This window comes from Plectropomus leopardus, chromosome 9, assembly GCF_008729295.1.
Source record: "Plectropomus leopardus isolate mb chromosome 9, YSFRI_Pleo_2.0, whole genome shotgun sequence".
Classification (NCBI taxonomy): domain Eukaryota; kingdom Metazoa; phylum Chordata; class Actinopteri; order Perciformes; family Serranidae; genus Plectropomus; species Plectropomus leopardus.
In genome coordinates this window covers 8,180,066-8,241,013 of record NC_056471.1, presented here as the reverse complement: position 1 = coordinate 8,241,013, position 60,948 = coordinate 8,180,066, and the positions used below count along the sequence as shown (strand labels likewise).

At 40.0% G+C, this 60,948-nt stretch overlaps 1 protein-coding gene across 1 annotated transcript; it reads left to right on the top strand.

Annotated features, from left to right (window-relative positions):
• The first annotated feature begins 4,021 nt into the window (after window positions 1-4,021).
• Window positions 4,022-52,285, top strand: psd2 (pleckstrin and Sec7 domain containing 2). The gene is made up of 15 exons (XM_042493013.1): window positions 4,022-4,612; window positions 16,437-17,010; window positions 19,443-20,189; window positions 37,706-37,903; window positions 38,193-38,273; window positions 39,446-39,558; window positions 40,428-40,486; window positions 42,105-42,194; window positions 44,399-44,442; window positions 44,563-44,753; window positions 44,887-44,957; window positions 45,525-45,682; window positions 47,644-47,788; window positions 48,132-48,275; window positions 49,355-52,285. The coding sequence occupies exons 2-15, from the start codon at window positions 16,517-16,519 to the stop codon at window positions 49,583-49,585; spliced, it is 2,766 nt and encodes a 921-aa protein (XP_042348947.1). The 5' UTR covers window positions 4,022-4,612; window positions 16,437-16,516; the 3' UTR covers window positions 49,586-52,285.
• The last annotated feature ends 8,663 nt before the right edge of the window (window positions 52,286-60,948 follow it).

The window sequence follows — 60,948 nt, the reverse complement described above, 5'->3', positions numbered from 1 at the left end:
GTGCAGAGGAATGCTGCAGGAGGTCTCAGTGTGTGTGGATGCTAACATTTATGTGTGCACTTCTTTCGCCTACGCACACACACACACACACACACACACACACACACACACACACACAAACAAACACACTGAGACGTAGGAGTCTTGCATCTAACGACACACACCATCAGTCTGTCTAGCACCTCCCACTTGCTTTGATTACACTCACAGTGCTATTACTTGAGCACACCAACATCAGCATATTGATTTATTTTCTTCGCTACCTGCTTTCAGTTAACACTCTTACACACATGCATGAACATGCTCGTCATGCCAGCACATATTGTGATTGCACATAAGAACACACACACAGGTAAATGCATGCATGATGGCACACATACATCTACATACTCTGACATCACAGCCATGCACATTAACACATCATCGCAGGAGACTACCCACCCCAACAAACCAAAACGCAAGCTGTTAGCTTTTCTCCTCACCACTTACCTCCCCCTCCCTCCCCTCCCATTGTCACATCAGGGATTTCCAGTGTCCCCAACACGTTGCAGGCGTCACGGCCCTGCAGATGTCACTTAGCCGCAGACCCACCTCTTCATTTCTGCATCCATCCATCCCTCCGCCTCTCGTGGGACACGGAGGAGGGACAGAACAGGGAGCAGTGAGTGCAAGTGTGTGTATGTGTGTGTGTGTGTGTTTGTGTGTGTGGCTACTGAGGGGGAAGGGAGCCGGGCAGGTTAATGAATTAGTAATTAGGATTGACGTTGCGTCTGCAGTGGGTTTCCCCCAAAACTGTTTTCACTGCTTTCTCTCTCCGGTCATCCGTGCATCCTCTGAACTCTCTTTGTCATCTTCAAACATCTGCTCCCCCGCTCCCCTCCTTTCTCCTTGCATAACCCCCCTCTACCTGTCTCACTTTGGGCCTCGCCTCTCTAACCTTCTCCTCCCCTTGTCTTCAAACGCACACCAGGCTCTTTTGTTCTGTCCACATCCTCACCCTTGCTTCCTGCATCTCTCTCTCCTTCTTCTTAAATCCTCTTTTCTCTCCTCCTCCTCTCTCCTTATCAGCCACTCCCTTCTTCTTCTGCCTCCTTCTAAAGTGCTATTGATCACTGACGATCACTGAATTGGAGGCTGAAGTTCTAAATCCATGCAGACGTTACATTAAAGCTTGGCACTGCTTTGCATTAAGGTTTGTATTCCTGAATATCCCTGAAGAAAAACACTGTTCAGTTTTGGCAGCAAACAATGCAGAGCCATATGTGTTATTGTATACTGCTGCTGTGCTTTTGTTTATGACCTTGAGGTACACCAGTAAGAGGGTACTCTCACAGCGCTGTATGTTTGAAAGACAATACAAATGGTTTCTCACTGGCTCTTGGCTTGATTTAACTCTACTGGTTTTACACGTGGGAGATGAGTGAAAGAGCAGGTTGAAAGGGAGTGAAAACTGGGTGGTGGTGCGCGCATGCTGGTACAGTGGAAGAAATGTCCTTTAGGTTTTGTCAAGGGCAGAGTGAAAACAGAGGCTAATTTATAGTATATGTTGGCAGATGATATGAACTGCTTGTCTGTCAAAGAATTTCAGCATTTTGTGTTAGATCGTCTGCCATCCATCAGAACGAACACGGCAGCATCACCACAGGCTCAGAGCATCATTTTCTGTTTGACAGCACAATCGCAGATATTTCAAACCATGTTTATCACTGTCGCTCTGTCTGTCTAATAAAAAAAAATCAGACCCCCAATTCATTCTCCAGATTGACAAAGTATGTATATAAATATAGACACACAAAAGCATGTACACTCTATTAATAGCAAATCAAAGTTTTTCAGAAAATGTCAGCTAACACTCAAAGCTATTCATCTTTGTTCTCCAGCAGCCTACATAACTGATTGTCTTCTTTACAGCAGTTTAATTAGTGGTATTTCTCTTTTAGATGGGCCGTAATTATAGTCCCGCCACAAAGGAAGGAATATTGACGGTTTCTTCCAGAATGACTGGCACCTTTAGAAAAGAGGAACTAGTGAAGATCAGCAGAAAATACTGTTAATACCACAAGTAATGAGGTGCTTTATGTGGTCACACTAACTCTGATGGCATTCTCAATTGCTTACAAAAATTTGACCAAGAGAAATTTTAATAGAGAATATTTTCTGTGAAAAATGTGATAAACAGGATGTACCCGACTTATCGCTCAGTATGTGTTGGAATAGGCTCTGCTCAGTTACTGAATGGATAGATGGAAAACTTTATTTTCTAAAAAAAAAGTGACATTCTTGAAATATTGTTAATGCTATCCTTGCTCTCATTGATCAGGGGTGGAGACAGACATTGTAAACATTTGGGGCCATGCTTTCCTGGAGAGATTTTTTTTTACCCTATTTCCAGAAGCTATATGAACAATTATTTGAACCATATGAGATAATAGAATGCCTAAAAATCTGTATATCATTTAGGAAAAACATGATAGCTGACAAGGAAAACAAATCATCCTGCAGAGCCTCGTTCTCCAACTTTCTTTGTTCTGCGACCAACACAGCAAATGATGAGGATGACTTATGTCACTCCTGCCACCTAAAAAGAGGCAAAAGCCTTTCCTTATACAGAGATTACGCTAGAGCCGCTATGAAGTCACTTCTTTTCATTTTTACACAGAACCAAATAGCAGCAGCATCATGCCACTCCAGTGTGGGATTTTAGACAGCATGCCAGCACCACAGAAGCAAAAGAGGTGTGGTGGAGTTGACACTTAACACAACATCAGCCTCCAGTGTGACAACACAGATGCGCTGACAGTGCTTTCTAACAAATGCCAAATGGCATTACAAGGCAGCTAATAGTCCCATCCTGCTGCCTGTCCCCTTGCTTTTATTCCCTCCTGTGCCAGCTTAAAGGCAAGACAATTCACCCCGTTCCATAATCGTGCCTTTTATACAGAACATTTACGATCATAACGACGCAATTTTCCCGCCTTGAACAGGCAGTGTAAAAAGGGCTGTAAATGGTCTGATGTTACTGTTAAATTGTTAAATTACATATAGGTAGTGTAGGAATTAGGCGTCAACGGTATTACTAATCTAGAAATCTATTTTTTGTTATACCTGTTAAAACCTGCTGCATTTTAAGCCAAGACATAATAATTTGGGCTGCTCTAATTACAAATCAGTGACCTCCAACGATGTCAAGTATATGTGCAATACTCTGAATTTAATATTAGGGCAACAGAAAATCATTAACTCAATTAATTAAATTTCTTTCTGGAATAGTATAGATTCAAGGCTTTTGAGAATACATTTGGGGCTGTAGCCCCAGGAGCCCCCACTTGCTCTGCCCCTGACAGTAATTACAGTAAATAAATAGTGACTCTCTAGTAGACCAACATCACAGGCTAACAGTAACCATCAGGTCAAAGATCAGGGAAATGTTGTTGTTAAATGAAATAACAACATGCCAGAACTGAACACAAATATCTGAGACTGATTTAAAGGGCACAGTATCATGCCAAGTAAATCTAAATTCTCTATCATTAGTGTGGGACGTTACTTACACAACATAATTTAAGCCCATATTTTAGCTGTAAATCTCTGTTGCATTGTCTTTTGAATTTACGTCACTTGTTTTGGCATAATTATATTTTAATTTGTTTTATTTACAAGAATATCTTACAATCTATTTTAAAAAAAGGCTATTGAGTGTTTCATGGGTCATGTTTTTCCTTGCAGACAACAGATTCCTATCTAAACCAAACTCCAGCATGACCAATGCTACATCCTGGATATGACAGCTGCAGGACTTTGGACCTTGGACAGGACTATTTGACTTGTCTGTAAATAATCAACATGCTCTGTTTTTCTGGTCAATTCCCAGACGTTCTTCCAAAAAAACATGTGTTCCCAATACTTGAGTTTGGTGAAATCGGCGAAATATTTGCCAAGTCGAATAACTCATTCTTCTGAGAACATCCTGTAACCCTCCCAAGGTCCTTTGGGTGTCCATGGACCTCAGTCTGGGAACTACTTGACGCCCTCACTCTGCATCCAGCTCCTGTGATAAAGTTCAAGCCTACCCTATATTAATTAAATTCATTCTAGGTCTGAGCAGTTATATACTTGGCCAGAGAGGAGAATGACTTGTGTCAACACAACTGTCAGTGCTAATCTTCACTGCAGGCTACAGTGTCTGATATCAACAGGCCCTCGAGACACGTCCCGTTCACAGCGCGCGGTAACCACGGGAGAGTGATGGTGCTCCCGTGCAGTCCTCAGAGCGGAATTACAATTTCTCAGCTGCCAGTCAAACACACACAGGCTCCGCGGAGAGGAGGAGACGGAGAGGACGCCTCCGTTCATCCATCCATTCATCAAGCCGCTCAGTAATCGCTCTGGACCTCCCGCGAGCCCCTACCAGCCTGAGCGGAGGCGCGAGACGACACCACGAGCTTCAACGGCGGCCGTGAACAACGGTCGCACGCGCATACCGGTGAGAGGGGGGCAGCTGGGAAGGACGTGGAGAGAAAAAAGAGCCCGTCTGTCAGTGTTATTCCCCGGTGTGGATGTGGAGAGACCGCAAAACTCTGCTTTCCAGCCCCTGACTGAGCGCATTTTACCGGTGAGTGGAGAAACGTTATACCGGACACGTTCAAAGTGTTATTATTTTTAAGCTAGTAGCGCTGCGTTAGCGCAAAAAAAAAAAATCAATTTGACCGGCATTTAACGTTGCTTAGATATCATGGAGCGTATTTTAGTTCATGAGTAAGACGGGCATTTCTCATGGAGGCTGTGTTGAGGTTTCCTGTTTTTCTTGCTAATCTGTGACCAAAAAGGCACACACAGCCTGCAGCCTGCTCGCACCGGCAGGCTTTAGGACAGCCGTGTTTGTGGAGCTAATATAGGCTGAAAGATATGCACCGTGCGGGCCGTGGGATTTTTATGGAGGTGTGTTTTTCTTTTCTCTCTCTCTTCCCCTCCGAGAAGAGAAAGAGAAAAGCGTTTCCTTTCCGCTTTTAGGAGGACAAGTCGATCTTGAAACGCGACCAAGGTCTATTTTGGAGGAAAAGAAAGACACCGGCCTCATTTGAGCTTGAACCGTGTCTCCCAGCCATCCTGTTGTCATGGTTACTGGGCTCGAGGAGGCTGGGAGAACATGGCTGTCTCGCGCTGGGCTCTCTCACTCTCTCCCTCTCTCTTTCACACGCGCACACACACATACACACAGGAGAGAGAGAGAGAGAGAGAGAGACAGGAGAGAGAGACAATAAGCCCTGTCTTATCTGGTGTTTGTTTATGTCTTTTTAAGAGTATTGGAAGACACTTTGGAAAAAGGACCAGGCACACAGTAATCTCATTACACATTTTAAAGTATATCCTGTTATCCTATTCACATGTTAAAGCCCGGATAGTAGCTATATACTGACAACAGATGACTTATAGAGAACTATAAAATAGGAATACACAATATTGGATTTTTTTTTATATCCAACATGCCGATATAACAACTCATTTGGCCAGGAACCGATACTGATATCCATACATGCACTTCTTTTGCTACCTAATTTTAGCGATCATCAAGTCTCTTCTGTAGTGGAATTAACATAATATTGTGCATACTCTTATCATGATGGCCCACCAGCAGATGGAGATGTTAAATACAGTGCTTTTAAGTGTATGTAATATTCATTTATTGCGCAAAATAAGGATAATACCTCCACTCAGGGTTAACCCTTTTGTAACTTAACAGTTATTGAAACCTTTAAACCCTGAGCAAATTGGTTTGATTTCTTTCAAATGTAAAAAGATTGAGATCCGCACACCAGGAAGCTCCCATTAAAGGATTTTTGTTCTGCAAAAACATGTGACGTTTCGAGCCAGTATGCCTCAGTCTGAGGAAGAGCAACCTGGCTCAAAACGTTGCCTGTTTCATCTTGTTTATCTTGGATCTAGCACCCACTACGGGATGTGTGTGACTTATCTTGAAGTTCTCTTGATTTCTTTAGTAACTTGGCAAGAAATCTCCTGCAAGTATTTATTAGATTAAGAATATTTTTTTATATAACTGATTGTGTATTTTATATATACAATTATCATAATTATATACCTGAAATTAGTTTTAATTTATTATAATTTTCAAGTAGTTTTTACTTTTCTGATTAAATTTGTTTTTGTTTTGTGGTTTTCTAAATTTCAAGTAATTTTCTTGTACTTTTTGCTAATTTCTTGCTAATTTCCTCTGCAATTGGTCATCGCCTTAACATGCTTTTGAAAGAAATCAAGCCAGTTTGCCCAGGTTTCAAAAGGATAATGTTCTTTACACATTCACTTTTTCAATAACAAAACATTGGTTGGTAATATTGTCAGAAATCAGTATGTTGACTGATTCCAATCTTTCGTTTTAAAACCAACATCTGCTGATACTGATTACATGCCGATATTATCATTGATCCCTAATATAACACCATAAGCCCAACCGCATATACAGGAATCTTATAAAAATATAGTTATTTTATGGCAGTTTAAGCTTCTGGTCTTATCTTTTTTCTTACAGGACGTGGGTGGCTTCTTTTAAACAGGTGTTTGATAGCAGGTTATTTTTTATCCCCGAAAGCACAGTCACTATTATCTTAATTATAGACATTTACATGTCTAGTCTAGATCCATTGTAATTCATTCCCCCCAATACAAATGTAGGTTCTACCAGACCAAAGTGCAGCTCCCTCCAATGTAATAGTCTTGAACTCAAGGTGTCAGACATCCCGACACCAGCAGCAGCACCAGACCGAACTGTTTACATCTTCATTTTCTCCTGATTCTCTTTCTTATTGTCCTTCTATTTGTTTTTATCCTTCTAATTATCCCTCTAATGGCTCAAATGACACAATGGTTTATCAGAAACAACAGTATCAAAACCTTTTAGTATGCAACCTTAAAGAAATCTTTTAAACCATGTTTAGACAAAATATTATTTGGTTTGCAAATATGTGAAACACATGAATATTTAATGTATATTAACACTGAAATTCCAACATGAGACCATGCAGTTTTGCAAATCACTCAGATGCCAGAAAGGGCATCTTGTGTGTATGTGTGTGTGTGTGTGTGTATGTATGTATGATAGAGTGAATTTGCATGATAAAACGGAAATGCCCGGGGAAAGACGAGATAAATCACCACATTACTGTGAGCATGTATTTAGATGTAAGCGTTTGTAGAGTGACAAAGCTTGAGTGGACAGTTGACCTTGACAGCACAGAAGTGACATATTGGGGTGATTTGAGAGCTGGCTGACTCTTACGCTCCAGTAGGCTGGTGTGGCTTGTTGGAGGCTCTGTGGTCATAATGGTGTGACTGGTAGCCAGGCTTGGAGAACACCCTGGACGACTTCCAACTCCGTATTTTCCTGTTTTCCTTTCCCGGGCTTAAGACCAGGAAATGATTTTTCTTCCTCTGTCTGCATCTGTGCTTGTAGCACAACAGCATTTTTGAAAGGTGACTCCATCTCTGCATTGAGTGTGTGTGTGTGTGTGTGTGTGTGTGTGTGTGTGTGTGTGTGTGTGTAGGTGTGTGTGTGTGTGTGTATGTATGTATGTATGTATGTGTTGGCTGCATTGCCAGTGCTGCACTCAGCCTGCATATTATGAACAGGGTCAGTAGGTCATTAATAGTATAAGACTGCAGTGTTTTTCTTCATGTGTCTGATAAAGAAATGAGAACAGGAGCAGGGAAGTCTTAGCATTCAGATCTGGTCAGCATCCATCAGTTTTGAGCTGATAGCTTCATAAATTAATTTTGGTTACTAATTAGCTTTTTTTATTAGAAGTATTTAGAGGGTTGTCCTTGTGGGCTTGATGGGGCAGCCCTTTGAAACCTGGATCCGCATCAGTTTTCTTGTGCTGTATTCAGACAGCGTTCACAAGCATTTGAATCTTTTAAACCTGAGCAAATTTGTTTGATTACTTTTGCAAACATAGGAAAAAAAAGGCAATGAGCAACCTGGCAAAAAAAGTCCTGCACGCTGCAAGAGATTAACAAACGGTGACAAGAAAATGACTTGATGACCTGAAAATTTCCTAAAAGAAAAAAAACCCAACAAAATTCAAGATGATGTTATTGTGTTTATGTCTACTTTCAGTTGATTTTCTGGTAAAGTTTTTCTTGCTATTTTTTGGGTCATTTTATGTAAAGTTGCTCATTGCCGTCTTGTCTTTCTCTGTCGTTTACCAAAATAGTATAGAAAATATACGGTATATAAAATATGTGACACTGATGTGGTTTTGTATCTCTGTGTGGGCAACTCATTCAATTTGTGACTCAGTTAACATTTCAGAAGAACAGATAATCTACTCGATGACGGTGACTGCAGTGAAGCACCAACAGTGTGTCCCTCACACCACTTGTGAATACTGTGGTGGTGCTTTTCAGTTAGAAACCCCTCATGGTGGCATACAGCACAAACAAAAGACCTGCACAAATGTTTTTCTTTTTTTTTTCTTTTAAATGAATGCGGGCAGCACTACAAATGTAATGAGGTCAGACAAGTTAAAAGTGGTCAATTGACTGACTGTTCCACCACTTAAACTCAGATAAAGGTGGTGCAGTGATGCCCAACACAAGTGTCTGCAGACAGAATAGTGCTTTCAGAATGATTTACCAACAGATAAAAACCATCGATAGATAGATAGATAGACAGATAGATAGACAGATAGATAGATAGATAGATAGATAGATAGATAGATAGATAGATAGAGATTAAGGATTAAGGAGATTTAAGGTTTTTATGCAGCGCACGAGTCTTTATAATATAATGTTAAGGCTCCAGTTTAATCACTTCATATTGCAATATTGCAAGTCATATGGTATTGTGTCAGAAAAGCTGCAAAATGATTTTATTCTCTATTGTGCAGGCCTGTCATTTGTCAAACTCTCAGGGAATCCTGGGTAATCCACTCCACTGCGCCATGTTACATTCAGTCACTGCCAATAACATCTGGTCATGGTGCAGCTCCACTTGAGGAGGAGAGGCGTTAAATGCCCTGCTTCAGGACAAAAAAGTATCCAGTTATCAGCGGGGTTTGGTGATTAATAAGGGTGCTTTGACTGGTCGGGCAGCAATCATTATTAGGAGATATTTGTTTGAAATGGTTTGATTGGTGGTCTCTATGGTCCTGCTAAAATGGCTTTTCCAGTCTAGCATTTCAGGCTGCTACAAGGTTACATGGACACTAATGCATTTTTGTTTTAAAATGCGTTATTATTACTATGTTTTTGCTAAGTTTGAAAACTCCAGGAATAAGTTTTAGTTTGGACGCACAGAAACAGAGACTATTTTAAATGATGTGGATGCTGCCATCCACATTCACCTCCAGAATTTCTTTAGTCTTACCATATTTGCTTTGCAACGACTCCCAGTCTTACGTTTTCTTCCACTTTGACTGCCTTCCACTCATACGTTACCTTTGGTAACAGTTTTACCCTGTCATCAGCCCAAACAAAGAAATCTCTGGTTTTATTTTCGCCATTGCTGTTCTTCCTTGTAGTATTTTCTGAGTGACCAAACGCAGATTAGATGCTTTGCTTACTGTTTACGCCGACACATGCATTCCCTCTGTATCTGAATGGTCATATCATGTGTGTTTACAGATGTGTTAGTACGGACGGAGAAAATATCTGAACTGGTGCTCAAACGATCGCACGTATGGAGAAACCTTTTCTATTTTAAAACACTGTTTTAAAATGACAGTGTGTTATTGTCTCTCTGAATAATTATTTCAATATACTTTCTCATCTCTTAATTTTTATATTTAACATACAATGCTATTAAAGACAGTTAAATCTGTAAATCAGTAATGTATGATAAGGAGAAGGCTTCAAATCGTCAGTGTGATTGGTGATAAGTCTTGGTCGATACTGTCTCCAGTAATCGGTGATTGGCACTAAACATTCTGAGTAATTACAGATTTTCAACGGAAAGCCTTTGTTTATAACTGTTGGCATAGAGTATGAAAGGTAAAGGGGCATTAACCATGCATGCTGCTCACAGTGTTGACAGAAAGAGAAGAACAGGAATGGAAGTATTCAAACATTATTCCAAAACGGTTCGTCTGACTGTTAGCGTTGTAGTCATACTATCTAAGTAGTGTGAGTTACAGTTGCTACTTCTGATGTGGGACATATTTGGAGCAGTAGTCTAAATTTCAAAGTGTCCCTGGGTGCAGTACTGAACCCTGCATTTCTCCTGATGGCTGTGCCATCATTATGTTACATTAATTTTTATCTGATAGGCAGGCGGCATCTTGTATGGTAGCCTCGGCCACCAGTTTGCGAATGTATGTGTGTTTAGAACTTTAAGATAAATACACACACACATATATATATATATATATATATATATGTGTGTGTGTGTGTGTAGTAGAAAGCATTTTTCAAGCTTTTTTGAAGTGTGTGTGTGTGTCATAAAGTGTGTGTTGTGAAAAAGAACAAAAAAAACTGTGAGGAAATGAACTGGAAAAGCAAAATTTTTCAAGCTTTTTATATAAGATATCTTATATATAGCAAGCATATTTTCTATTTATTATATATATATCCATTCTATTATTAATCCTTGCAATTTGGGAACATTTCTTATCAAGTTTCTTATTGCCTTTTTTTGATTAAATCACACGTATTTGCTCAGACTTTAACATTGTGAAAGGCATCTGAAAGTAGAACAAGAAAAGTCATGTCGCTCCAGGTTTTAAAGGGTTGATCAGTCAAGCTGAGGGCTTGGGTATATGGAGACTCTCAAATATCACATTGTTTTTGGCCATAAAGCTCAAAGTTGATATTGTAATGATATTGTAGGGTTGACTATTGGTGCTTTCTTTACACAGATTTTTGACAAATTATCATCAGTAATGTGAGTAGAATGAGATGGTTATTAAAGGCAAATAAAAGTTAGCTGCCACAACAGTCTGATAAGTTCAGGAAATTACTTTACTGTAATGCAGCCTTTAAAACTAGGAAAAAACAACACTTACTATATTACGATAGCCAAAATTGAATACAGTATCTTGACTCATATCATGATATTGATATAATATCGCTATATTCCCCAGCCCTAGTCAAACCACAATATTGAACTTTAGGACACAGTGCAGGAGCTGGATCGGCTTGTTATTCCAGTATAGACCTGCTCTCTCTGGAGAAGTGTTTTCCTTATTTCTTTAGCCTCCAGTCTTATTACCTCAAAAGTGTTTCTTTGGCATCTTTCTGCCTATACAGACCAGTCATGCTTATCGCTGGAAAGTCCCAGCGGACTGCGGCTCTGTGTCTCTGGGATCAATAAATTACGCCATGGTGCGTGTCTGTGCGTGCGTTGTGGTGTGCGTTTGTGTGTGCATCAGAGAGTGTGTGCGTATGTCTGAGTGAGGCAGAAAGACAGGCAGAGAGATTGAGAGAGATATAAAAGGCACAAGAGACAGAGAAGAGCTATTTAATGGCGACTTGGCCTTTTATCCAGCGTCATCCTCACTGGATTGGTTAGTTTATATGTCTGGATGGGCATGTTGTCAGATGTGTGATTGTGTGTCGTTCACATGATTGACAGATGGTCCGATCGCAATTAAAGGAAATTGATAAGGCTTAAGGGCCCCAGTGTTCTGCTGACAAAAGTGGAATGCAATAAGTCTTTCCTGATAGCCATTGTATACACAGAGACACAAAGAGACAGACACACACACACGCACACACACACACACACACACACACACACACACACACACACACACACACACTTTCTCTATCATTGACTGTGTTTTTCTCGATCCATCTATGTTGAGTGTGTGAGCACATCTTCCCTTCCTCCTCATAGTGCTGTTCACTTCCACAGTCTCTCGTTTTCTGCTTGCTAAGACCCATTTACCTCAATCACAGAGAAATGAGAGGCTGAAACAGAGAAAAGAGAGCTGAGTTAGACTGTGAGATAGCAGAAAACATAATGTAGAACAGATGAAGAAGAGAGAGTGGGAGAAAAACAGGACACTGGAGACACAAAGAGAGGGAGAGAGACAGAGAGAGAGAGAGAGAATTCCCACTTTGCGTGTCTAGTTTCATAACTGTTCACTGTTTCCATTTATGGGGATGTGTCACTGTTTTGTTTATGTGTGTGTGTGTGAATTGACTGTGTGTTAATACGCTCAAATGCATTTTGTGTAATTGCATAAACGGATGCAAACTGTTTGTTTGCATATGCTTAGTACATGCATGTTAATGTGAGCTCCAGTAGATGGAAATTTGTTTCAGATATTCAATACCTGAATTAAGGATTATTTGAGTTCATATGTACAGGGTTTCCATGATCATGGAATCAAATGACATGAATGTAACATAACAGTGAATTTGTTTAATGTAGCTGATGACATAATGTAGCTCTAATATGCCTTGACGTGTTACAACGTTTTGGTTATGTTATGTTTTTGTTTGTTTGTTCATCATGTACATTTCTTCATATTCTCTCCCGTCTCTGTCTCTCCCTTCATGTACGTCAAATAATTTTTTTAAGAGCTTTTGGATTATATGAGGGGAATACAGCTTTAAATGGGTGTATTTAACGGCTGTATGTAAATGACACCATTTGATGAGAGATGAGATGCTGAAATTATGTTTGAATCGAGTTTGAATTTCATATGTTTGAAAAATGCCGGGTAAGTGGGGCAAGAAAAAAAATATTATTTTGAGTCCTTGAAAAGTTTTGAATTTTTTTCCATGACAATGTGTGGAAACCCTGTACTTACAACTCTCTGATTAGTCATGACAATGTTTCATGAAAATAAATAAATATTCTATTACCAGTTTTCCAGATGTACTGTACCTTTCTAAGTCATAATGGAGTTAATAAATCATGTCCAATCCATGCTGTCAAGAGGCATATGATCGATGGTTCTGCAGATGGAGTACACTGAAACAAACTGCCTGGTGTTAATAGATAATTCATAAGATTCCCATGCTCCTTCTTATGAAAAAAAGAATGAGTAGGCCAATCACTGATCATGTATGCAGAAAGAATTTGTTGGGGTTCAGTCAGAGCGTCCTTTGAGAGCATCACTCTTTCAACGGCAGTAAGAGTGAGAGGGATTAGAAGACGCTGGCAGAAACACACTGTTCTTGGTTGTGAGAAAATAACACATACTTGCTGATGTTATACTATTTTTTTCTACAGCTTGTACTTCTCAGAGTGACAGAGTACATTTTTTTTCCAAACTCTAAGTTGTCTTATTCTTGGCTTTGTGCGCTCCAACAATAACATTTGCCACAGAGATTGAGATTGAGAACTCAACTCTGATGTTGCATTTGGGTGACAACATAAAAGTCCTAAATAAAAAGAAAGGTCTACTGTAATTAGGAGACGAGCTTGAAATGAGGGAGCAATTTGCCTGACTCTCTTGGTTCTGCATAATTTGCATCATCTTTTTGCAGCTGTGATGAAACATTTAGTGGGCCTGTGGTGTACTCATGCTCAAGGGCTAAGCCAAAGCACTTGCAACATCATAGATACAAATTTGGCTCACATCCTAGCCTGCCACAAATCTTTCCTCTCTGTCATGATCTTGTTTTTTTCACCACAATTTGATCAAAATAATGCAGAAATTCTAGAAATTGAGCAACAGAGTTTTGTTGGCAGCATTCAGTATGTTAATTTCAGCCTAACTAGGTCCTTACCTGCATCTGCATGCCATCAGGAAAGATGTGAATCCCTGCAAAAATGTTGCTGCAGCTGTGCTGTGAGTCCCCTGCTAGCGATGATTCAGCAGAGCAGAGATCTTATGTGGCAAAGGACTGTCTGTATCAGGCAGACAGGGCTGCTTTCTGGCTGCACTCTGCAGCAATATCGCAATCCAAACTCCTCTCCTCCAACACAGGTTGGGCTTCATAAAACTTGATTTTGCAAAATATGCTTAAGCTTGACTGATGCCATATCAAATGAAAATGATATAACAACATACATACCTCATTCATCTTAATGCATTTTTTTCATCATCAAAGTGAAATTGCATCGTCACATTGAGCTATAATTCCATAGTCACATTCATCATATTATGCCACTTGAGACATCGGATATATGTAACAACCATAGACTGTCAAAAGAAGGAGATGTAGCCTTCAGGTCTGAAAAGTGAAGTACTGCTGAAATGTTGCAAACCTGCATGTTTTGTCTTGGCGGGGGGGGGGGGGGGGGGCAAAAAGGACTCGGATTGTGTAGAAGTCTTTGACAAAATGTGCCTACTTCTCACTTGATTTATTACCTTAGTAAGCATTTTCCTAATGAGTTTACAGTCTCAATCACTAGTTTCAAGTCATTTTCAATTCAGCATGATATTCATGGTCCCATTTAGAGTAAAAAAAGAAGATAAAACAGGGCGTGGCTACATTGTGACTGACAAATCACTTTCACAGAATCTAGAAAGAGGTGTAGACAGAGGTGAAATATAACTAAGTACATTCACCCAAGCACTGCACTGAGGCACAAATTTGAGGTACTTTTACTTTATATAAGTATGTAATGTATATAATTTAATTTTATTCTACTTTCTACTAATACTCCACTACAATTCAGAGGGAAATATTGTACTTTTTAATCCACTACAATTATTTTAATATTTTGTTTACTTGTTCCAATACAATTTTGTTTGCACACAAACAATATGAAGATTTACAAGTGCAGCTGAAACAATTAGTCAATCGATTAGAAACTGAACTTTTCATGGTTCCTGCATCTCAAATATTAGGACTTGCTGCTTTTAAAAAAAAAAAAAATTTATTAAGACAATTTAAAATTTCAGTACTGAGTACTTATACTTTTAATACTTGAAAACTTTTCTGATTGCTGGTACACACTTTAACTTATGCAACATTTTAATGCAGCACTTTAACGAGTGACATAGTATTTGTACAATGAAGTATTAGTACTTTGACTTAAGTAAAGGATCTGATTATTTCATCACAGGATGTAGCAATGTGTATTCTCCCCAGCTCCACCCTGTTGTTCAACTTCTGACCCAAAACAAACACAAACAATAAAAACAAGATGCCAAACTCAGGGCTTCAAAACGTTCACCCACAAACCAATAGGTGATGTCATGGTGGCTATATCCTCTTCTTTTGTACAGTCTATGGTAACAACAGACCTAATAATTCTAAATTATTGTTCATTACTTAAAGGTTTGGGAAATCAATGTCTCTATGTTAATAAGAACATCTTGATGATAGCAATGTATAGCACAATATGGCATATGTATTTAGACTGAAAGAAAAAATATTCCAATCTAATGAGTTTTAAAGTTGATTTTTGACCTTGAAAACAGCTTTTGGCAAAACGATCTCAGCACAGGGTCTATTGATAGCTTTTCTGGAGCTTTCAGTCACATCAGACAATCCACCTCAGCAGATAAAGTTTGCTCATTTCTGAACAGCATAAGGACTTTTTTTATCCATATGGGCTTAAAATGTAAAATTGCAAGTTCATTCCTGACCTTGAAGATTCAAATGATGACAAACACCTTTAGATTAATCAATTGTCAAAATTGTCAAATGATTAAATTTATTTCAGCTAATTAAGCAGCCAATCGTTTCTGCACTAATCACATTCTTCACACTATCCATCAGATTGTATCTAAAAAATGAAGAGATTAATTTCTTTTTTTTTAAATACTCACAATATCTTGTTTTTCATAAAAAGAATAATAAATCAGCCTGCCTTGACTGAAACATAACTAGCTCTGCAGAAGCGTAATTAAGTGCTGCTCATTACAATTTGCCCTTGAGCCTCAGTAAGAATAGAGGAAGACCTGCAGTACAGGGGTCTTGCCTATGGCTGAGCAGCAACCGACAGTGCAAGTGTGAGTAGACTATTAGAACACATGTTAAAATCTCAGGTTACTGTCATGCATTCACACAAAGCACCGTCACAGCAGGGATGGAAACACATAGTTAGTTATTCAGCTGTGAAATCTCCACATAGACAGAGAGCGGATGAGCTGGCAGGATCATTCTGACAGGAATCAGTTGAGCTGTATTAAACAAATCTCTCTCCGTGCCTGCCTGCCTTCCTGCCTGTATCCCTCTGCTTTCTATTTTATCTACCTTTTCCTGCCCTCCTTTCAGAGCTGTTTTGGGATCATCTGGTGCAGAGGACAAAGTGTTCCAGACGTATGCATCTAGCACACACACATATGCACAAAAAAAACCACTGCAACACACATATACACAGCTGCTCCTTTGTTGAAGGTGACCTCTGTGACTTGTAATTAAGACTAGAAATAATCAAATGACTGTATCAGTATCAGACTTAGTTATTATAGTCATTTTATAACACTGCCTTCTCCTCCTCCTCATTTTCACGTGGTACTTTGTCTTCATTTCATGCTAATTTTTCCTCTCTCGCCTCCTTTTTTTTTTCTCCGCAGAGGGTCCTCCCTGGTTGCTGATCTAAAGCTCATCTCTGGCTGGAGTCGACAGCCACCCCCACTCCTCAGTGAAGAGCACCATGACCCAGGAGGGGCAGGCTCTGCCCTCTCCCACCCCACCAGAGAACCCAGTGGAGCCCAGTACAGCCACCACCTCCACCACTGACCCACCCACAGAGACACACAGCGCTGCAAAGCAGGACAAGACGGGGGCCAGGGCGAAGGACGAGAGAGAGGAGGGGAAACAACAAGAAGAGATCAGAGAGGGAGAGGAGGAGGCACAGGGGGAGACACACAGGGAAGGAGAGGGGAGGGAAGAGGTAAAGTATGAGGGAGGAGAGTTGAAAGAGGAGAGGGTGGATGGTGCTGGTGATGAGGATCAGCAGACAGATGGAGGGGTGGAGGCAGAGAGGGAAGGGACGATAGGGGAAGCATGTATGAATGTGGAGGTAACAGGGGAGGAGGAGGCAACACAGGAGGTGGAGGGGATGAAAGAAGAGGAGGAGGGAAAGGAAGATGAAGAAATGCAACCGTCTACAGAGGAGCGGGCAACTCACCCTCAACAGCCTGGGCGGTTAGTTCACTATATCACCTTCACTGCTGCACCTTTACTGTCTATACAAACGCACACACACACAACACACACACACACACACCTACACTTATGTGTGTGTATGTATGTGTGTGTGTGTGTGTGTGTGTGTGTGTGTGTGTGTGTGTGTCTTGCTTCACTAAATAAAATAAACAAAGAAAATGGCCTTTTCATATTACTAGGATGTCTATGCAGTAAACATCAAAGAACAAGGCTGTCTGTTGCATTGCCTCATGTTGCTTGTGTCTCAGCCAAAATGTTGGACTTGAGCACACCGCAAAGACTGCAACTTACGGACAACTAGCACACGCGCTCCGTGTCCGCGTGAGAGTTAATAACTATACCAGCAGGCAACAGTAGAGTGTATTTGTTGATAAAAAAGGAAAATCGGGAAACCTGGAAAGATGCTGGTTAGCAAGTTAGCACATGAACAACTTAACCCGATGTTGAAGGAATAAATGGTATTTATTGTGCGCTAGCGAACAAAAACAAACATTAAGAACCGTTTCTGCTAAAGAGCTCAGTGGCTAAAAAAATTATCTTACCCCATAATAGCAAGTTTGTTTTTATCTCATGCCCTACTTGAGTTGTTTGCTTTCCTCACTTCCATTTCTCTTCTTGTGCGCTGAGCTAAACTGACAATCCCACATCGCCGGCCCTCGTCTGCTTTTTTTCAGCCTATCCAGAATGGGCGTCTGTGAATTAAATCACTCTGAGTGTCAGTTCAGCTCAGCGCACAAGAAGAGAAACGCATGTGAGGAAAGTAAAGAAACGACTACAGGGCGTGGGCATGACGAGGGCATGATATCAAAACAAACTTGTTCTATATTAGATACAATTGTTTTTCTTTAGGTATTTAGCTTTTAGCAGAAACTTTTCCTGATGGTTTGTATTTTTGTTCACTGGCGCATGGTAGATATTCTTTGTTCTTTCAACATTGGATTGTGATGTTAATGTGCTAACTGGCTAATTAGCATCAAGGCGGTGTTCCAATTTCCCTTTCTCAATGAAGATTACAGACTACCGCCGTCTGCTGGTATGGAGAGTAATCTCATCTCATGCAGGCGCAGAACATACATGCTGCTTGTCAGCTGTAGTCTTTGTGGTGTTTTCATGTGCAACTTTTTGGCCAAGACACAGGCAACGTGAGGCGACGCACAGTCGGCTCTCGTCAGAACTATTTATCTCTGACGTTGGTTTTATGTGTCTAGGCCATCAGGGCCCTTAGGTGTCAGAGGATGATATAGAATTAAACTTTCACCTATTTATGTTTTATTGTGTACTCAGAATCAGAAATACTTTACTGATCCCCGAGGGGAAATTGCCTTTAGATGCTCCCATTCAAAAGTCTTAAAAGAGGTAGGAAAGTCTAGAATATATCAATAAAATTTAAACATAAGTACTAATATAAAATAAATATATCTAAACACTAAAATATAAATATAAATGTACATTTTGTAATTTTTTTCTCATGGGAATCTGTACAATCATGCACAAAGTATCACATGAGCATTTAATCAACAATTTATGAGTTTTCTTCTTGGTAAGCGGTTTGATGCACACACACACTCACAAAGCTTCCTTAATTCTTACTTTTTATATTGACCTAAGACTTTTGTGGTTAGGCAGAGCTTGTTTATTTTTCATGTATCATAATAGAGTGCCACTTTTCCATGCTGATTTTTTTTAATGGCAAATTGTTTTCTCAGTGTGGTTCTCTGGTACATAATTAACCTAATTTGCATTTTACAAAACGAACAGGCAAAAAGCCTCAAACTAAATGAGCTGAAAGGAAAACAAACACAGAAGGGAAATGGTCTAATTTTCCTAAGAGCCGGAGGACTCAGTAAGCCAATTTTAAACCAACAGAGATAGTGATGGGTAGTAGGTGAACAGCTCAAAATGTGGCAGAAAAACATGTCGCTTAATTAGTGCTTTGCTCTGTAGGAAAAAGAAAGTACGTAAAATAAAATGCATAATAATAAATAAGAAAATGGCACATTACAGTGAACATATATTAAAATTAATCTGTTAAACTCTTTATTAGTAATTTCTCTCCATCAGCAGCAAATACAGAGCACTACAATGGATTCATATTCTCACAAATAAAAGGGATGAAATAGTGGAGGTCTGACAGACCAGGGGAGATGAGCTTCCAGCTATTCACAAAGTAGCAAATTGGACAGTGCTTTTTCATCTTTCATCTTGCTTCAATTGTCAGTGCGGCTATTCAAGCTGAAATATTTGCCCATTGTGCGTACTTCTCCTGAATGAAAAATGATTCCGGCAATGAATATGAATGATCTGCTTTGCATGTGTGCCAATCTGGACAAAGAAAGTGCCGCGTGTTTGAGTCATATGCTAAAGATAATTTCACACTCTCCTTTTTCTTTTCTCTCTCCACGTTAAAACAGACTGGCAAATGGCATAGGTGGGAATGAAGACGATGATGAAGCTGGCGAGGAGGATGAGGGAGGAGACGACGGGGGGACTCACACACACTTGGACACTTTCAGCTCTAACTTTGAGACTACTGTAGAACAGGCTGACACAGAGGTGGAAGAAGAGGAGGAAGAGGTTCAGAAAGAGGGAGATGGGAGAGAGAACCAGGACACTTTCAGTTCTGCGTTTGAGCAGATCGTTGAGCAGGTGGATGTTCAGGAGGAGGAGGAGGAAGAGGAGGAGGAGAGGGAGAAGGGTAGAGTGGACAACAAAGATGGCTTCAGCTCCACATTCGAGCGCATCGTAGAGTCTGCCCTGCTGAGGGGCGGGACCTGCTACAGCAGCCTGGACTCTCTGGACGTGCTGTCACTCACAGATGAGACAGACAGCTGCGTCAGCTTTGAGGCACCACTGACGCCGCTAATCCAACAGAGGGCGCTGTTACAGGGTCCTGAACCTTTGGAGCTGGAGCTGGCAACGGTTCAGGAGCAAGAAGGCGCTGAAGCTGGACCAGACTGTCCAGGTGATCTCACAGCTGAGGACAGCGCTGTCCATGGAGCCGCAGCTGGAGTAGGAGGAAGCCCGCTGAGAACCACCATACCTGGGAGCAGGTCAGAGTTTGTGCTGAGTCAGCCTGGTCGCTGGGCCATCCCTAATGGATACCACACGGACTCCCAGGGTGCCATGGAAGGTTGTGGAGCCATGATCAACTCTGTCAGGTAAGGAGGCCGGTTTGAGGTCATTTAGGCCCCTATGTTTACATGCTTATGTATTTACAGCGAACTTGGACTTGTTGAGAAGGGGTGTTAAAAGATAAGTTAGACAATCCTGGTCAAAATTGGCCCAGTTCATGGGCTTTATATTGGGGGGTGTTATCAGTGTGCATTGCAGCTTTTTTTGATATTATCACTAGCCGTTATCAAAATTGTTTTTAAATCCTACACACAGGGGATTTAAAGTGTGATTTCAGCAATATACCAAAATAACCATTTTCCTACTAGACCCTGTTTGGAGTGAAATACCGTCATTGCTCTCAGATGCAGTTCTTATTCCTCCTTGCTAGTGACAGCCATTACTTAAGGCATTACGTTTTCCCGTTGTCAGTCCGTCCCCTTCTTGTGAACACAATATCTCAAGAACAGCACCAGCAAAATTCATCAAATTTGGCACAAATGTTTGATTAGAATTTGGTGGTCAAAGGTCAGGTTTTCGGCTTAAATTCAAGAATTCATCTGCATCATGCATCTGCGTTTTGGAATATGTAGCTTCTTTACAGCATCAGCTGTCATGGCCACATGTATGCGTCTGGAAGGACATGGATGTAAAAAGTAAATTGGTGACTGGTTGGCGGAGGAATACAAGCATGCAGTGTTCATTGTAGTTTAAACTTACACATACATACATGTAGGTGTAGATGTCAATATTTATAACATTTGCATTTGTCTCCCCCAATGAAAACATGTAGGAGAGAACTTATATTTTGTCAAAATTTCAGATATTTAAACCATAAATTGATGCAGAAAATGCACAGATTGGGGCAGTTTGGATGTTTATTCCTTCTGCCTTGTACAGATAATAGCATACAGGTTGTGCCTTTTTCTTTATTTTTTAAATCTGGCTGAAATTTTTCGTGACTGTGGAATCTAACACACACTGTGCATCTGTCTATTAATTGTGAAGGAAGCTTAAACTGCATATTTCACAATGGATCAGTAACAAATGCTCCACCATAGTTAAACTGTCCTAGAAGAACTGTTCTAGAAGAAAGATGACGTACATACAGCCACGGATATAGACTGGGCATTTTTTTGAGCCTCAATGGCAAACAGGTTATTTTACATTTTGGATGTCTAACAGAGTTGGATGGGTGTTTACATCACTGATGACAGATTGCGGTGTGTGTCTTGCTGCAGCCAGGTAGTGGAAGCTTTGTAGATATCATACTGTTGTCCTGAAGTGTAATTAATGTCATATGCTGTGACCTTGGCTTAACCAGCAGGTGGCGCGAGCATGGTGAGACCCAGCTGTGGGCCTTCACAGAGGGGGCAGGGTGGTTGGTTGGGGGTGAATGTGGGGGTCTGGTTGTTCAAAAGGAAGTCATTTGTCCATACATGTAAACCAATTTGGCAGCCAAATCCTTACCAGCCAACCTAACCAGCCAACATAAAATATCAGGCTCATGTTACTCAGCTTAAAGTCCGCCATGTTTTTGGAAAAGGAGAAAAGGGTAGCTGTTCTGGTTGGATGGCTTTGTGCATTATAGCGTGAATGTTACACTCACAACAGGCTTTAACAGCAACAAGCAAGCAAAAAGGCAGTGCTGGAAAAAAATCAACGATGCAGTAGGAGAGCTTTTATGGAGTCAGTGGGGTTGTTTAAGCAGCATTGTTGCATTTAAAATGAAACTGTTCCTTCCCCTTTTGGCAGTGTAGTGAGATCCTGGTAAATCCAGACAGCAAGTTCAAGAAGCAGACCTGCAGATTGCTGCTCGGGTATTTGCTTTTTTCCATTTTTCTTAAAGTGTACTTGCACTGTTGGGGGAGATAACCTCAGTGCTGCAAAATTACACAAGGTTTATGCATGACAAAAGACCCTCTTTGAATGGAAACGGAATTTGTTGGACTAGTGTGGTGGGTTCATATGCAAGATTAACACTTGAAATTTATACAGCAGTGTGGAAATAAGATGCAGGGAGCCTGTCAGTGTAATGAATCACTTAGAGGAGCCGAACAGCGGGAGCATCCTTCTTTTCGCCTCAGATAGCCAGCTGATATTTATGACAATGCTCAGACTCTATATTGTGATCTCTGACTCATCCACTCTATCCGTCATTTGCATAGACCCCAAGGAACTGTACAACAGCTGACAGTACTTTCTTACATTTAATTACCTTAATAGCACTAAAGAGGGTTGAGGAGAACAGCACAGAGCCACTGAAGGGGGAGGTGGTAACAGGAACCATATGGGAAACTCCATGTAACCTGAACTACATCTATAGGTCTGTTTGGCTGGCCTGTAGACAATCTCTGTGGCATGTTCTTCAGCGTTAACCCCCCCCTGCACAGTTTCACTTACAGACATTACTGGAATGCCAAATAGATGCACAGACCTCCGACTCAGCTAACTGCTGGGATTTTCTACGCAGACTCTCCTGATGCTTTGGCAGCTCAGTATGAGTTACAGGATGAATTGAGGATTTAAGATGTCGGCTCTCCTTCTCTTACTCTTCTCTCTCTGCCCCGTCTACAGATGTTGTCCTTTAAGCACGGTCTTGCTTCCTGACCACCAGCGCCAAACTGAATGAGCTATTGTTTATGTCATGACATCATCGTCTTCAGCTTTCCTCTGCCCAGCAGGGTCTTAGAAAGAGAGAGAGAGAGAGAGAGAGTGTGAGTGTGTGTGTGTGTGTGTGTGTGTGTGTGTGTGTGTGTGTGTGTGTGTGTGTGTGTGTAATTGCGTGATTATTGCTCTGTGCTAGCCAGCTTGCCAGACATTTGAGCACTTAAATCTAGAGTGGATACATCTGCTAGTCAGTCTTAAAGGGATATTTTAAGTTTTTAAAGACAGTATCCAATTAATCATGAGATAGAAGTCCTTGATGTCTCTCACCATTAGTTTTTTAAGGATTTTAAAAGGGATGAGTTAAAAGCATTAGCAATTCAGTGCAAGTCAATGGAGGTAAAAGCCATTACTCTGAAATCACAGTTGAAGTGCGGTCAATGTTAGTTTTGTTATAGAGGAAGCAGGAATAATTTTAAAAGAATTGCTTTTCTGCCAAATTGAACTGAAGTAGCTTGAAGTAGCATAGCTAAAATGCTAATAATAAAACATCACAGCATCAGTGGAGGGTTTTTTGGATGAACTTAAGGCTTTTAGTGAATAAATAGACAGGCTATTGTAATTTTTTAAATACACATGTTTTTATGATTCCTAATGTCAAAGCAAAACAATGATTAACTCTTTGAAACGTGGGCTAATTGGCTTGATTGGAAGGCTTGGAAAGAAGGCAAGGAGAAACTCAACAAGAAATGACAGAAATTACCAATAACATAGTAAAATGTTACAAAAGTCATTCCATTAATCAGCAAAAAAAAAAGTAAAAAACATAATGACCTGGAAAATAAAAGTGCCACAATTAAAATGAAAAAATGTAATTTGAAATATCAAGTTAGAATAATATAAAATAAAAAATAGACATTTTTGGTTGTTTTTTGATCATTTTCTTAAATTTTCTGGGGTTTTTTTAATCTGAAAAGTTTCAGGAATTTGCAGAACATTTCTTACGAAGAAAGAAAAACACAAATTAATTTTCTGAAGTTTTAATGGATTTCAAATGGTGTGTAAGACATCTGAACAAAGCACAACAAAACAATGTCAATCTGGGTTTCAAAGGGTTAAGGCAAACTATAAAACATGCTTGATACATTATCTTATCAGTATATCTATATGTATTGCCCTTTTTGATTTCTTCTTCCTCCTCGTCTTCTTCTTCTTCCTCCTCACTTCCTCTCTTTGTTAGCTCCATCCCATCTCATGCCTCTGTGTTAATTTCTCCACTTTATCCATCTTATCCTACTTTATCTCCAACCCCCTGTTGTCCTCCTCCTTTCTTTTTTGCTTTCACCTCCTCTTCTATTTCCCCTACAGTGCTCTCCTGCTGCTGTGTCCTATCTTTCTCTCCTCTCCTCTCCCTACCTCCATTCTTCCCTATGGTTAGCTGCAGAATTGGCACAGTTTTACAATTTGGCACTTTGGGCGTCGTGGATAACTAGTCGTTTTCACTGCAGGACAGAGCATCTGCAAAGCGATGGATAAAAACAGCAAGTTAATCATACAGTCAACCTGGCAGACATTTAGCTGTTTTATGGGTCAGTCAGTCAGTCCATGAGTTTTTCCCGTCATTCTGATCTTCTGTTTACAAGCAGATAGAGCTGCTCTTATTGTGTTCCTTTTCACAAGCTACAGAGCATAGGGAGGCTAGATATAAGAAAACAACAACCATGCCAGCAGCTTTGTGAGGCTGCACTTGCATAGGTGTGTGCATGTTAGCATCAGCATGCTAACATGCTCACAATGACAATGCTAACATGCTGATGTTTAGCCACTGTAAGTACTTTCTTAGTTTAGCATGTTAGCATGCAAACATTAGCTAGCAAGCTCTAAATACAAAGTATAGCTGAGGCGGATGGTAAATGGACCTGCACTTCTAGAGCACCTTCTGTTCTCCTGACCACACCAAACTTAACTCAGCTTAAACATTCACACACACTCACACAGCACTTTGTGGTTGAGTATCTTTCCCAAGGATACTTTGACAAGCAGACTGGAGGAGCCAGGGATAGAACTGCCAATATTCAGATTAGTGGATGATCTGCTTTACTTTCACAGCCATTAGTTTTGCCGCTATTTAATCATAAACCAAAAAATAGGACAACTTTAAACTTTGACCTCATGGGGGAACTAGCGGAAGTCAGATCATCCAAAAAGCTAAAAAGATTCATCCTCTGGACATCCTGAGTATCTGCACAAAATTCCATGGCAATTTATCCAGTAGTTGGAGTGTTATTTCAGTCGGGATGATAGTGGGGACTGAAGACAGACACTGCCATACCCAGAGCCCACATTAGTACCGTGGCTAAAGACTTACAAGCCATTATTTTACTGGATAAACAAATGCACAAGAGTCTATAGGCAAAGATGTTTTGCTTGCAAGGCACACAGCTCTGAACATGGCCACACAGCAGGAGTGTTTGTTATTACTGATGACAGAGTGTATGTAAATGACAGAACAGTGCAAGACACAGAGAGTAGTGTGTCTTTGCAGGAAAACATTGGCATGCAGCGTAAAGCAGTTGGATCAACATATGTGTCTCACATTGCTGCAGAAACTCTGTTAGAGAGTCAAATCTGCTGTACACATGTCTAACATGCCCCTCATGAATGCAGCTGAAAGTAGTAATTCTCCATGCCTTACTTAAGCCAATCTTGATCTTATTTTACAGAATTTTAGCTGCATAAACAGTTGTCATTATGTGATGCAGCAATTCAAGAAACACCACTGACTCGTTGATTTTCATAGAATCAGAATATTTAGATTGATTCAGATGGTTTTCAAACCTCACATCAAGGTTTTTAACAACCCCGTGGGCAAAGACTGTCTAGAATTCAGGTTTCAACCTCCATAACAGACAAAGCTTTGATGACACTCTGGGTGAAGAGAGGAAACCTAATCTCACCTCAGCAAAACTCTCCCTGTAGATCCTCTCCCTGCTACTACTGATTATTCTGACATCAGTGGATAAAGGAAGTAAAGTCGGCAGCCGGCCACAGGGATATAGGAAACATTGGCAAGTATTGCAGATGTTTAAGACAAGCCATCCAGCAGGCGGAAATAAGAAGTGAAAGGTTTCTTTCATGCAGTCAGTGACAGTGCTGTGCCAGTGTCTTAAACAGTAAACCTGCCTGTTACTTCTCAGGCTTTTTAAGCTGTACATCATGTAGTTTGTGAACCTGTCAGTCAGTCAGTCAGGTTGGATTTTAATTTAACTGTCGATCACATTTGGCCATTTGATTAGCTCGTCAATCAATTTGTTACTTTAGCAGTGGTGTCCATCTGTGTCCTTTGGGAACCATCATTGAGGTTAAAGCTTAACGTTAATCCATGGAGACTGCTGAAACTGCCATGAAAAAACTATCCTTCTGTCTGTCAAGCCGCTTACTACTGTACATAGCCAGATAGATCTACACAGCGGAGCCAACTAGTTGAATGCTGCTTATGTGATAATGCAACCTGTGGTGTAGCATGTATGCACACTAACAAGCTCACACAGTGCAATGCTTCAGAGAAAGGAGACAGACTGATATGCCACTTTAGAGCATTATGCACAGTCACATCAAAGCACTTACTAATATTCAAAAGTATGCGTGTCTGTTCACTTATGCACACTTTTTACTCATGTACATGTGTGCAGGATCTCTGGCCACACATTTGCATGCATGCATATGTTTCTATGTGCATCCCGTTTGGGAAACATGCTGTGAGTGTGTGTTCCTCCCCCTTGCTTGCTAGATCTAAGCCCAGGCAGAGCAGATAAAAGCCAGGCGCAGTTGTTTCCATATCAGAGAAGCAGCTCTGCCGTGTGGACTAATCTCTTTCATATACACTGTCAAGCGCAGAAGCGCACACACACATAAAAGACACACGGCCCAGCAGCATGCATGCGTAAACAAAAATGTGCATAATGCTCGTACGTCCTAATGCTCACTCAGTGATGCAAATATGGGAGCTTTTATATCTATCTTTCACACTCTGAGTCTTTCCATATTTCTGTTTCTCACTTGCACACACGCTCACACATACACGCAAACACACACACACACATCTTTCAGGATGTCATTTAGGGAATAAAACCCTGAGCGTGGTTCTATAGCGCTGCTGAAACATCCTGCAGATTATCCTCTCCTGGCTCTCAGTCAGGCAGTGATATGGACACACACAGTGACACACATAGACATATGTGTATATGCACTTTTGCAACACTAGCCATAATACATACAAATTCTTTCTTTCACCCTCTCACCACAGACACACACACACTAACTGAATCATTTCAGCACCGACAGATTTATCCCGTTCTATTTATAGCTCGACTCTATGTTTTATGACACATCCCACAGTACTGTACCAATGACTGTTTTGGCTGAATGAGGTTCTTCTTACCACAGGCTTCTCTCCTCTGAGGCGCCTGTCAACACTTCCTGTATGTGTTCAGTGGAAATCGAGCCAGACTCTGCAAAACATTTGTGTCTTTTTTTGGCTCTTTTTGTTCTGCTCTTTGAATCTGTGGCTGACTTTGAGGCAGAAGGTATCCTCTAGTTGTTGTTCGTGATGAAGCTGTTCAGTGTTTTACCAAACACAATCCCACACCTGAACATAATTCGTTTTGCCCAGCTGAAAGAGGTCACCATTGTCTATTGTTTGATGCTGAGTAGGTGTTTTTTGGGTCTTGTGTGTGTTTATGTACAAATAGTGCTAGAAAGAGACAAATGGAGACAAGAAACAAACCTTACCACAACATTGTGCCCAGGTCTGTAAAATATCTAATTATACTTAATGAGATCACTGTTATCTGGTTATAAGTAATACCATTTATTGATGATAATGAAAAAAACAACAAAAACAATAATGAAAATGCATGTGTAATTTTGGAAATTTTGGCTGAGATCTCTGCCCAGACAGCCACAGCTTCTTCTGCTGTCTCCTGCGTTCATTTTCTTGGAGTGCCAGTAAAAGGGGGCAGGAAGGAATGACAGCTATTAACAGAAACAAAAAGAGGACGAGACTACACTAAGTGGTCTAGAGGCTAGTCTCAAGAGCAAGACTGATATCAAGTACTCCAACACTGATTTTTGTGACTTTGTTTTTAACATGCCCACCCTCTGGTTCCCCCTATGGTTAAAACGGTTAACTCTGTTGGCACAGTTACTTATAATGTATAACATAAAGTTTGATGATAATCATTTTAATAACAATAGTGGTTGATACTGGCTGTAGATGTTATAATTAAAAAACTATCTATATATTCATTTTCTGATGGTTATTTGGGGCAGGGTTGCATTTGCATCCGACTAATCGAGGTAGTCCCTCTCCTCAGCATCATTTTCCAGCTCCCCATCAGGAATCCCAGGGTGTTTCCAAGCCAGATGAGATGTATAATCTCAGCATGTTCCTGGAAAACCGACAAAGGAAGGCACCCAGGAGGTATCTGGATCCAATGCCTGAACCAACTGGCTCCTTTCAGAGAAAAAGTGGCTCTACTCTGAGCTCCCTCTGGATATTTGAGGTCCTTACATAAATTTACTAGTAAATTGAAATCTTTGCCTTCCCGCTTAGCTACCAGTGTAGTCCAATGCCTGCATTACTGCTGATACCACAACAATCTGCAATCTGTCTGATTAAAGCTCCATTTGACCCCCACTCTTGAACACGACACTAAGATTCTTGAACTCCTTTTCTTGGGGAGGTCTTTCACACCCAGCCCACAGGGGTAAATCCACCAGTTTCCGAAAAGAATCATGGCCTTAGACTTGAAGGAACTCAACCTGACTGCTACACACTCAACTGCAAACCATCCCAGTCCATGCTGGAGGTCACGGTCTGATGAAGCCAACGGAATCACATCATCTGCAAAGAGCAGAGATGCAACTCTGAGGTCCCCAGACCGGATGCTGTCCTCTCTCTGGCTGCGCCTAAAGATTCTATCAATGAAACTTACAGACACATTTGTAACAAGGGACAACCCTGGTGGAGTCCACCAGCACCCACTAAAAACATGTTTGACTTCCTGCCGAGAATATGGACACTCCAATTAAATAAGTACCGGATGGCTTGTAGAAACGGCCAGAAAACTGTACCCCCACCCCCTATTTCCTCAGGGGACATGGTCACAAGTCTCCAACTCCACAAAACACATGCAAACTGGTATGCATAGTCCCATGACCTCTCAAGTAACCTTGTGTAATTTTTTTCTGTTTTAAGTTCATTGGTTTCTAGGACACTGCTACATGGAGCACAACTGGATGACTGCCTGACTGTCTTTTAACTCTATCTTTGGAATTGTGACAGTATGGATGACTGTTTGAAGTGTGCAAACGATGGACTTCTTTTAATAGACAGCATATGTTTGTGAGGAGCACTTATCTGGTTAATCCTCCTCTGGCTAACAGCTCAAAACACTGAATCAGTTTTTCCCATGTGTTAGCTGCCATGAGAACATCACATCTGTGCTGCAACAGCTTTATAAATTCTGCTGTCTGAGAAAAATCCATGGTGTGAATGACAAAGGTTAGCCATGAGTCATGGAAGTGAGCTGCTTGAAAAACTGATGTGTGATCAGTATTCAGCAGAGTGTGCTTGGTCTAAAAAAGTTTTCCAGTCCCATTGCTTGATGAATTTCAGCATTATTGAAATTTAGCCATTGTTGTCTGTACCTAATAATGCCCAGAAGACAGCTGCAGTAAATCTAGTGAAGTGCTTTGCTTGCCTGACCACATACAAACTTCCTCCGGGGTTTTGTCTCTATTCTCATCTTCCAACTCATCCCCCAAATTTTGTACTTTTGACCCAACAGCTGCTTCTCTGTCCTCTGATTTTTCTATTGTTCTTCTTTCCACCAGATGAGAAAGAGGAAGGAGGAATATAGATGCTGAGGTTAGCATGCATGGATGTGTCAGTGTGCCTTACAAAAATCTACAGGTTGTGTGTGTGTTGTGGGGACATAATCCATCACAAAGTGTATCTCTCTGTATACTTATGTAACTGTATATTATTTACTTTAGCCCTTTTTACACAGAGATTGCACTATTGGGCCGCTACAAAGTACTGTCTTTGCGCTGCCTTTGCATTTTTACACAGAACAGAACAACAGTGGCATTATGCCACTCAAGCAGGGTGTGATTTGAGACAGTATGCCAGCATTGTGGAAGTAAAAGAGGAGTGACAGGCATGATGCTTAACGCAACTGCATCTGCCTCTATAGTGTCATATAACATATGCATCATCAGTGATTTCTAAACAATAACAAAGAGATAACACGGCATTGACAATCATTCAGCATCTCTGTTATATGGCGGCTGGTCTCGTCCTCTGCTTGGAAGGTAAGGACCTCATTGTTTTCTCAATTTGTGGACATTTTTGGCCACAGTTGTTCTTCTTTGAGTTAGCTGCTACATGCTACCAGCTGCTTTTTAAATTTTCCAATGGTCTGTCACACCCATAACACATCATCAAAATGTCACTCACGTCCCACCCATAGTCCTTTCCTGCCGGCTGTTTGCACAGACTTGTTTCGGTGCTGTTACAAGCTCTTTTTATACCGAGATGGCGCTATAGGGCCACTCAAGTGTGGCATAGAACATATTCGTCGGCAGAGCTTTCTAAACAATAACAATGGCACAACAAGGCAATAACAATCATTCACTGTTTCTGCTAAATCTCGTCGACGGTGAGGAGCTCCTGAATCTCATTGTTTTCCCAATTTGCCGATATTTTTTGGCCGCTGTTCTTCTTCTTTGAGGTAGTTGCTAACTGCTAACAGCTACTTTTTAAATCTGCTGCGGTGGGCCCACACATAAAATACCCATGGTCCTGTCCTGCGGGCTGTCCTCTTTATACATACACCATTTTGGCGCTGTTACTACCTAGATGGTGGCTTAAAAACAACTGTGTCCTCCTATTTTGGGATCGTACCTGATATACAGAATGGCGAGGTGGCGTACTGGTACGATATTCCTGCCTTGAATAGGCAGCGCAAAAGTGTTTCTTGAACATTTATGCTTATTTTACAGTTTTTATCCTGCCCTGTAACATTTCAGCTCAAAACCTAATTTGATGTCCTCATTTAACATTAAAAATAGAAAGTATTTTTTTTGGCTAAATCAGTGGAGAGCTGTGACCTTCCATCCCTAGGTTACACTTCTTTTTCTAGGTGGCTTTACTCTTGCATTTACTCCTGCTGAGCCATATTGAAGCAATACACTTGAGGAATGTACAGAAATAACCACATGAAATGACTACATGCTGGAAAGCAGCTTCAGTGAACTGAGTCCAAATACAGGACGTCCCGCTGTTACTGAACTGATCTGCTGGCTCAGAGCCTTTCACTTAAATGCAGAGGAAGTTGTGTTGGCTGGGACACACAGGGCCATTGTGCAGCCACCACTAGGAACAGTCTAATTCATCAGGAAAAGTCTGTCCGGTGGTTTGCCCCGCCCCCAACATCCTCTCCTCTGAGCAGCGATCAGACAGCCAACAAACTTCAAGGAAAAACTCCTAACACACTCCCTGCCTGTTGACACCATGGAGAAACAACACCGCGGACTAATTTATCACCAGAATAGGCTGTAATTATCTATGAACCGACTTCCGCTCTGAAGAAATGTGATTTGGCCTGAAGTCGAGTAACAAACCGGGCCGATGCAGATTTTACCGACGACTGGATGATGAGGCGGTCGGACCTCAGCGCGCCTTTAACCGCTGCTTTCCAAATTTCCGAGAGACGATGTGGAAAGAGGAATATGATGTTCACTTCGACTTTTTGCTGCAACTCCTGTAAGTTTGTTATTTCTACACACCAGAGAAGTGTTTTTGAGGTTTAATGTAAAAATGGGTGGGCACATTGACATTATGCTGCGTGGCAAAATGGAAATAACGAGGTAGCTGTACTGTAACTTCACTCTGACCAGAAATCACCAAAGTACTTCTGTTATATTTATCCAGGGACTTATTTCTCATACCAAAATTGGAATAAAAGTGACTTAAAAGGCATTTTTTAAAATCACAAGTGGTATGAACCTGGAGGGACCTTATTAAGTGCCAGCTAATCAATGTAGAGGATTTAGAGAATTTATTAGGATTTGATTATTGATTTTCCATTTCATCTGGATTTGTAATTTAAAATGGCATGCAATAGCCTCAGGCAAGGGTTATGAGGTAGCTTTAGTCAAAAAGTGATAGGCAAGTGTTAAGGTGAGCTCTGCAACTAACAATTATGATTCACATGATTTGTGAATCAATAACCCTTTGATTAATGAGTTAATTTTTATAGTTAATAATAAACATCAGAAACTTGTGACAAATACCCATCACAAGAGCTCAAGGTGCTGTCTTCATATTGCTTATGTCCAGCCAACAGCCCCAAACCCAAAAATATTAAGTTTACAAATAATATTAAAAGGGGAAAAGCATAAAAATCCCTACTGCTGGTACCAGTATTTTTTTGGCATTTTAATTCATAAATAAATGAAATAACAAAATTGATCAAAATTATTGTTGATTTTGTACAGCTACCAGTCCATCAGTGGATTTTAGTTTCAGCTCAAACTGGGAATTAAAGTGGAATTATGCACATTTTCAAAATTCATCCATTATTCCTCTGGTCTAAAACAGTCCAAAAAATATTAGCAAAAATGAACAGCTCTCTCTGAAATCCAAAAACTAGATTGTTAAATTTCAAATAAGTGATGTCATAGGGTATAAAGTCTGGAATTACATCATAGATCATGAGTTGGGAAAGATGTTACAGAGGACACTGAGGGCTGCTAGGGAAATGTTTTGAGTGTATGGGTTCATTTTCTGTTTTTGAACAGAGAACTTAACAATGGAATAAAGTTCATTTGGGTATAAAAAAGAAAAAAAAATCAGGCAGTCATTCATTGTCTATGGAGATCTCCACTCTGTATACCCCCTTACATCACAAGTTTGAGACTCTGTGGTTTCTGGCTTTGAGAGAGAGAAGTTCATGTTCACAAATATTGATTGAACTTTCCTGGGCCATGGAAATAATATGCAGGAATTTTTCATGTCAGTGGTGTTTCCCTTTAAATAACAATTTGTAGTTATAGGTCATTTGTAGGATGCCCAATTGCTCTAAATTGTTATTCTCATGTCCAACTTGCACTTTGAAGTGTGACTAGTAGTTTTAAAAAGTCAATATGAGCTAACTTTGTATCCATCGTGGCCTTAGTTGATGACCCCACTGTGTCAATAATATTGTGAAAAAACAAAATGTGCAAGTAATGTGGATACATGGATTCAGCTGTACCTAAGTTTTCATGGCTGGAGGTGCTTTTGTTGCTTGTTTTACATTCAAGAGTCCAATACTGCAACAGTGGGGTTTTTTTTTTTTTTTTGCAGAGATTTTATCTACAAGCCTCCGCAGATGACTTGGCACATATAGACAAACACACAAAGAGCTCTTAACGTGTGTGTGTTCCTTCAATATGTTTGTTAGACATTGATCAAAGTAAATGAAAATGAAAGAGGAGTCTGTGAAATAACAGAATTTCATAATCCGGTTAATCCCATAATAACTGATTACCCTCATGGAAGATGCCACCAAGACCCTCCCTGTGCAGCCCCGACACACACACACACACACACACACACACACCCCCCTTACCTGCAGACACACCTTGTAGGTGTTGGTGCGGATGGTGTAAAGCCAAAGAGATTAACATGTGAGTCACTGGCATGCCCCATCATGCTCTCTATCTCTGACACACTCACACAGACAGACAGAGTGGCGGTCACAGTGGTTGGATATGTGTGGCCTGGGGATACAGAATTGCGCCTTTAGATGGACAAATAGGTTTACTGTGTGCCACTTGGCCCTCAGTGACGCCAAGTATCTTGGCACAGAAGTCCTGCGCTAGATGTCTGACACTTCATATTGTGTCTCTCTCACTGTCATTCTGTGTTTGTGTGTGCTGCTTCTATTATTGCCAGACAGCAGTGACTTGGGGGAGCACGGCATCATTTTAGCCCCATGACTGATATGAGCTTTGAATGATTTATGAGGTCTCTCTGAGTCTGGTGAATTAATACGGTCAGACAAGCGAAAGCAATTTCACTGCAAACACCGGGCCAGATATTGTTGTGATGGTTTACCACAGACTCATTTTATTTTGAGTGAATCCGCGTGTGTGTGTGTGTGTGTTTATGTCTTTGTGCAATATGTATATATTTCCATTCACACACTTTTCTATTTCCAGCCTCTTTTCTGGGTCCCAAAAGGGTTTTTCAGACTTTTTCAGGTTAGGTGGGATATGTAGTCCATTGAGCAGAAACTGGGTCTTCCCTTGGGTCTCCTCCTTGTCAGACATGTCCAGAATACCTCTAGACAGGAAACATTTTAATCAGATCCCAAAACCACCTCGATTTGCTCCTTCTCCATACGAAAGAGTCGTGGTTTTACTCCTTCCGGATGCACAAACTCCCCACCCTGTCCCTGCGGATGAGCTCAAGCACCCTGCATGTGATACTTCTTTCACCCGACTGTATCTGCGATCTTATTGCCATTCTTGGCGGTGATGCTCCTCCGCGATAAGGTGAAAAAGTTTGCATGACTCACCTCATCATGGTGGAGGGTTTATGTGTTCTCGTGACCCTGGGAGCAGTAGCTTCTTGTAGTGGCTCCCAAGGCAAATTGGTCCGAGGTCAGAGGCCGGATGAAGAGTGATTCTGAGACTAATGAATCAGTTGAGGCAGGACGGTGTAACCTTGCCTGGAGCAGGGAAACCAGGGCGCTTTGTAGAGGTCAGCTGTAGGGGTGTAGTGTGTAGTCAGCCATTCAGCATGTGAGGGCAGGAGACTGGCTCCTGACCATGCAGACTGGTTGTTGTTTGTGTTTTTGCCATTCTTTTCTGATGCCCCTTTGTGCCACACAACACAAAATAATGGCAGACGGCTTTAAGATAATCTACAATCCTTTTACTTCTTCTAGCACAGGACACCTGGCTTCCGCTGTATCCACGGTAACCAGCAAATCCCTTACCACAACAGCGCGTAATGTATTGAATTTGTGAGCGTAATGCAATTGGGCTGATCTGATTATGCAAAAAACATCTGAATCATCTGGCAAGAATGCTGATGGTGCCATGCAGATGCAAACACAGACAGGAAATGAGAGAATGCCATTTAGACTGATGGAGGTGAATGTATTTTTAAAAAGATAATTTGCTGTTTTCTGCTGATTGAGAGTTTCTGTTTGTTCTTCTAAGCATGAATAATCCAAAAAGTCATATTATGTTGCTTGAATATGAGATGTTTTGTCTGTAAGGGTTGTTTTTAACTTGTAATCAAAACCAAACCATCAGCACTGAGTGTTTTAATTCCAATAAAACAGTTGATTAACTTCCCACTGATGTACTGTAGTGTGTCGCAAATTGCAGCATGCATTGCAGTACAGTAAAAAAACTCAATATCTTACTACCTCAGTAAGTTGTAAATAAGTAAATAGGGAACTAATTAATACTCTGCATTGATCCTCTCAGATCTCTTGATGACGCTAACAGTTATACAAAGTTAAGGCCCTGAGCGGTTCATCAAACAGTGTCCCTGAATGAGACACTGCATCTTAGTCTGCAGCGATGGCTTTAGACTTTAAGTGTTCTTTCTCCTTAGTTGAGTAAGCTCTTATTGGATCTACACATATGATTTAAACTCATTTGCGACCATGGTTTTTGCCATGTTTTTGTGTGTGTGTGTGTGTGTGTGTGTGTGTGTGTGTGTGTGTGTGTGTGTGTGTGTGTGTATATGTGTGTGTTTGAGAGAGAGAGAGAGAAAAGGTGTCTGTTTGTTTTCATGCCAGTTGGCTAAAAATGCACCTACACACACACACACACACACACACACATACACACACACACACAGATAGACAGACATACATGTAGTTCACACATGATTTTGGAAAACCCCTACTCATAATTGAAGAACCAGTTATCTGAGACACTTATGGGAGGCATCATTGAACCCAGCTGAGCTCTATTATTCGTTTCTCTGAAATAGTTCAGCCCCACACCTTTCGTAACTCATGAACCGTTTGCCATAGTGCCTTGAATGTCATTTGTTTGAGACGTCACTGGACTCATTTTTTTGGTATATTTTGTGTATTTGTTTTATATTAATAATGTGTTTGGCGTGAGTGTTCTTTTTTGTCTGTGCGTGGAGCTCACTGAATCAATAATATTGCTTGTTGCTCATAAAGTTACAACTACGCTGTTTTGTTCTTACTGCAAAACCTCACCCCGATGTGCGACTTGGTTTGTTTATACAGAAGTTAGCCCTTTACAACGTCGTGATGGCAATGGTACACATAAAAATGGCTGCCACTCTGATCCTTCTGCTGTGTTGACATGAATGAAATATCGGTTCCACTGTCACTCAGTTTCTATATATTTGCCCTAGTTTGCTGAAATTTGTCATGGAGGAACAGCTATTGCACATTCAAGTGTTTTTTTTTCTTTTGTGAACACTTTGAAACCTGAATTGACATCAGTTTTCTTGTGCTGTGGTCAAATGCCATTCATGAGTATTTGAACCTTTGAAACATGAGCTTATTGGTAAGATTTGTCTTTTCAAAATAATTGGGAAAAACACAATCAGCGACTTGTCATGAAATGTCTCTCAAATTGCTAAAAGAAATTGTGAAAGGTGACAAGAAAATGACCAAAAAAATGTTTTAAGAAAGAGAAAGAGAATCATTGGAAAATTATTAAAAAATAAAAAATAAATATTATTTCTATATCTATTTTTGTTCTTTTACTTTTCTTTAATGTGCTCATTTTGTGTAGTTTTCCTGTAGTTTTGTAGTAAATTGTTGCTCATTTTTGGGTCATCTCTTATTATGTTACTTATTGCTTTTTTCCCTGTTTTTTTGTGTGAAATCAAGCCAATTTGCTCAGGTTTTAGAGGGTTAAAATGTGTCTTCAAATAAAAAATGGATGATGGACAGTGAAAGTCTATTGAGGCTGAAAGAGCCTGAAAAACTGGTTTCATAATCATCATCAATAGTTTACAATTCAGTGTATTTGACCTTTTAATGCATTTCAGTTTGAGACTAAACCACGCTACAATGTCAAAGCGAATCCTAGTAAATGATTGTAACTTTAAAAAGGGTACGTCGTGTTCAGGAACATGCCATTCATGCAGACTTTGCAAGTCATTACTCGGCAATAAAAGCTGCGTGTTCGCTCTGGTGTCTTCAACTGTTTGGCATTAAATGTCTTCTTAACCTTAACTACTCCTGCGGGGATGAACAAGTACATTCAGTCTTTTGCAGGAACGCCCTGCTTCATAGTCACACAGATACACCCATTCACAGCTGGGATAGACGGCCTTGTGATAGACAATGAGCATGAGATGGACAATCAGTTGTGCTCAAGGGCAAGTTGATGGGAGTCATTGAGGCCAGAGAGAGCATGACTAGTTCACTCTTCGGACCTTTATAAATGAAAAGTTCACTCCTTTAACTTCCAGGCGTAAGTGCTTGAAACAGATGGATAGGAAATTAGAATTGAGGTTTTTATATTACAGCACTTTAATTCAAATCATGTTAGAGGTTAACAGTCTGAGATTAGTGGAGCTTTTTTGGAAGAGACTGAGGCAGGTGAAAGCTGCTTCGGCATTATAATCAGCCCTCAGATTCACTGCATTAAAGCAGGATATTAAGTGACGGGAAACTGGGTCAGTGTCATAACAAGTCATTTAAACCTCTTTTGACTTTTGTTTGTGTGTGTGTGAACATATGTTTATGTAATTGAGTTTTATGCTCAGCAGTTCAGTTTCCTCTGTCTTGCTTTAAGTGAGTGGGCGTGTAACGACGGACATGTGTTCCATTCATTAACCTAGGCACCTGCTTTTGTGTGTTTGTGTGTGTGTGTTCGTTCTCTCCTGCAGTGATGCCAACCTCACAGACGTGCTGTCTGACTCAGAGGAGTGTGATTTGGGTAGTCTGGAGCGTTTGGAGCGCGGCAGCACAGACACTCTGGCCAATGGCTGCCGAGCCGACTGCGAGGCCGCCAAGAGGCTGGCCAAGCGGCTCTATCACCTCGAGGGCTTCAAGCGCTGCGATGTGGCCAGACACCTGGGCAAGAAGTAAGCACGCACGCACACAATAACACATGTGTGCGCACGATGACTGATGGACTGATAAATCACCAGCAACAGAGGAAAACATGTTTTCATAGTTACATATGTTCAGTATTAGAGTATTGATGAGACAGAGGTGCAAGTGTAAGAATACCTGATTAATTTGCATTAAGACAGACACAGGCCAACTTTATTCTTATAACACTACAAGGAGAGCATTCTCTAATACAGTTTATATAACACATTCATGCAGTGCCACGTTGATGTGCTGATGCTCTCTTGTGTCTCTCTGCAGTAACGATTTTAGCCAGTTGGTGGCATCGGAGTACCTGAGCTTCTTTGATTTCTCTGGCCTGTCGCTGGATCGAGCCCTGAGGTAAAGCACAGTCAGCACTTTGAAGTGATGAGTGTGTGTAATGTAGACGTCTGTACACATTTGGGTGTGTGTGTGTGCATTCTCTGCTTGTCCCTCTTCACAAGGCATTAGCTTTGTGCTAATCAAGCTGTCGTGTTGAGTACAGTTAGCCAGTGTAGCTGACAGCCACGGAGTGCATCACTGCCTTGTACCTGACATGTTGCTGTCTCAGACGGCTGCCTTCAGCCCTCAGTGTACAGCTAAGAGGCCTCATGTGTGCTCCACAGACTGGCCCACATTAGCACTCTGATGTTAAGAAGTAACACTAAATGTCCAGTAATCATCTGGGTAATGTTTGCACCAAGGATTCCGATACTGTATATCATTTTCTCCATTGTGTCTTCACGCTAAAATCAGCCATAATAATGTCCAAATGGAATTCATTACTCTTAATGTTTCATAATAATGTAGACATGTAAATGATTTAATGAAAGTCATTGTTGCATTAATATGACTGTATAGAATTTTTTTCAATCGAAATTATTAATTAATTAATTTTGAAACTTTGGGGAAGAAAGTATTAATGTAGTTATGCAAATAAATATTTTTTAAATTAGTATTATTAGTCTGCAGATTATAATTTTTTAATTTATTTTGATTTTTAGATGAATGGCTTAGTCTTTGAAATGTAAAAACAATAGTGAAAACAATAATAAATCACCATTTCTAGAGTACAAGCTGATGTTTTACATAGCTTGTTTTGTCCATCCAAAAGTACAAATCACCAAAATATAACGAGAACAGTAAATTATGACATTTGAGAAGCTGGAGTCAGCCTCTGTACACAGAGCACCCGCTCTCAGATTATATTTCTATCGATGGACCACTTGATAAACATAATACTTATTTCAACTCGACAATAATGTTTTGTCTCAAAATGTCCAGTGTGAAAGTGGGACTCTATATGAAACCTGTTGATTCAGAGACAGAACGATGACGCGGTCCTTCCTTATGACAGTATACCTCACACATGACCACAAGGCCATGTTTTAAAAAGCAGACTTGACTGTTATAGTTGTTCCCAGATTTTTGTTAAGGTCAGCTGCATGAATAAATCCTAAACTTTTTAAAGATGCATTGCTGGGAAACATTTGACCTCCTGTTGACCTTGTGGTGTCATTTGTGTGTGACAGGAACTTCTTAAAGGCATTTCCACTGATGGGAGAGACCCAGGAGAGAGAGAGGGTCCTTGTACATTTCTCCAGACGCTTCTGCCACTGCAACCCTCAGACACTCACCTCTGAAGGTCAGAGCCACGAGGGTGATGATGCTTGATGACAATGATGGCATGAGGAACAATGTTAAAGTGGAAATAGACAGTTTTTTCCCCATCATGATTGCACAATATAGTGGCTATAGAATAATGACACCATCTGCATTTAGATAGGTTCCCTCTAAGCCTTGCTGTCACTATGCCAGTCTGTCTGCCACCGGAGTGTGAACTGCTGGGAATGACGGCTCGAGCTATGGCACAAAGGACAAGCGTCATTCTTTACGCAAACAAAACAGGAAGAGGATAGTGCTTTTGTTCTCCCTGGTAGCTATCCCCAGTAACCAAAGATCACCAGTGTAACATCTTTGCAGTCACTGTCCTCAGCAGTGGACGGTGGGACATTAGAAGTAAATGTGGAAACTGTGGTAGTTGCTAGGCTCTGAGGGAAACAGAAAGCAATCTGGTTGTCTTTAAAATAGCAGCGCCAACAATAATACCACTTGGAAACACTTATTTAAAGATAAAAGTAATAACAGCTGTGCAAAATATCCAACTATAAGTAATACATCAATTGCACATTACTATTAATGTTCCCCATATTGATCCTAGTTAAACAAACACTGACGCCTGCAGCATTTTAACTCTGCAGAGTTGAATTTATTGCTACTTGCATAATAATAACACTGAATCAACTCAGATCAGACACACCGGTAACTGAAATTATTTGAGCATGCAGGTTATTAATGCTGCTGTGTATGATTTGTGTCAGCATGAACTATAAAGGAATGTATGACATTACATTCACATAAATGTGTGTGTGTGTGTGTGTGTGTGTGTGTGTGTGTGTAGAGGAGTGGCATGACATTTAGCTGACCTCGGCCTTGTGTATTGTGCTGTTGCAGATGGAGCCCACACATTAACCTGCGCCCTTATGCTGCTCAACACCGATCTACACGGGCATGTATGTACTGTGCTTCTCTGTCTTACTGAGGATCCCCCCTCCTCTAAACTTCCTTCAAAATGAAGTATAAAGACAGTCATTTGTCAGCAATGGCACGTCTCCATTCACATCTTCTCTACAACTTGTTCTTTCTGCTTCCCTCTCCTCTCTCTTTGTCTTTCTCCTCCGCCTCGGCCTACTTTCTGACCTGTTTCTGTCTCCTCCTCTCCTTGCGAATAGTCTCATCTGTTCAGTTTTAAACTGGAGCACTGTGGTCGGGGCAGCATAACACGATCTGTATCATAGGTCCTGTGCTTTGCTTTTCCTCGACTCTCCTGTCCCTGCTAATAGCGCTGTATAGTGACTATCCCTCCTCTAACTCATATCCTTTTCTCTCTTCTCAATTTCCTTTTTCCTCCCTTTTAAATCCTTCCCTTTGCTAATCATATCTGGCCCCCTGGTCCCCCCACACCCCTGCAGGTGGTAAGTATATTTATAGCACTAACACTGTCCTCACTGACATCTGTGCCTCTTCTTGTCGTGCTATCAATAGAATTGAACTCATGATTTCAAAATTGATGTTACATTTGGCTTACAGTTATATAGTTTTAATTGTTGGTGTTTAGTGGCACAGAACATATTTGGTTGCTTAAATATTGCTTACCAAAGACAAATGGTCAGTTGCTGATTTTGGTTGGAATGTATTCTTCTTCTAAATAAAATTCAGTGTTGGTTTAAGCAATGAGAAATGCAGCTGATCCGTCCCTTTTTTTTCCTGTGTACAGTTGCATATATCTCAATTAAAGTTCAAATTTAAACATATTGAAAAGCAGATTACATTTTTGGAAGGCTATACATATAATATAAGATTTGAACTTAGTAAGAATGCTTTATTTGCATTTAAATATAGGTTCATTTCTAAACTGAGAAGTCCTTCCAGTTGTATTGTTGCTGTGAACTACAGCACTTTACCTATTTGCTGAATATTATGGATCAATGGAGTGTAAAACATTTTGTGACGCATGCTACATCCCATCCTGGGTATTTGGTTCTTTCCCTGGAATTAGGGAGCACGGTTGTCTTTTCTGTTACGTGGCCGCTTCAGAGGAAAATACGAACAAAAAGCCACAAACCAAATCTTTTTTTCCCCCTTTTTTTGTAGCAACAGTGAGTAAATTCAGTTTTAGTCCTACATCTGTATCTATTTAGGCTGCAGGCTTTATTCAGGCAGAAATGGGCCATAATACACAAACACTTCCCTCTGTTCTCATCCTCTAATGATGCATCATAATTAGAGGTTAAAAGACTGGGAAATGTATGGTAAGCTGATACTCATTGAGCTCTCATAGAGGGGGAACCGCTCTCACCACCTCGACCAGTAGAACCAGCTGCATTACACTGCCACCCAGTGGAGAGCTGCAAAACTGCATTCAGGTTAAAGCAGATAAAACTGGGTTTAAATTTTCAGCTGCTTCAGAATGTGAACATTTATCAGCATCTGTGGATATTGAGCTGAGCTAAACATCGACAAGCCCCCACACACTTTAAGACTGAATTATTGATATTTTAGAAAGGTGAAATTTCATCTTTAACATGAATTGATTGTTTTGTTTCTGTCTGTTTGTTTACCTCTCTTCAGAATATTGGGAAGAAGATGTCCTGCCAACAGTTTATCAGTAATCTAGACGGCCTCAACAACGGCAAAGACTTCCCTAAAGACTTATTAAAGGTACAGATCTCCTCCTGATAAAGTACAGCTGTCACAGCGAGGGCTGGGCAATATTGTAATATCATATCGATATCATAATATGAAACTCGTCTTTGATTTCGGATAGGATAATATTGTGTTTTCCTCTCCTGGTTTTGAAGGCTACATTACAGTAAAGCAGCAGTGGATAAAGTATTTGAAAGCCATACTGGAGTCAAAGTGCAGATTTCTTACCATAAGATGACTTTTATAGAAGTTAAAGTCACTTATTAGAAAATGACTTGAGTAAAAGTCTTAAATAATCTTGCAATAAAAATGAAAGCAGTCAGAATTTTGAAAATTATTAAGTTTATTTCTTCGTACCATACACCAACTTACAAATGAAGCCCACTCTTGAAGAAAAACAAGTTATGTTACTTAAAGGATTTAACGAACAAAATCCACTTTTTCTTTTCCTCCCACTCTTTCATTTGTCCGTCAGTTCCCTCCTCCCTTTCTTCCCTTTTTATGGAAAGTAACTAAGATGCTTTGGGGAAATGTAGTGGAGTAAAAGTATACATTTTATTGAGAGTTAGGAAAGGTAAGGTGAAACTTAACAGAAATATAAAAACTTAAGCAAAGTACAGATACTCCCAAAAATACTTAAGCACTATAACGAAGTACTATTACTTTGTTACATGACATCACTGCATTAAATTGATATAATCTTCTGAATTTGTGAGGGTTAGTTTTTAAATGTAATAGGTGAAAAATTAAGGCACCCTGTTAAAAATGTAACATTGCATTTTTTTACATTTTGATTTTTTTCCAACAAATATTTTAAATTTGACGATACAGCTGTAAAGTCCTAAAAACTAAGTGCACAAATGTTGCACTCAGAGTTGTCCCAACAGCTTTGCTTACCAATAATATTCAGAAATATGCCAAAAGAAGGCAGTCCTGCACAATTTATTTTATTTAATCTTTATTTAAATTAGGATTAGTCCCAATGAGATTCAAAATACCTTTTCCAAGGGAGTTCTGGCCAAGACAGCAGTATGAACTATTTAACATAAAAGAACAAACAGACTTAAATTGCAACAGCAAAAAGTTTAAAACCATTTTTTTTTTACAAACAAAACACTTAAAACAATCAGCCAGTTTACAACAAACAACTCAAATTAGCAGTGTTCAGTAGCCAGACAAGAGTATTGAGTGGTCAAAAAGGCCTTAATCCTGTTTAGAAAATCTCTCTGGGTTATGACAGGGTTAGAGTCTAGTTTAAGCTGACTCTGCTTCTCACACCAAGATGACAGAGCAAAACCTGTTTAAGCACTTTCATCAAAGGACATACATACATAGGTTTTACCACATGACTGAAGGTTGCAACTACTGAGAGTTTTAGGAGTCAGTAGAGAGCAGAATTAAAGAGGCAGTTTATGTTCAATGGCCTCACAAAAAAAGAAAAGTGTTCCATTCTGCAGTTGTATAGAGAAGAAGATGCAAAGCAACAAAATGAGTGTTGTATTCTACATGTAAGGTTTTTACAGATAATATATCTGGATCTGATTTAGGCCCTATGTAATCACCAACATTTCGAGACATTTCAAAATGTACGAGACAGTATAAAATAGTATAAAACAATAGCTTCTATCAGTTAAGAAAAAGCCAAATGGTAAAAGTGAGTATTAACCCTTTGAAACCTTTTGAAGATAATTAAGAATTTGCTAAAATTGTTTTTTTAGTCTCCTTTTCCGTGTTTTTGTCCTAATTTTTTTGTAATTTTCTTTCTTTCTTTTTAAAGCAATTTCTTGTTTCGGGACATTTCTATCAAGCTGCTCATGCTGTCTTTCCAGGTTTTTGAAAGAAATAAAGACAATATGCGAAGATGTCAAAGAATTAAGAAGAGATTTAAAAGAGGTCACTGAGTTTGTCTGTCTGAGATGCTCAGGCAAGGAGCTCCACAGCTCAGGAGCACAGACAGCAAAAGCTCGCTCACCTTTAGCGACAAGTCATGATTTTGGAACCATTGAAAAGTCATCCCAGCATCATCTTTACAGTATTGATATTGAAAATATGATATTTGATTTTCTCTATATCACCCAACCCTAACCCAAACATGTGCGGCTCGATCTTTTCTGTTTTTTCTTAGCCTCGGAGTTAAAGAACTGCTTTACATTCTAACCCTATAGTCAAGTTTAAAGAACATGTTTACAGTTTTTCCCATTTCTTGCCTCGCTCCGCAGGTCTTGTATAACTCGATCAAGAATGAGAAGCTGGAGTGGGCAGTGTGAGTAGCATTTTGTGTTCATCAAAAGGAAAAGCATTCGGGGTATGCGAGTGTTTGAGGAGTAAGTACACTTGAATATGTGCTACTCAGGTTTATCTGAATGGGTATTTGTGTGTGCAGTGAGGAGGAGGAGCTGAGGAAGAGTCTGTCAGAGCTGGTGGAGGAGCAGTGTGAGGGTGGGAGTAAGCGTGTTGCCAGGGTAACCGACGGCAGTAACCCTTTCATCGCCATTCCCATTCTGTTAAATGCCGTCACCTACAAACATGGAGTGCTGACCCGCAAGAGCCACGCTGACATGGACGGCAAACGCAGTGAGTGACACACACACACACACACACACAATCGCATTCACATATTTAACTGAAATGAACTCATTCATAAGCAGAGTTATTAAAAAAAAAAGTCAGAAAAGTTTTTATATTTCCTGTTTTGTCTCTCTTCCAGCCCCGAGGGGTCGCCGCGGTTGGAAGAAGTTCTATGCGGTTCTGAAGGGGATGATCTTGTATCTCCAGAAGGTACTGCATCTCATCCTCTGCTCTGTTACCATAGAAACACACATCCACCACCACCGCTGTCATTGCGGTGGTGGATGCTGCAAGTAGCTGCTCTCCTCTGTGTGTGTGTGTGTGTGTGTGTGTGTGTGTGTGTGTGTGTGTGTGCGCGTGTGTCTGGCGCGGGCGTGTGTGTGTGTGTGTGTGTGTGTGTGTTGCATGTGCGTGTGTGTGTGTGTGTGTGTGTGTGTGTTGGAGAGGGAGTGAGATAGAGAGAGCATTAAAAGAGGAAATGATGCATGGCTGCTGTGTGGTGTATTTGTCTCCCCCTGCTGGAAGGAGGGCTGAATTAAACACTTCTAAGGTTGTGAAATGTTCAACATGAATGTATTGAATTAGCTTTTATTTCTGTCATATGCATATGTAATATTTTCACAATGTTTTCACTTGATTTTGTTATATTTTGATATTTACAGTAAATGATTAAAAATGTGTTTACTACAGATACACACAAAGTATGAGCTATTCGTCTTTTCGCTGCTAAATGGAATCATAATATGTATGGGTTGTTTTTTTCTTTTTTGTACCCAGGATGAGTACAAGCCTGACGCTGACATTTCAGAGGTGGACCTGAAAAACGCAGTGCGGATCCACCACGCTTTAGCCACTCGTGCCACCGACTACAGTAAGAGAGCCAACGTACTGAAGCTGAAAACCTCAGACTGGAGAGTCTTTCTGCTGCACGCCCCGTAAGTCACCCAAGTTGATTCTGATTTATATTTCACTCCAAAAACCGTCCAGCCTCAAAAGAACAGGAAATAAGACATAAACAATAGCACTTTACCATTTCATTCACATACATTTTTTTAAATTAAGGAAACATAAATGAAACTGACAGTGGATCATGTTGTAGCCGGACCGGATGAGCTGGTGTGGAAAAAGAATGGATGGATGATGATGATGATAAACTGTTTGTAGCACTTCTCCCATAACAGAGTTTATGAGGTACTTAATACCGACTGAACTAAAAGGTTTCTTCACTGATTAGATCTTCATAAGAGGATGTTGTGACAGTTGAATCCACTGTTATTTTAACCCTTTGAAACATGAGCAATGTGACTTAATTTCTTTCCAAAACATGAATAGAAGGCTATGAGCAACAAAAGAATAAATGACCCCAAAATGAGCAAAAAATAGTGAAAAGTGTAAGAGGGTTACCTAAAAATGAGTAATACAAAAAATGAAATTCAAAAAAACCAACACACAGGGAAATGACCTGTACTTCATACATGTAGTTTTTATCTAGCATGTTCTATAGCTTTTTTAAAATAACATTCTAATCAACTTATTTCCTGCAATCTGTAGAAGATTCCTTAACAAGACGCTCACTGCCTTTTTCCCATTGTTTTACAGAACTCAAAAGAGAGCACCAAAAAGGCTTCTGAAAGCAGCACAACAAAGTGATGTTGCTGTGGGTTTCAAAGGGTTAATTTTCACACATTGGACTCATTTTGTGAATGTAGTCACACAATGTTGAAATTAGGGGTGACCATGTATAGTCAACTTATTAATGGTTAGTCTAAGGAGCTTCATTCATCTGCTAATCTCACGGTTTCAGCCTGCATCTTTTTCTGACGTTTCCCTTGTAATTGGGGCCAAACATTTCATTCACTACCACGAAAAGCAAGCAAACTAAGTCTTCTTTCTGTTGATCTCCTTAGCTCCGTTTCAGTACTATGGACAGCGCCACACCTACACACACACACACACACACACACACACCTACACACACACACACTCACACACACAAACACACACACACACACACACACCGCTGTCCATGGGTTCTGAAACAACAGCTAAGCAACATTACATGTATCTTAGCCAGTAGTTTGGCTGTTTTTGTTTTTTTTAAATACATAGGCCTGGAACTAAAACAGAGCAGTGTTAAACAATACTGGAATTCATAACTTTGTTACAATACCTTGGAGAATATCAATATTTATTACCACTTCAATACCACTTAGAAAAATTGACATTGAGTGCACAGAAATAATTTTTAAAAAAAGATGAATACAGTGAGGCTGTAACATAACAATGGCAACTTTTCTTTTTCTGGTTGGAAGTAGAGAACAGCAGAATGACTGTGGTAAACATTAGCAAAGCGAGCCAGTGCTGGTGTATAGATGCTTAGTGAAATCACTATTGAAACTGTTTCAAATACTCAAAATTAATAAACGGATATTTTTAAACTAATTTTACACAGAAAAGTGAGAGCCAAAAATACATAAGTCTAAGATACGATCCCTTGCGGTGTCAGGTGTCAAAAATCAGTGAGCCAGAAAACAAGCAAAAAAAGAGACAGCTGATTTAACAACAGGCCAGACTCAACCAATCAGATTAGAAAATTCTTAGTCGGGGACACCCTAGTCAAAATACAGAAACAATTGATACTAGTTAGAGATGATGATGTAATTTAAATTAAGTTTCTGTAAACTGGAACAATTTTCAATTTTTTTGTCATTTTCTGCAACCAGTTGAATGTACCAGGCTCTTTCTTGTAAAACGTGTGGATGTGGCGAAATAAGTATTCAACAGAAGAAACATCAATCAAGCAATTTTCATTCTGTGCACTCACCTGCTCTCTCGTCCCTCAGCAGCCCCTCACTCTACTCTCTCACTCTCTCTCTCTCTTTCTTTCTCTCTCCAGTAGCGAGGAGGAGATGATGTCTTGGATCTTCCGGATAAACCTGGTGGCAGCGCTGTTCTCCGCTCCGGCCTTCCCTGCCGCCATCGGCTCCATGAAGAAATTCTGTCGGCCCATTCTGCCATCATCAACCACCAGACTCAAACAGGTATGCAAACACACACACACACACGCACACACACACACACACACACACACACACACACACACACACACACACACACACACACAAGAGTAGCTCATGCTCTAAAAACATATTTCTCCACTAGACACATAACATATTATTGTCAATACTGCTATAAAAATCTAGCTGTGATTGATATTTTGCGCTGCACACTATACAGTTTTTCACAGCAGCATGCACAATCCCTCTGCATTGAAAGTATCTACACCGGGGTTGGGCATTTTTACATATTCTATTTGTGTCCAACTGCATCTGATTGGCTGTTTTGGGGGTCTTCTGGTTTTTGTCTGCGCTGTGATTGGTGCAGGAGGAGCAGCTGCTGAGTCACGAGAGCAAGCTGAAGCAGATGAGCCTGGAGCTGGAGGAGCACCGGAAAAACTCGCCCTCAGCCGACCCCAAAAGCCGCGAGTGGGAGGAGTACCGGCTCAAAGAGCACTACCTCACGTATGAGGTACAGCTTTGGTTAATTTGTCTGTTTGATTTTTACATTTCATTTTCAATAGGATTTTATCTTTTTTTTTTTCAAGTTAAAGGGCAGCTAAGAGACCAAAAAGCATAACAGATGGCCAGTGTCACTTGTTAGCTGTTTTCTTTTCATATCTATTCTATGTATATACTTTATAATTTTGCACTTTTTAAATTATTAGTAAGGAAGATATTCAGTTCATTCGGCTCATATGGAATCTCATTGTAACTCAGACTTCATCTTCACTTTTTCCTATAAACATCATTGAAACTGAAGAATAGATTAAGCTTATGTTCATAAATGTAATAAACTGTCAGTCCTCATATTAAAGGTCCTGCGTGTAGGATTTAGGGGGATCCTTTATGTTGGCAGAAATTAGATATAATAATATTCATAACTACAATTTCACATACATACATTGAATTTCGGCTTTTACTGAATTCTACAACCTTTAGGATGTAACTATTTAAATAAGGCATATTTAAGTGTTCTTGCCGGGAATTGTTGTGCCCCCCAAATAAGATTTAAAGACATCTTTTTCACAATGTAAGTCTATGGGGAAAAAGTCCGTTTTGGGCCCCTATGGCATCACATGACGTAGCTGGAAGTTGTAATTTCACAGTTTGGTCACTATGTCAAATTGGCTTCACAGCCCAGTTACGTTCCGCAGAGCTTGATCCAAACACACCTCCATACAGAAGTAGCAGCCATTGCTCCACAAAAAGTCGCTGTCTTTCTCCTCATTCATGTCATTGTTATCATATACTCACAAATTTATAGGATTTCACTGCAAATCAATTTATAAATGAGGCTGTTTACGCTGACTTCAGTGGCCTACATTTTTCAATGCGACAGCGTGCTGCGTGCAGCGTCTTTTTATTGCTCATGCAGGTGAGTTCAGGAATGGAATTTGAAATTGGCCACATTTACAAAATCATGTGAACAACCAAATGAGAAAATGAATATTAGCAATAACCACCAACTGAGCACAAAGGTTTGCCTTAGCCGTTGTTTCATATTTTTTGTTCTCACTGTCCCTCTCTTCCTCCCCTCTCTCTGAGCAGAAGACACGGTATGAGACATACATCAGCCTCCTGCAGGCCAAAATCCGCGCAGAGACTGACGACCTTGAGAAGATCGAGGCCAGCGTGATGGGTGGCCTGATCATGGAGGGCGGCCTGGTCAGTCGTGAGTGCCACCTCCGCAAAACGCAGTCCTCCCCGTCCATCAGTCAGGCTCAGGGCGGGCTGAACGGGAGGGCGGCTGGATGCACTGCCCCGGGACAGAGGAGCTGAGGGGAGGAAGGAGAACCAGTCATCGCAGCCCATAAAACATGATCCATCCAAGGCAAATCAGCTTAATCCTCCAACTTATGATTGGGTTGTTCTGTTTTTGTGTTTGTGGGCTCCTCCGCTCCTCCTGTACAGCGAGAAGGTTGTAACAGGAGAAATGACATCACTATCCTTTCCAGAATTTATCAGCCGTGGTGATAAGTTTCTGTCCGTGAGCAATAGATGAAGAAGACCCAACAAGTGACCCTGCTAAACCTCAGTCCTTTGAACTTTTATTATTGCACATTAAAATGATCATAACTGTGATCTCTATTTATAACAACATCATCAGTATTATTTTGAAATCAAACTCAGAACGATGCATTGGTTGAAATGTGTTTTTGGTTATGACCAGAGATTCGAGTAATTTTTAATGTGTCAGTTTAAGGCCAGAAAGAGGACAAAGAAGGAGAGACAGACTGGTTTTCCTGTGTCCTCTCTGTCCTGTCTTTGCCCTGTGGTCCAGGAGTCAGGCAGTGATTCAGATGGAGATGGTACTACTGTAGCATTTGGGCCTTTTTTCTCCGCTCATGTTTACACACTGAGCCGCTCACAGGCGTGTGTATGGACCTACAGTTTGGGTGGAGTGTGAAGATACGACATATCTGTCCCAGAGTTACAAAAAAACTCTCAGATGAACTTCTCAGAGGGATCAAGTACCTGCCATGTATAGCATATTTATTTATTTATTGAAGTCTGCAAACCTTTATTCACCCCAGGAAGGGTTGACACTGAGCATGCTCGCTCTTTTTCAGCAATTTCCGTCTTCATTCATACAGTTACATTTGTAAATGTAAAGGAGCCGCCGAGTGGAACAACTGTGGTTTTAACTGTTCACGAAGCTGCTCCACCAGAGGAACTGGAGGTTGAGTGCCTTACCCAAAGGCACCTTGACACTAGATGTTGAGGGATTTCGAGAGTGTAAGTCAGTCACTTGTCAGAGAGATCACAAGTGTGTGTCTGTGATTTTTGAACTGCCGCTACCCCGAATACTGACGTGTGTTCAACTATTCTGTTTGCTTTTCAAGCAAATCAAATCTGAACTGAAGAGGAGAGCGTTATGTGGCTGAATGATAGCACTGTGCCATATTCTGACTTATACCACAAACCACTCTTCTTATATCACAACAGAGTGCACTGAGCTGATATATGTAACAATGTATGGTTGGGTGTGAAGTTTCTGAAGTTAGACGTGAAGGGCAGAATAGGAAAGTGTGGGTGGAGGCGTCCCGAATGAGTGGGTCGGCTGGTGTATGTGTGTGTGTGCACATGCATGTGTGTGTGTGTGTGTGTGCGTGCATCGGCATGCTGTTTTTAGGCGATTCCACTTGAGATGTTGAAGCTGTAGGCAACAGGAAGAAGTAAATATAGCAGGGTCAAGTTTTCTATGAAGAGTTTATTGAGCATGTTTGGTGAAAAACAATCCAACAGTCAGACCTGGATCTCAAAAAGCATCTTCAGCACAAAGGCAGACCCATCCTTGTGACAAAATATTTGCCGTTATCTCTTAAAGGGGACCCATTATGCTTTTTTTAATTTTCCGTCATATATATGATATTGCAATGCCAGATGCTGATGTTATATGTGGCTAAAGTTTCAAATAATGAGGTAAACATATAGTAATCCCTGAGGGCAAAAAACCTCAGACCGTTCTGAAGAGACAAGCTGACATTAGCTGGTGATAGATTTCCTTCTATGGTCATTTGCTCCTGGCATACCACTGAACATGTTAATGTTACATACACAGCTACATGTAACTACTAGGTAACGTCAGGAAAACATAGTCTTGATAGCAGATCTTGTTAATTTCTCCCCGATTTTAGATAATATTCCTGGTGGAACATATCTTTTCATGGTAGAAAGTGTCACTATACTCTGTCACAGTCGTGCCCCCACTGCTAGACCACTGCTACATGTAGCCACATGCTAACATAGAGGATAGCTGTACTGTTGGTTGCAGATTTTGCCAGTTGCACCCAATTTTAGATCATATTCCTGCTAGAACATGTTGGTTTGTGAAAATGTTGTTAAAGAAGCTTTTACTGATGATTTTTCACAGTAGAAAGAGCCACTATACTACCATTACATTCCCTGGCTGCAAGTTCAAGGCTACATGTAGTTACGTGTTAACAGGAAAACATCATATTGGTTGCAGATTTTCCTAATAGCTCTCCAATTTCAGATGACATTCCTGCTGGAAAATGTCTGATTGTAAAGATTTAGGTTTAGAAGCTTATATGGTAGAAAGCACTGCTGTTCTATTGTTACAGTCATTTCCCAACTGCAACGACATTGCTACATGTTGCTACATGCTAACATCCAGATATTATTGGTTGCAGATTTAGCAATTTTCTCCCCGATTTCAGATCATATTCTTGCTGGAACATGTCCAGCTGTGAAGATTTGGGTTTGCTGATTTTTCATGGTAGAGAGTGTCGCTCTACTTTGTTATAGTCATTCTCCTGCTACAGTGACTGTGCAAGACCAGCAAACACTGACCCATTAGAGCAGACTGGGCTTTGGCAGAAGGGGGGGGGGGGGGGCTCCAACAGACAGGCACTAAAACGCAGCACTTTAGACAGAGGGTGACAGGTGTTCCAGCACAGACAGTACGAGGAAAATGTGTATAAAGTGTGTTTTTTACATTAAAGCATGTAAACATGTTCTAGTAGAAACCCAAAATACAAGATTGAACTTGAAAATAAGCATAATAGGTCCCATATTAAACAAAATATCTAACAAATCTACATTTTGATTAGCATTGTCATGCTTGGCCTCATATTGGGCTTTTACAGGTGTATTCCTTCCCAATAGCTGAAGATGTTTTTTGGGATCTCAAGGCCCTGGCCCATCTTAGACAGAAACTGGCTGATTGGAGAGTGTAGCAGCAGGACTGCTCCAGTTGAACGTGAAGTCAAGAAACCCGTCAGCATACTGGAATGGAGATGAGAAGAGCAACAAAACAACAACTCCACCAGCAGAGCAGCCATCAAAACATCCTCCACATGGAAGAGAAGGAGGAGAATAGACTTGTTTTCTCAGAAGAAGACTGGTTTGGTTTTCTAAGTAAGCCTGTCTCTGCCAACCAAGAACAGGCCAAACAGACATCCAGCACATGTTTTTCCTAACCGAGGAACACAACATATTACGCCTGTTTCTCATGGAGGGAGGACTTGTGTAATGTGAGGAGGTGTGGATGTGATGGAAGGGGTGGCGGTGCCGCTGTTTGTGAGCACCTTAATTGATCCCAACCCGCCCAAACACACACACACACACACACACCCCTTTTCTCTTTCTATGTAATTTGCGTATGACACAACTGTAGATCAGTGAGCTTAGTGGCCCCTCACTCAGCCTCAGTGTGGCACAGAAGCATGTTGACATAACCAGAGCTGTGGATATCAACAGTATGATCAGCCGTGTCTTTGGCTCTGGACACAGCGCTTCTGTTGCTTCGTATATCATATTAATAGTGACTGATAGGATCTGAGATCCTTCTGGGACTTGGCTGGAAACCTGGAATCACAGCTGGAATCCTGGAGCCGGATCCTTGTACAGACCAAAATGCTGAAGTGGAGCTAAGTTTTCAGAGAGGAAGTACCATTTTATAAAGCTGTATTGTTAGGATAAATAACTGCTTTCTTACAGGGAGACTTCCCCTTATAGTCACTTTGGCTGTCGTGCTAACCATTGTTTCCCAATGTTCTAGGGTAGGCCTGTGCTGTAACATAGGATTGTGACAAAAAAAATTGTTGATTGTTATGTTTTATTTAAAAAAGAAAACAAAAAAAAAGGAAAAAAGACAACTTCGGCACTTTGATGTCAGCATTGGATCTGTCTTTTTGTTTGTTTTGTTTGTATATCTGAACTGTTTTTTGACAGGATGCTTATACTATGTAAAGGACATATTTACTGAATATTTAGTCTGTGCTTCATAAAGTAAGCTTTTATACAGATGATTGTTGTTGTGATTTATTAAGATCGTCAGCTCTGATGCAAAAAAAACAGGTTTACAGATGCATGTAGATATTATTTGGTGTTAAAAAGACATTTTTTCATAACTTAAGCACTACATAATTTTGAAATAACTAAAATGTGGGCAAAAGAAGAAAGAAAAATCTGTTATTTTGTGTATTCTCAATTTATATCCATTGAAAGTGCCTGTTTTAGTTTCTGACAGGCTCAGATTGTTATTAAAAGTGTCTGATTACATTACAGACAGACCCTACAGAGAAACGTTTTTCTTCACCTCTCGCTGGTTAGTTTATTATTCTAACTAAGTCTCACTCAAGAAGTCTCCTCAAATCTTGTTAAGTATCTTCTTGTGAGAAAAACAAAGGTGGACACATTAGTGAGCGTTAAAGAGGATTTTCAGAATGAAGCTGATGTCGCCAATGTGGAAAAATTTGTGAGATTTCAGAACAAGATTGTTCCTTGAGCAAGACTTGCACTCAATAACAAACAGACCAGAGCGTTGAAAAGTAAAGAAAAAGAGTTTCAATTTTCTGGAGGGTATTTTCATAATGTTTTCAAACACTTATAACAATCTGAGTCTGTCAGTGGCATCATAAGTGTTTTGAGGGGACCTAAATTGACAGCGTATAATTGCAGACTGCTTTACTGCTGAGACTCAAAACCTGTCCCACTCAATACTGGACTAGTATCAAAAATGGATGTTACCTTGACACAAAAACACCGGTGGGCATATTTTGATATATATATAGCACAGAAAAGTCTCAACATCAGCATCAACCTTACAAGGTCCAAATCTGGTTTAAGACAGTAGATGGCGTATTGAACCAATTAAGGAATTGCCCGTTTTTATAAATTTGCCAAGAAATGTCAATATTAACACTAGCATTAATGTGTTTCATCACAGTACAGTCAAATAATGAGAAAACACCTTTAAATGTGCAATACTCCTTTAATATGTTTATCCTGCAGTTAAGATTTGAAAGGGGAACACAACTTAGAGAACTGCATTCACAAAACAGGCCCGGTTTGATGCATAATGTATCATGTGTTAACACTGACTACATTAACTTCACATAAAAAAAGATTAAAAAAAAGATATTGCAGGTCTGCGCCACGATACCTTTCTAAAAATGCATGGTATAGCATTAACATCAGGCACACTGATCACAGTATTAATTCTTGCGTATGGATGCAGCGTTCATATCTTTTTTGTTGCATCACCTCCCCATTTTCTCTTAATGCATCAAATCTAAACTTTAAAGGCACCGCCCTCTCGACCACTGAAATTCCCCTCAGGTGTCTTGCAGTATTTCTCCTGCATCAGCAGACATGTGGGAGAGGCTCAGCCCCAGCAGCTCAAAGATGCTGATTACATTCATAAACTTGTGTCATGCTACTTCACAACAGTGTCAAATAGACGTGGTTATTTGTGAGCTGTTTTGACCTTGAAATGACTGATCTATAATAATAATAATTACATGTAAGCTACAAAAACAAAATGCTGTAAGCTTTTTATAGTTACGACTAATTGGCTGTTCTCAGCAGCCTGTTAATTTTGACATGTAGAACAAGATAAATATCTATCTATCTATCTATCTATCTATCTATCTATCTATCTTTATCAAGTTGGGTTCAGCTGTTCCCATATTGGTATATCTCAGAGCACAATAGCACTGTTGGTTGCTTTGGGAAAAAAAATCCGCCCCCCCCGCCAAAAGCAAACCCGAACAACCCATAGACTTAAATGTAAATGTAAGACTTAAATGTTATATCACTGACAAAACTCCCCAACAAAAAACAGAACAAAACCTAAACTAAAAAATGACGAGGAAAAAACAACCCCAAACTCAAGATTATTCAAAAACAATAGAAAACACACAAAAAACCCTCATAAATATTTTTTTTCTCCAAAAAGAGAAAAGGACAATATTTTGTCAAAAGAGTTGGCAATTAATTTGATTTACCGTTTAATCATTGCAGCTTTATTTGTATAAACTGTGAGTGTTATAATCTAATTTATAACAAAACATTGTAATTTATAACCTCATATGTCTTACACAAAAAAAATAATTTGTAAAGTAACTAAAGCATTCAGATAAATGTAGAGACATGAAAAGTACAGTATTTTTCTCTGAAATGTAGAGGAGTTAAATACAAGGTGACATAAAAAAGTAAAACTACCTCAAATTTATACTTAATTACAGTTCTTGAGTAAATGAGCATTTTTGGTCATTTGTATGGATCCACATTTTACTTAAAACATGCAGTCATTTACCCTCAGGTCATGAAAAACTCTGTAGAGGGGAGACAGGGAACTTAACATAACTTGATACCTCACCATAGAAAGAATAAGACGACTTTAAATGAACATTTCTACAGCAGCAGATGATCTTGTGTCTGAAGACCCGCTCAGCTCAGCTACAAAAGGAGCCTGTTGCTTTAAGAGAGTGTTGCATTATGGGTTGTTTGTACCTGTGATGTTGCTAAGCTAGAGAGTTTCTTCGTCCGCTGTGTGTCTGCTAATGTTTCTTTTATGCAGCAAAAGTGAGTAGTAAGCTTATCTGAACCTACAAGTGTTTGCCGGCTCCTGTTACAGGTTTTGCCGCGACATTTCTGCCGACTACAAAACTACTTTCAAAGTCTCTGCTGATACGTGACGCTGTGACGTCAAACAGCAACAAGTATGGTGTGACTGGAGCTGATGTCCCAGGATGGACAGCTGAAAACAGAGGACATGTGGACAGTGTGTGAAAGTTTCCTGTGCTCCTGAAACTGCTGGCGGAGTGTGCGAGTATGTGACTGAACAACAGATGAAGAAACAAACAAAGGTAAGATTGACACTTTATTCTGCTACATTAACCCTTTGAAACCTGGATCAGTTCTCTTGTGCTGCGTTCGCACTTCAGAGGATATTTAACCCTTTGAAAACTGAGCACATTGGTTTGATTTCTGAAACAGGGAAACACAGGGAAAAGGGCGATGAGCAGCTTGACAAAAAAAAATTAAAAAAACTTTTTAAACTTGTTTTTTAAAAACACCTGTTAGCATTATTGTCAGCTACCACTGTGTAACCCTTCTATGCCTGATGTTTTTGTTCAGCAACTCTGTATGCATCTGCTTTTAAAAATGATTTTGTTTTAAATTTTCTAGAAATTAGTTTAATGTATATATATATATGTATTAAACTAATTTCTAAAATCATTATATATATATATATATATATATATATATATATATATATATATATATATACACACATATATATAAACCTGGTGCTTTGGGTCAAGAAAGGGGCTTTACAAATGTATTTATTTATTTATTTTTGTTATTTTTATAAAATGATTTTGTGTTTAATTTTTTTAGGAATTACTTTAATACATATTCATATTCATTATTGTTATTATTATTACTATGATCAGGCCCCCAGCAGCATGCCAAGTGCTTTATTCATTTTTCTGCTCCTACCAATATGTTTACCTGTGATTACAGTATGTTTCTGCTCCTTGAGCTTTTAAAACAACCCCAGCTTGCTTATGACGGAGCCCAAACACTGCAGCCAAAAGATGAAGCCAAAATGTAAAAATCTAATTTGCCATTCAGTTCCCCTTACACTGTAATTGCATTACTTTGATATAGCACAGATGACTGCGAAAAAGGGCCACACAATTCAAAAAAGGAGGGACTGTTTTTTCAAATGGAAAAGATGCTTTCCGAGAACGGTAAGATAGAGCTTCCGAGCTGCTGTGTATTACCACTGTGCTGCTGCCAGTGTAATTACTGAAGAGTCCAATTTAAATCAGCTTGTTATGTATCAGCCAAGTCAGTACTTAAATTGATACAAAACACGTTTGTTTTTATTATTGATGAGAAGTGTCTGTTTAAGAATGTAAACACTCAGATTATATTTTGGTTATCATTTCACAATCTTTGCCCAATTTTTTTCTCACAACTCCAACTGCTCTTCACATCAAAGTCACAATATCTGTTTGGTTCACAATAGCTGATAACTGACTGTGAGGTGCCATCATTTTTATTGCTTTTAGTGCACTGACCTGTTGCCTTCTGCAAACTAAAAACTCCTCACCTGACTGATAACGGTTAATACTCCTCTGTCAACAGCGTGTCGTCTGTCCTGCTGTGGCAACAATCTGGCACTCTACCTTTGATTTCCTCATGGAAGTCAAAAGCAGATGTCTGGAGCGCTGTTTAAATTCTGATCTTTGTGTCCACCCACTGTTGTTACCCTCCGATTGTGTTTGTGCAGTTTGTATTCATTAATGCATGAAGGGGCTTTCCAAGGACAGATGACAGGGGGATAACTCCACTGAAGATTTCAATGACTGTAGGTAGCATAATTAACATCCCATTCATACGTGGTTTTTGTACATATATCAATCATCAAGTACAGGTACTGTGTGCATGTATATAAACACTGTTAATTAACATAAAGTTAGGTATGGCTTTTTTAAAGGAGGACTGGTTTGTAGGATGTGGTGGCATCTAGCGGTGAGGTTGCAGAACTGACACTTCTCACGTTTGCCAAGTATGTAGAAGAGCTACGTTTGCAGATTTCGCAAAAAATGCGAATGGCCCTATCAAGAGCCACTAGCCCATTTGGTTCTGCCTTTGAGTCTTGCCTTTGAGCTGGCAGCGGAGGAAGTAACAACGCCGAGTTGAGGTCTGTGTAAAAGGGACAGCCGGCGGGAGGGGATAATTGGTGGGACAGGTGGGACATTTCGGTGCTGTGTTGTGCGAGTGACCCATCACGGGAGATTTAAAGAGCAGCTAGACACAGTCAGTGGCTTACTCAGAAAAGACGAACAGTGTCCAAAAATGTCCCTAAATTGGGAAAACAATGAGGTCTGGGGCCTCCTTACCCTCTGAGCAGAGAACGAGATCAGCTGCCAAACAGCAGAGATGACAAATAATTGTTTTTGCCTTTTCATGCCATTGTTATTATTTAGAAAGCGCTGGTGATACGTATGTCACATAAGAGGCCAATGCTTTTTTTGTTAAACGTCAAGCTTGTCACACCTCTTGTGATTCTGTGACACAGGCATGCTGTCTAAAATCACACATTGGAGCGGCATGATGCCGACGCTGTGTAGCTCTGTGTAAAAACAAAACAAAAAAAAAGGACTTCATAGTAGCAGAAAAAAAGTTTCCGATGTTTAAAAAGGGCCAGTGTGAAATCAGTCCCTTCTGGATTATTGTTTTAAAAAAAAACAAAAAATAAAACCATGGCAGACTCTGTGGAAGAAGACCCACTCCATATACAGATAAAAACGTCTTATTCAAAGGTAACGAAAACACAATAATTGTTATTATCAGGTGATTATTAACTAATAGCAAAAATAATGACGTGGAAACATGGGCGCCAGCTGCAAAGTACTTAATATCAGTATAAAGAAGAAAATAATCCAAGACCACATTTCATTATTTAATTTAATTTAATTTAATTTAATTTTACTGGTGGTTAGAAATAGGTGGACTCACTTGTCACTATGTTGGCAAATTGCTAGAATTGTGTGTATATTTTGTTTTCTGTCTTTCCTTTTTTTTTTTGGTCTTTTTGTTTGTGTGTCAGTTTAAAAAAAGGTAACTATCAACCAATGAAAACACAGTTAAAAATATAATTTAGCATTTTTGCCAATAGGTGCCTCTAAATTCAACACCCTGGACCTTTAACGTTTTGCGATATTCGCTCAACAGGTGATGGGTATTTAAATGACGTCCTTTAGTTTTATGTTTTGTTTTACCATCCGTGATAAAAGATGAACAACTGGAGTGTTGAGACAGTTGTGCGGAGACAGGGACATGTGGAATGACTTTTTATTGCGCGATTAGTCATTTTTCAGACAACAAGGCTCCCCCAACATTAAAACAAACAGCAATGTACAAAACAGCACACCTTTTTTTGCCATCAACGGAAATTTAATAAGGTAGTGAGAGTACATAACAGAAAGTAATGAAGTGTAAGGACGCGAGTTATGATGATGTTGAGATGTATAGGATGAGCTTGATGTCAAAGCCAAAGTAAGCACCATCGTCATTTAGTCAGGAAAGGCCATATTTCAGTAAGAAATATTCTAGAAGGGGTGAGGAGAGGTTAAACATGATACAAGAGGGTTGTTATCACAGTTTTCAGACATTTTTACCAACTAAAAAAAAAAAAGAGAACAATATCGGTGTAGCACTACTTTATCATGCAATTTACTTTAGTAAACCTTCTGACACACAGACAAAATATACTTCAATAAGTAGAACTCAATACATCTCTGTCCAGCAATAGTCACAAAGCCTGTAATTTATACTCTTTGAATGTGAGATCCCTATCAAAAATAATATGCAGATTTTTATTTTCTTAATATATCTAAAGTGCAAGTATTTATCCATTTTTATTCAATGCTTTCTGTAAGTATAAAATACAAAGGAAAAAAAACAGCAATATGTTTTTCCCGTTTACATGTTATATTTTTCTGAAAGGAGGAGCATCATATATAACAAACCATATATATATATATATATACACACACACGCCACAGATAAAATATTTTTGAAAGATACAACATATTATCTCATATGGGGATGGTAAAGGGATTTAGACCAAACTGTGACATGGGATATGTTCATTGTGCATTGACCCCACCCCTTAAAATCCAGGATTCAGAATCCGTTTCCCAAAACATCTTCAAAACATTTGAAGGAACGTCTTTGTAACTATACACAACAGTAGCCTGTACAGTCTGCAAACATGATGGACCCAAAGTACTCGGTGCATGAGCAAACAGAAGACGTGCTGAATGAGCTCCTCTGTCAGTGGTTTGTGATGAGTCATATAGTGCTTGGCTTTGACCAGAGGCTGCGATTGGCTGTGTGATTAACCAGGAAACTCTGAATGGCCAATGAAAGACTACAACACTGAAACCAGAAACAGAGCAGATTTTGGTTGTCTGGGAACACCTCGTGGAATTTCAGTCGCTTTTTTAAAAGTCGGTAATTGCGGAAGTTTGCTGTTAAAAGTCGTGTACATGTGGCTGTTTGGATTGCAGTCAGAAACAAGAATAATCTCCCTGTTTGAAGACGGAAGGAACAAGCGGACGAAGCGCCTACAGCTGCAGCCATCATAGCAATCTGAGAGCATGCAACAAGTAGCTGCTGCTGCTGCTGCACTTTTTCACTTGTTTTTCTGCTATTTCCATCTGTTGACAATGTGTAAGGAATGGTTGTTTGAGCAACAAAAAACACAAACAAAAAGCTCTTTTTGAATAAAAGTGGACTAAAGGAACACTGCAGTAATAACAGACAAGAGGCAGGATTATTACATCACAATAAGGGATTGCTACGATGGC

What these genes read in the sequence shown, in the direction of transcription:
- psd2 (XM_042493013.1), top strand. Translation starts at nt 16,517, where the DNA reads ATGACCCAGGAGGGGCAGGCTCTGCCCTCTCCCACCCCACCAGAGAAC. An exon ending in GCCAGACACCTGGGCAAGAA is followed by an intron (nt 37,904 to 38,192) that starts GTAAGCACGCAC and finishes GTCTCTCTGCAG; the next exon opens with TAACGATTTTAGCCAGTTGG. An exon ending in TGACATGGACGGCAAACGCA is followed by an intron (nt 44,754 to 44,886) that starts GTGAGTGACACA and finishes TCTCTCTTCCAG; the next exon opens with CCCCGAGGGGTCGCCGCGGT.